Below are 55,401 nucleotides of genomic sequence, written 5' to 3'. Positions count from 1 at the left end.
TCTAATTCAACGTGTCACCAATTAGAGCTTAAACCGTATGTTAAATGAATCAAATCCCTAATCTGAAAACAGTGGCTAGCTAGTGGTGACAATATTGAATATTCTGTCAAAGATCAAATTCAAGCAGAAAATAAGAGGGAGACGGTCCCACCGTGGTCTTGATTAAATTAATTAAACCAATTAAATTAAATTAATTTAAATTAAACCAATTAAATTAAATTAATTTTGGTCTTGATTATCCATTCGGTGCTTGTTAGATCCGGTTCACTTAAATGACCACTAAATGAAGAACACGTTAGCTCTTCTTCACGAACCACATCTGTTACCTTCAACAAAAATCCCCAACCCCTTCCTTCACTCATCATCTCCCCTCTCCTTCTCCACTCTCATCTGCAATCGATACAGGTTCTTCTTCTTCTTCTTCTTCTTCCTTATTCTTTCGTGCATGAATCTTACTCGTTTGCTATCATCTAACTACTTTTTGATTCGTTCCTTCTTGATTTCATTACAGATGGCAGCTTCATCTACCTGTCTTGTCGGAAACGGATTGTCACTACACACAACCAAACACAAGCTAAGCAAACACTTTCCACGCAGACAGATTGGTCTTTCCTCTTCAGTTACCAGAACATCCAAGGTTAATGTCGTGAAGGCTTCTCTGGACGCGAAGAGACACGAAGGAAGAAGAGACTTTCTCAAAGTCTTGTTCGGAAACGCTGGAATCGGTTTGCTCGGAAGCGGCAAAGCAAACGCCGCAGATGAACAACAAGAGGATGCTTCCTCTTCCTCAAGGATGTCGTACTCTAGGTTCCTCGAGTATCTGGACAAGGACAGGGTGAGCAAAGTGGATCTCTACGAGAACGGGACAATAGCTATCGTGGAAGCTGTTGCTCCTGAGTTAGGTAACCGTGTACAGCGCGTTCGCGTTCAGCTTCCGGGGCTAAGCCAAGAGCTTCTCCAGAAGCTGAGAGCCAAGAACATTGACTTCGCAGCGCATAACGCTCAGGAAGACCAAGGTTCTGTGTTGTTTAACTTGATTGGGAATCTCGCTTTCCCTATGCTTTTGATTGGCGGGTTGTTCCTTCTCTCCAGAGGCTCCCCTGGAGGAATGGGCGGTCCAGGTGGCGGCGGCCCGCTTCAGTTTGGTCAGTCCAAAGCCAAGTTCCAGATGGAGCCAAACACTGGGGTAACGTTCGATGACGTTGCTGGAGTTGATGAAGCCAAGCAAGACTTCATGGAAGTGGTTGAGTTTCTGAAGAAGCCTGAGAGGTTCACTGCTGTTGGTGCTCGGATCCCGAAGGGAGTTCTGCTCATTGGTCCTCCTGGTACTGGGAAGACGCTTCTGGCGAAAGCTATAGCTGGTGAAGCTGGCGTGCCGTTCTTCTCTATCTCCGGGTCCGAGTTTGTTGAGATGTTTGTCGGTGTTGGTGCTTCCAGGGTCCGTGATCTTTTCAAGAAGGCTAAGGAGAACGCTCCTTGCATCGTCTTTGTTGATGAGATTGATGCTGTTGGGAGGCAGAGAGGGACAGGGATCGGTGGAGGTAATGATGAGAGAGAACAGACTTTGAACCAGCTGTTAACTGAGATGGATGGGTTTGAAGGTAACACTGGTATCATCGTTGTTGCTGCGACCAATAGAGCAGACATTCTTGACTCCGCTTTGTTGAGGCCGGGACGGTTTGACCGGCAGGTGAGTGTTGACGTTCCGGACATCAAGGGGAGGACTGATATCCTCAAGGTTCACGCTGGTAATAAGAAGTTTGAAAATGATGTCTCGCTTGAAGTGATAGCGATGAGGACGCCTGGATTCAGCGGAGCGGATCTCGCTAACCTCTTGAATGAGGCTGCAATATTGGCTGGACGACGTGCGAAGACGGCGATATCGTCGAAAGAGATTGATGATTCCATTGATAGAATCGTTGCTGGTATGGAAGGAACTGTGATGACTGATAGCAAGAGCAAAAGCTTGGTTGCTTACCATGAAGTTGGTCATGCCGTGTGTGGGTAAGTGAGAAATCAGATTTTAAAAGCATTTATTTATATATCTTTTACTATAATCAGGAGGTTCTTTGCAGAACATTGACTCCAGGACATGACGCTGTACAAAAGGTAACGTTGGTACCAAGAGGCCAAGCGAGAGGACTTACTTGGTTCATTCCATCAGATGACCCTACTCTCATCTCCAAGCAACAGCTCTTTGCAAGAATTGTTGGTGGACTCGGTGGTAGAGCCGCTGAAGAAATCATCTTTGGTGAGCCTGAGGTTACTACTGGCGCGGTTGGTGACTTGCAACAGATCACCGGTTTGGCTAAGCAGGTAGGTACCTATAACACCTTCAGCTTTTTTTCACATTGTTCTTGTTCGTACCTAATGAGACTGTTTGGTTATTGTACTTTGCAGATGGTAACAACATTTGGGATGTCTGAAATTGGACCATGGTCGTTGATGGATTCATCGGCACAAAGCGATGTGATCATGAGGATGATGGCAAGAAACTCCATGTCTGAGAAGCTTGCTGAAGACATTGATACTGCGGTGAAGAAACTATCAGACAGTGCGTACGAGATAGCTCTAAGCCACATAAGGAACAACCGTGAAGCCATGGATAAGCTCGTTGAAGTGCTTCTGGAGAAAGAAACTATTGGAGGTGATGAGTTCAGGGCAATTCTCTCCGAGTTCACTGAGATCCCGCCGGAAAACAGAGTTCCTGCCGCAACCCCAACATCAACACCAGCTCCTGTCTAGGTAATGAATCTGTATACTTTTGATTTTTCTGTACATTTGTACTGTCGAACTTCATCTCTAGAAATGTGGTTTTATCCCAGTACTGTGTAACGAGTAAATGTTAAAATGGAATTGGTATATTCACCATAGATGTGTTCTAGATAATCCAATCTAAATACATTGTATTGCACATCAAGTTCCAAGCTTAGTTATTCAGATTTACACACCAAAGTGATCTGCAATCATGTTAACTTATATACATTTTCTCAGTAATGAAAACCTAGTCCCTAACAGGAAAAGCATTAGAATTATCTATAAGCCAAGACACTGATCTCTCTGTTCCATGAGCATGAAAGAATATTACCAACCAACCATATACTTTCTTCTTTTGTTCATCCTTTCATAGCTAAAAAGCATCAAAGCCTGAAACCAAAGTAACGTCATTGTTCAGGTTACCAAAACCTTAAGCATTGAAGGTCTTCACGCCACTTCCATTTCCATCACCAGCTCTCTCCTCTTGCCCTTTCTTCACCCACACCATTGTAGCAGTCTCTATAGGGTTAGGGTTAAGCGATTTGGTTTGTGCCTTGAGATGTTTGGTTTCTTGGCCTCTTTTGATAGAAAGATGCTCAAATTGTGTTTCTATGGCCGCCACACTTTTGTTTTCTTTCTTCCTATAAACTCGAATCTGATCTTTCACAGGAGTATTACTCTCCTTCACGGTGTACTCAAGCGGCTTGATTGATCCACACTCTTGGACCTCTTGAGTTGTTATCTTCTTATTTCTACCATATCGTTTCCTACGTCCCCTCCTCTTCTCCGGTAGTCCCTCAGCTCCACCTCTCTCGCTCCTGATCGCCGCCGTTTCCTCCTCCTCCTCACCCCACCTTGCTTCTCCGCCGTCAGTAGATTCGTCTTTCTTACTGTTCATGCCCCAGTGCTTCTGATCGCTTTGATGTTTGTTTAGTTCGACTCTTTTGATAGAAAGATGCTCAAGTTGAGTTTCTATGGCAGTCACAGCTTCCTCTCGAGATCCAGCTCTTTGCTTTCCCGTACCTTTTTCTCCTTTCTTCTTATAAACTCGAATCTGATCTTTAACCGGCGCCGGTTTGATTGATCCACACTCCTCGACCTCTTGATTTGTTCTCTTCTTCTTCCTATTCCTACGTCCCCTCTTCTTCTTCTCCGGTAATCCCTCATCTTCGCCTCTCTCGCTCCCGATCGCCGCCGTTTCCTCCTCCTCCTCAGGCCACCCTGCTTCTCCGTCTTCAGTAGATTCGTCTCTCTTAGTGTTCCTGCCCCAGTGCTTCTGATTGGTTTGATTCAAACGCATCTCATCGAGATCCTCCCGTGGTTTCTTCAGATCGTCCCCTATCGTTTGCTGTTCTTCAGCGTGTTGATTACGTCGTCTCTCTTCATCTTTTGCTTCTTCTTGTTCCTTTCGCTGCTTCCGCTCTTTCTCTTTGATCCATCGCTCCCGGAGCTGAAGGATGCTTACGTAATTAGCCGGAACTGAAGGAGTCATCTTCCGTTTGACGTCGTCAGTGGTCTCCTCCATCGATATATCTTCCTTCGCACCTTCTTCGCTCGTCTAAAGCTTAAATACAGAAGATGTACAGTAACAAACAAAACGGAAGGGAAAAAGCTCCAACTTTGTTGGCCCTTTGGATCCTAGAGGCCCATTGGCCCAGTACTTCCTTCCTTTGACCAAATATAAGGTTTCATTTTTTAACATTCGTTTTCTACTTATAGCTACGAACAGAAGTGAGAATAGAAGTTTTTTTTTTTGGTTGAACAACTTAGAATAGAAGTTTATATAATTTGTAAACTTTAACAACAAATTTTGCTTACTCAAATCCGAAATTCCTTTTATTTTCTTTATATTTGAATTTAGAATCTATTCAAATTCTCCTTAATCATCAATTCAATAAATTCCTATAATGTTTGTTCCAGCATTTTTCCAACACGCAAATTAATATTTAGATGACAAGATTTGTCTTCACAGATTAGTTTAGGCCCTGGACGTTCGGGTACCCGTGGCATTCGGGTCGATTTTCTTCGGATTTCAGTTCTCTTTTATAACACTTCATAGGTTCCATTATAGTAAATTTGCAAGTATGGATCGGATTCGGATATAACACATCGGGTTTGAGTCACTTTTGTATCACATCATAGAAGTCATAAAGTAATCATATATCATTCGAATTCGGATTATATCGGATCGGTTCGGATATACTTGAAATAATATCTAAAATTTAAAAGTAAAACATAAGAAATATATATTTATTTATGTATAATTAAGTATTTAAGGTAGTTATTTAATTTTTAAATACTTATTGTTAGATAACATATCAAAAATAAATATGAAATTGAATATTTGAAGTATATATTCATGTTTCATATAATTATACTGTATATTATTTTGGACATTCGGATCGGTTTCTTTGGTTATCTTTTCAGATTTTTTGGTTTTTTCGGGTTATCCGTTCGGGTTCGGATATGTTTTGTAGCACCTTACAAGATTCATTCGGATATTTTTTACATTTCGGACCGGATACGGATCCGGTTTTTTGGTTCGGGTTCGGTTCGGGTTACAGAAATTATGCCTAGGCCTAGATTAGTTTATAACAATTTGTTTGATGCAATTAAATGTTATGTACGACGTTTCTATTTGTCAAAGTACCGTAAAATTCGGAGTTCAGGTGTTGGAAGACTGAAAAAGTGAAAGATCTGATACAAGAAGACAGATAAATCCTAATTTTTAATGTTTATTTAGTTTTGTTGTTATAAGCATGATTTATTTAATCAAATAGTAATATCTTATCTCACACACACACAGTCCAAGGTCATTATTAAGCAACTAGCGTCTTTCATTCGTCCGCATCTGCCCCAAACTTCGAACGTGTCGTGTCGCAACTTCTCCATTAACGCTCCCCCTTTATAAATCATCCAACCATTCTCACCCTGTGCGATTGAGGTAAAAAGAAAGCGCTATGGCGATGATGGCGAGGACAATCCGTAACTCAGCTTCACGTCGAACGATGATGATGAGTCGTCCTATCTTCGGTTTGAGAAGTATGTCTTCATGGTGGAAGAACGTGGAGCCTGCTCCCAAAGATCCGATCCTCGGAGTCACCGAGGCTTTTCTCGCTGATCCTAGTCCCGACAAAGTTAACGTTGGTGTGGTCAGTCTCTCTCTCTCTAGATCTTACGGACGTTGCTTTTCCTTTTGATCTAAATATTTTCGGGAGAATGTTTTGAGAATCTCATTTCGAGCTGAAAGTCTTAGGACATGGCGTATAATATATTGCATGCTGTCTTTACTTTTGGTAGGGAGCATATCGTGATGATAATGGGAAGCCTGTTGTCTTGGATTGTGTTAGAGAAGCTGAACGAAGAATTGCTGGCACCTCCTTCATGTAAGATTTGAATCCTTTTTTTATTCTTTTTTTTAAACGCTTCTGGTCATTTATTTTATTTATTTTATTTTATCTGAAGTATATATCTTTTGTGTTTATGAATTAAAGGGAGTACCTTCCTATGGGAGGGAGTGTGAAAATGGTGGAGGAAACTTTGAAGCTTGCCTATGGGGACAACTCTGAATTTATCAAAGACAAACGAGTCGCTGCAGTTCAGTCTCTCTCCGGAACTGGAGCATGCCGACTCTTTGCTGACTTCCAGACACGTTTTAATCCCGGTTCACAGATCTACATATTCCTGTTCCAACCTGGTCCAAGTGAGTTTTCAATACATTTTTTTTTTTTTTTTTAACTTTGACCATTTACAATGTTTAACCTGAATATATAGCATAATAGCTTAATGTTGTCTCTTCTGTGACCAAGCCACCACAACATCTGGAGAGATGCGCAAGTCCCTCAAAAGACTTATCATTACTATCACCCAGAAACCAAGGGTTTAGATTTCAAAGGATTGATGGATGATGTGAAGGTTAGCAACTAGCAAGCAAGAAACTCTACTTCTACATCTTATTCTTGTTGATGATAAAATCCTTTTTTTCTTCTCATAGAATGCTCCGGAAGGCTCCTTCTTCCTTCTTCATGCTTGTGCTCATAATCCTACTGGAGTCGACCCTACAGAGGAACAATGGAGAGAGATCTCACAGCTATTCAAGGCCAAAAATCATTTTGCATTCTTCGATATGGCCTATCAAGGTTTTGCCAGTGGTGATCCAGCAAGAGATGCCAAGTCAATCAGGATCTTTCTCGAGGATGGTCATCATATTGGAATCTCTCAGTCCTATGCCAAAAACATGGGACTCTATGGCCAGAGAGTCGGATGTCTCAGGTATAATAATATTCATTTTACATCATTAAGCATACTCATGCATATATATGTTCATTTTGTGAAAAAGGTAAGAAACAGAATATTAACATTATTACTTACTACATTGTCTCGTGCTGCAGCGTGCTTTGTGAAAATGAAAAGCAAGCCGTGACTGTGAAAAGTCAGTTGCAGCAACTAGCTAGGGCAATGTATAGCAATCCACCTTTACATGGAGCTCAAATAGTCTCAACTATTCTCGGAGACCCAGAGTTAAAGAGTCTGTGGCTAAAGGAAGTCAAGGTAACATTTCCATGTTTCATGTGCGCGCACACATTCGATGGAGAATCTTATCTTATAAAACACGTCGAATCCCATGTTGTGTTTGATAATTCAACTAAAGAACTAGAATCTGATAAACAGATCATGGCTGATCGGATAATTGGCATGAGAACTACTTTGAGGGAGAGCCTTGAGAAGTTAGGATCGCCTCTATCATGGGAGCACGTAACCAAGCAGGTAATTAATTACTAAAATGTTTATTTTATGAACATGTCATTTTCTATCACTTACGTGGGGAAACAGATTGGAATGTTCTGCTACAGTGGGCTAACACCAGAACAGGTTGACCGCTTAACAAGCGAATATCACATCTATATGACCCGTAATGGCCGTATCAGGTACTACTACTTCACTTCTCTACTTGTTAATCTTAATTCACTTTCAATTGTGTACCAAATCATTGATGTGTTTGGTTGCAGTATGGCTGGTGTTACAACAGGAAATGTGGGATACCTTGCGAATGCTATACATGAAGTCACCAAGTCATCTTAAATTATTTTATTTACTTATCTCCACCCAAACATGATTTTTTCTTCTTGTTGACACGAGTTAATAAGACACAGGAAGCTATGTTCTTCTTCAATTGTTTTCGTTGGAACTGAAGGTTTATCCACAAACAGTAAACTTCTCAGCGCCTTTTGTTCTTAGCTGCGGAATAAAAACAGAAGAAGCGTTTTGTTCTTCCATGGAAGTCATGGAAGTGTGGTTGCATCGATTTCTTTAAATATTTTCAAACAGTCTCTTTAGGGGAGTAATACGCACGGAGACAAAAATTACATAACTTAAAAATTTCTTAATCCAAAATCTCGTACCGGTTCTTAGTAATTCTATTTGTGTCTAATTACAAAATAACATATATTTCAATATAATTGTAAAACTGAACCAACTTGCATTTAAATACACAAAGTAAAAAAAGTAAAAAGCAGAAGTGAGGTTATTTTCATCCAAAGACAAATACCACATAACATTGGGTGTGATTCGTAATGGATGTAGATATTGTCCACAATTCTTTGTATTTCTACAACACTAAATTCACAACAATTAAATTTTCATAAAAAATTTAAAATCACCGTTCTTGAAAAAACCTACAGTGTACAAGTACATCAATAAAATCTAAAGTCACATCAAAAAAGTCTACATATTATTTTCTACAAAAAAATTTTAAAGTTATAACTATTACCAATTATTTTCCAAAAAAAAACTAATTACAATTTGTATATGAAATTGATATAAATTTAATATATTATCTATTTACTGCTATACAAAATTATTTTAAATACATAAATCTTATAAATGAGTAAAATTAAGTTAAATATATGTAAAATGATAACAAACAAAAGAGAGAGAGATAACAAAAAGCAATAGTCACATCCTATGTGCCTATGCATGAAGTTAATCTGTCATACTTAGAGATATGCTCAAGTAATATAAGCTCCTACCTTATAATCAATAACGCTTAAAGTTTTAGACATTATCATTCATTTCTTCCATCACTATGCGGTTCTGTCTTACGGACATAACCATGAACAATTTTTTTTTTTTATCAGCAAACAAAGCAGACTACTCTGCGAACCACTCAGGTAGCTCTGCATCCATATGAACGACAAACGACGGTTGTTTTCTTGTACTGCGTGCGAGACCATGAACAAATTATACACTAGAAAAAGGTGTCTCTGCCAGTCAAAAGTGAATAATAACATCTCAGTTTCAAAATCCTTTTTTCTAGTGACCAGCTTGTAATGGAAAGCCTCAAATCATCTGCCGCCTAACGTGCTCAGGTATTAGCCTGTTTATAAGCTCTGGTGAAGCTCCTGATAACTGTTTTGGAACATTCAAATAGTAAGATAACATACATTCAGTTACGGTAGGTTTAAGGAAAGTTAGCTACATTACACCCTCTTTTGTTGTGATTAATCATTACCTCTTGTTTGAAGTTGAACAATGGTGGTAGAGGTCGGCCGTTTGGAAGACGTGCATTGGGCTCTCGTAGTTCATTGAAAAATGGATGTGCACATGCTTCCAGCTTTTAGACACAGCAGTTAAAAGAAAAACTTTGCATAATCAAACAGTGCAGGTCCCAATTAGGAGTGTTTGGTTGTTTAGAGATACTGACCGCAGTGCAACGTAGGCTCGGTGAATACTGAAGAAGCCGAGATGCGAGGTCAATGGCTTCTGGAGGCATCCGCTTATGAAAAACCTGAAGAAGGTTGTATTTTTTTATGTTGTCTTTTTATTAATATTAAGCCATTGTACTATCAGGATTGTAATATGCATAATTAAAATACCTTATGCCAAGGATGAGCTTTGATCTGTGGGAATCTGAAGTCTGTGTAGTTTGGATTCATGCATCTGATTTCTTCTCGAGTTGGAGTACCAAGAACCTAAACCAACGCACCACATATATCAAGAACAATCTATATTTTATATACCAAACAGAAAAAAGAAGCCAAAGTAACATCTAATCAAAATGAGACTTCACCTTGATGATCTCCACTAGCTGGTCCACAGAGTTTTCTCCCGGGAACAACGGCTGAGAATACAAAAAGACATCAAAAGGATTGGGGAGGATTCTGGAGAGATGACTTAGTTCTCTGAGATACTTAGTTTGCTTCACCTTTCACCTAATGGTGAATAGTTTGTAAAGGTCAAGAAGATAACAGAAAGGCAAAAGCGGTTGAAAAATAAATGTGATCAAACGTACCAATATTTTTTGCACTTCCAAAATCACACAGCTTACACTGATGAGTGAGAGGATCAACCTACAGACCACAACAGAGAATTTAAATTACAATCTAGTCAAGGTTAGTTAAGATAAACCCACAACAATATATCAAACGTAGGTACCAAAAGATTTTGTGGTTTCAAATCCCTGTGGCAGACACCAGGAGCTGTATGGATATAAGCCAAGCCTCTAAAGATCTGTGAAAAAACATATTCAAAACCCGTTTCAGGATCAACGTAGAGAAAGAATAACTTGTAGGGGGGAAGCAGTAATATAACAATGCAAATTACTTGGTATGTGTAAAGTTTGACATAGAAAATAGGCATTCTCTGGTTTGAACTAGTATAGTGGTTCAAAACCCGGTACAAAGTCTCGGGCACATACTCCATAACGAGGTTGAGGAAGAGCTCATCTCTACTCGTTGTAGAGAAGAAACAATGCTTCAAGGAAACAACGTTTGGGTGGTCCATTAGCCGCATTAACTGAAGCTCACGGTTCTTGTAGCGCCGGTCTTGCAAAACCTTCTTAATGGCTACTGATTCTCCAGTTTCCAAGCACTTTGCCTAGAAATGGTAAGTTAAATGATTTTAATCAGAAAAGGAAAGAAGAAGCTGCTTTCCACCAATTGGTTGCAGTGAGTGAACAAATACAACAAAGGTACCTCGAATACAATTCCAAATGATCCTGTTCCAACAACCCGTTCTGCCATGTAACTAATGGTCTGTAAAGAGACAAGAAGGAAAACATAAGTTAGTAGGGGCTCCTACTTTAAGTTTAGGCAACCTCACACATGATGGTGTGTCCCCAAATCATGAGCAGTATATAGCTCATATAAAGATTGAACAAAGAAAGGGAAACCAAACCTGTTTAGGTTCGCCGTTTTTGCCTCCAATGGTAGTAGAAATGATGTGACCGGTAACAGCATCATTGCCCTCTATAACAGCAGCAAACATATCCTGCAAAATCAGACCATTAATATATTATTTCAGGCAGGCACTAAACTACTCTTGTCAACAAAGAACAAAGGAAACTGGTGACACATAGGTGCTTCCTCTGATTAATGTCGCATGTTCCTACTGACCAGAGGCTAGCTTAGATAGAAACAAAACCCAGAGCAAATATTTGCAGACTAATTGTTAAAGATGAGGATGTGAACCATTCCGTTAAAAAAAAGAAGACACAATCTTTAGACACCATGGAACAAGTATCGGAATGAAGAACACAAGAAGACAAAAAGAGAGTTCAGAATCAATTCAGAGTCCAAAAACAAAGAATGGGACAAGAACCATGTACTTATTATTACAAGAACATTCAAAAACCTGTCAGGAACGCGAACACAAAACCCGAGCTAGATCTAGCCCGAGATCTAAAGCCACCAAATTAACATTTGAAATGCATTTGTTTATCAAACACATACGTAAAGGATCAAACAAAGAAAGAAAGGAAACTGTCTGTATCCATATCAGGACGACGTTTCAAAGCATCTCTGTCGCGCAGCTGCTGCGGAGCTAGACACGGAGGCTGATGACCCAATGGTATGGAGGAGGTCATGTGCTTTCTCTTTCTTTCTAGTAGCCCCACTGAAGAGTGAAGACTATTTTTTCTTCTTGTGTCCAAGTAAACACTTCAGTTATCGTTCAAAGATAAAAGGATGACCCACGCGTTGATATTGCGCGTAACCATCACCTTCCAATTAGAGCACTAGTTTAAAGTAGGGTTTTTAGTAATTAAACCCATCAACTAAAGATAAATCGTAAAAAAAACCCTCAACTAAAAATTCTGTGAAATAAACCCTCAACTTTAATTCTGTTAACATATGTTACCCTCCGTCTAAAAAATCATGACGGAGGGTGACATATGTTAACGGTTTATAAGTTGAGGGTTTATAATGTTGAAAACTTAGTTGAGGGTTTTTTCTACGATTCAAAAATAGTTGAGGGGTTTTATCACTAAAAGTCATTAAAGGGTTTTTAAATTATTTATTATCATTTATACATTGTTTTAGATTGATTTGTAAGCCTTTAAAACTAATTTATATTTTTAATACATTAATGTATTATAAAATTAATTTATACATCTTAAATTAATAATTTTTGACTTCATGGATGAATTATCTCGACACTACTTACGACTTAATGTAAGTAGAAACTATAAATTATTTCATATTTGACAATGACGATATAAACACACAAATTTTTTTTATATCACTATTGCCAAATATCAAATAATTTAATATTTCAAAGTTATAATAAGTTGTAAGTAGTGCTGAAAATTATTAATTTAAGATGTATAAATTAATTTTATAATATATTAATGTATTAAAATTTATAAATTAATTTTAAAGGCTTATAAATCCTAAAACAATGTATAAATGATAATAAATAATTTAATAACATTTAATGACTTTTAGTGATAAAACTCCTCAACTAAAGATGAATTGTAAAAAAACCCTCAACTAAAAATCCAGTAAAATAAACCCTCAACTTATAAACCGTTAACATATGTCACCCTCCGTCACAGTTTTTTAGACGGAGGGTAACATATGTTAACGAAACTAAAGTTGAGGGTTTATTTCACAGAATTTTTAGTTAAGAGTTTTTTTTACGATTCATCTTTAGTTGAGGGGTTTAATTACTAAAAACCCTTTAAAGTACTCTCATCAGTTACATAAGCACTAGTGAAGAGCAAACTGAAAAATCTAATTAATTTCCCTTTATTATTATACTTCCCTTAAATAAATAAACTCGTTTGCTTAGTTCAACTAATCGTGGAAGTTAATATTGTTACAGAATCAGAAAAACATAAATGTTACATTATATTAGGGCCTAATGATAACATCTTTCATTTTTTGAGTAATAATACCATTTGCATACTTTTAGATTTTGATATATATCTTTTTACTGAACTGGAAACAAAAAGAGCATCATCAAACTCATGGCTAACCATAGATTAAAGTTCAGTTCAGTTCTGCAGTTTTCAGGTTTCCTTTCTAGTGCTCTATATTTCAAAAACATAAATTACAAAAGAACAAAAAAAAAGTCAATTAGTAGTAGAGGACATATAAAGAAAAAAGAAGCAGTGTCACATGGAATTGTGGATTGTTATTGCAACAAAATCTCTGTTGACATGAGCTGCACATCACTTCAAAATCTCTGTTCTTTGGTGGGATTGTTGGCAGTGTACGCTTTAACCAGGAATCTGAAGGAGCTTTTGGTAACGGTGGTGGTGGAACAATATGATAAGTTTAACGATGGTGAAGCCTGGTACTTTCAAGATTCCTTGTGTTTCTCTGCAACTTGGCTTCAAGATCAATCTTCTCCTTTGTAACCACCACTAGTACCACATTGGATTCTGGCAGTGCAACAATAGCTTGATCAGTACATTCTTCAGTGAAACCCTCATCTCTTATGACACTTTGGGTGGTTTTAGGCTGCGAGATAGCTTCTTCGCCGGGTCCAATCAAGTTCTGCACTTCTTCTGTAAGTAAAGATTGCTCCATGGACTCTTTTTGTCTACTGAATGCTATCTACATACAGTGTTTTGTCTGCCACAGCAGCCTCGAAAGAAGATTTCCATGTATTATCATCACTAGCCAAGAGCTCACCAAAGTTTTTGCTGACTTTAGTGCGTGAAGTGGAAGAGCTTTCAACCTTTTCCTTTGCTTCTGGACAAGAAAATACTGCTAAAGACCCACATTGTGCAACTGAACCACTTAGTTATCGTAAACCAGGTGGAGTATATCGAATGTTCATGCAGTATCAACCGTAAACTCTTAAATATCAGTTTCAAAAAAAAAAAAGCTCTTACGTCATCACTAATCAAAACCACATTTTTCTTTGGCCTACAATCAAAATGAGACATGTAACAGTTTTTTTCCAAGAAGTTATAATATATCAAAACTAGTTTAAACCCTCGAAGTTTACTGAGCATGTTCTTTAACATACACACACAATATAGACAGAGCCGTGCTTACTAGCTTATGAAAAAAGCGGTTGCCTTAGTCCCCCACCTCTAGCACAAGTTTAGAGCCCCCCAAATTTTGAATTTGTTTTGACCATTTCATTCGATAAGACATATTTATAACATTGATAATTTTCTTCTATGGGCTTCGAGATTTCTAAATATACATCTCATCTAGTTTCATTTTATAACATTTTATATAGCTTAAAAACCATTTTATATAGCTAGTTATGTTTTCTTGTAAAATTTCTAAGTTTACAGGTCCACACTTACCCTTAATATATTTTGATTGCCATAAAATGAAGATATATGACTAATGGAGATAGTTTTCCTTTCTGCTATATAATTCATTTCTTGTTTTTTATATATATGTTTCACCTCTAACCAATTTTAATGCTATATAAATAATACTACAAAATATCTATTATATTTTTTTATTCTTAAGTTTATTGTATTCATAATTTTTATAATAAATTTTACATATTAATAAAATTATTACTTTAAAATTTTTGTCATAAGCCCCAAGAAAGCTAGGCACGACACTGAATATATAATTGATAAAATATATATATAGAGTCGATATTCAGTTTGAGAAGGTTCATTCGAATTTATGAAGATAGATTATTTTGCCTCATGCGAGAAGTAACTTGCATTTAATTTATTTATAGTTATATTTTAAAGCTTAAATTTAGTTTGAGCGATCTATAGTTACGTTTAAAGCTTAAATTTATTCCAAGAAAATAGAAGATACTCTCCTACTAGATAAAGATTCATTCGGCGCACTATCACTTTCAGAGGGAGATAAGACAACCAGTGTGCGGTGTGCCAATCGTATAGCTAATATAACCTCTTTATATGAAGTTTCTTATGCAATTCTTGATTTTAGTACTATTCGTTTGGATCATTGGATGATTCTGATGGGTTGAGAGAAGGAGAATGTGAGAAAATAATAAATTCTTCTAGATTAAGAAAAAACCAATGACAACTCCTCGATGACTGACTGGTTTAGATTCTAAAAGAACTTTTTATTTTGCTACTAGGGTTGGCCCGCCCTACGGGCGGGAAGTTATAATAAAAACTATTTATATGAATTTATATTAATTGTATGAAGCATTTAAAATTATTATACATTGAAAGCGATATTACAGACAAAAAAAATAATAGAAAAAAATTCTAAGAACATATTGTTGTTTTTAATAAATATTTTTTGTTAGAATTAAAATGACAATAACTTATTTTTTTTCATCAACTTAAACAGACTCAGACAGTAGGAACTACACAAATATTCATATTCTCTATTTTTTAGAGAACACAAAATTACAAAAAAAAAAATTCAGAGAATGTAATAATATATACATATATATTATTTATAATTCAATTTGACAAAATATATTTAGCTGGCAGAAAATCAAGTAGGAATTACAAAAACTATTTAATAGTTGTGTATTCGTTGCTCTGATCAACGAAGTTGGAAAACATAAAATAAAAGATATAACATTTAAACACAAACGTAGAGAAACAATCATAGACTTTATCAAAGTGAAATTTATGGGACAGTCTCATCACTTACTGATTGTAAGGTATCACTTATACTCAGAACCATGAGTTGAGAAGAGAGAACTGAGTTATATTCAATCACAATCTCTTTGTTTGAAGCCTCAAACAATCTATAGTATATCAAGAAGTTTGTGGTTACATAAAAATACAATAAATCCACACATGTATTTATGAGACCATCGACTGAGTTGTCAACGGAAGTGAAATATGAACACGCTCAACCAAACGTAACATAGCTCATCTGCCAACCTTCTCACACATATTAAACATATAGTGGCAATTGGTTTTGGTAATTTTTTTTTTGGTGTAGAAAAGCTTACCTGTCCTTCATTTTAAGCTTTGGAATTGGTTTATCCCGGTCTGGGTATGGACAGGGTTGTGGTTTTGGTTTCCTTTTTGTAATTTTTATATATTGTTGAAATTTTCTATGTACTCTTAAATTTATGTATTGGGTTATATTATGTATCTTCAAAAAAATATTATTTGTTGACTAAATTTTCACCAAATATTATTTGTTGGTTATATTATATATATATATATATATATTAAAAAGACTAATCTTTTTATTTACATATACAATGTCGAAGGTTTTGCAAATTTATATGGCTATTTTTTTGTTATCTTTTTTTTTTGTATATCCATTTGATTCAGCTTTGCCATATTTCTTTAATATAACTAACTTTGTAGATTATGGTGGGTTACTATTTTCGTACCTTCTGTGAGCGTGCCTCTGTTTTACTATCAATATCCAGTTATTTAAGGTAGCATCTTATGGTGTTTGAGTATTTGGTTTTATATTCTGGATCAATAATTTAAGCGTGCCTCCAAGTCTCCAACTCTAGAAAGGGATTAGTTTTGATTTATTAATTGATATCCTTTATGATGTGGGACTTGTTATTTTGGGCATCAAATTCCTGTGGAAAATCAGCCAAACTTAATCTATGCAGTACGGGAGGTTCGGTGAGCTATCCACGTGAGTGTTTGTTATTTTTTTGTCAACTGAGTGAGTTTGTTATATATCAAGTTGCGTAACTGGAATGGATCACTGAATCTACTATTTTGGACACTATTGATGGGTATGTGAATAAAATTTTTTGGAAAGCTAATAAACAGCTGCATGTGGTATCTTTGAAATTGACACGAACCGAAGTCTGAGGTTTAATGCATAATGTATGTGGTTGTTAATGAAATTCCATCGCAACAAACACAACACAGAATCTATCGAACTCTAACGGTGATAAGTAAATGATGAAGACGAAGCCCTTGAGGAGATCAGAGAGAAGTAATTGTTATTTTGCTGATCTTGGGGCCAACTGATCTAAGCATATAAAGCCTATCACCCACCTCCTCCTCTTCTCAGCCATCAGATTCTTAGCAGGCATTCTCTTCTTACATTACCTCCTCCATTTTGAACACTCTTAGTAGCCTTACTGCTCTTGTTCAACTCATCAGACTCATAATTCAACCCTGAAACCCCAATCCCAATCTCATCCATCTCTTAATCATTGCTCAACTTTCTCATTCCTGACCTCCCCGAGTATCCTATCTTGCTTGTTTTTTAATTTACAATCTACGCAATCAAAATGAAGTAAGAAAATTGAATTTAAAACAACTCACGAATTAAACAAAAAATGAATAAGAAAATTCGATAGAAACTTGCCAAGTATTTAACTAACAGCGTCATCTTTCTTGGCTTGTTCTCGTGGGAACGCCATTGGAAGAATCTGTGCAAAGAATTTAATTTAAGCAATCAAAATTAGCAGACTTAAGAACAACCTTGGGGAATTGTATAAGAGCTTACCAGTTTATAGTTTTGAAAAACTTGGGACGTAAGATTATTCTCACAAATCGATGTATTTGTGTAAGCGTTGTGAGAACTTCTTGTTCTAGTGTAACCGAGACCTTTGAAACTGGATACTGGTAATCAAAACAGCTTCGTCGGTCGGTCTCATCAACAACACATATCTGCACACGGTATATGGACTCAAGAAGCAATAAACGAAACCAAAATTTTTTTACAGTAACAAACAAAAACAAAATAAATAAACGAAACCAAAAGCGTCTAAAATCAAGCTTTCTAAATTTTTTTCTGTCAACTCGAGCTTTCTAAATTAATAAACGAAACCAAATCATCTTACATCAACAAACAGAGAAAACATAAAACGAAATCAAGATCATCAAAACTCAAGGTTTCTTAATCAATAAACGATACCCAAATCATAAATACATATAAAAAAAAACAAATCAATAAACGAAACAAAAATCATTTAAACTCAAGCTTTCTAAATGTGAGGATGATAATGATGTTCACGGGATGAAAGCTGACCTTCTTATAGCTGGAGATCTACCGCCTTGTAGAAAGGGACAACGCATTGAATGGGGAATCGTGGCTGGAGTGGGTCGAAGAGTTAGACGATCGTTAATGGCGATGTCAACCCTTGGCGTACATGAGGAGTGTGTCGACCCTCGCCGCCTCGCTTAACCTGAGATACTTTCAGAGAATTGAAAGAGATGATGAGTCCCAGATGAGGATTGCTCACATATTTATGCTGAACACACACCGCCTTTCAGACCTAATCAACGCATCGAAGACACATCATGGGAGAATAAATCAACATGATTAAAGAGGAATCCATAAAGAAGTCTGTTACAGTAAGCGCAAACGTCACCGCGGCCGCATGAAGATGAGAGACGATCTTCGTGGGTTATTTTAAGCCGTATTAGGGTTAGGGGGAGAGTATTTCTGTTTTCACTTTCCAGGCCGGATGTTTGCACGATTCCAAGACCAGTAACATACAATAAACGGAAAGCCCATGACGCCATACATTAATGAAACGCTGCGTTGAGAGGGAAGGCGACACGTGTCAGCACGACAGAGCACGAATTTGTGACCTGGATGCTGAGGTGGCTTCACCAGGAGAGATCAAACTCTCTTTTATATATAAAGACTAGGGATTAACCCGGGCTACGCCCGGGATTTTTATTTTTTTCTAATTTAAGTTGTTAAATTATTTATATTTAGGCTATGATATATATTTATATAAATGTTAAATGCATGTCATAATTAAAATTTATTTTTAAATTTTAACACGTTAAATTAACATATTTTTTACTATTTAAATATTTTTTTATAATTTTATTGGCTATCTAGTTATCATATTTAGCAAAACTATCTTTTGAGTGTTGGAATAAATGTTTTAGAGATTTTATTAAACTGCAGTGTATTTTCGGATCAACCACATGCTCAACATTCGATCGATCCGTAAAAAGATGGTCGATCTCCTTGGCCAGGTAAGTACAATTTTAGCAAAAATATCTTTTATTTTCAAATATTAAGTATATAACTATTCTTTTTAATTTTTTTAATTGTATTTTTTGATTAAATTATTGTATTATAATGGTTATGTAAATATTTTTTGTGATGTTTGAATTTGTGTTGTTCGTATACTTAACGTAGATGATATTGATGTTTAACAATTTATTGTGTTCTGGAAATAGAAAATAATGATATATCAAAACGTATCTAATACTTGTTAAATGATAGTATAATGTAAATTACATCCATTATTTGAAAATAACAATTTATTGTTTTTATTTTTATTTTAAATCAGAAATTATTTTTATTTAAAACAATTATTCATATATAATATAATAGTTTAAGTTTGGAAGATTAATCTATATATATAAATTATGTATATTTTTTAAAAAATAATTTAAAATATTATATATTGAGTATCTGAATAAAAGCTGAATTTCTTATCTTGAAAATCAGATATTTATATTTTTGTCTTCATGTTATACTCACCAATCCATCATTGATATTTATAACTCAATATGTTTTTTAAAAAACTTAGGTTTAAGTAATAAACGAATTTAATAAATTAAATTCATCACCTATAATGTTCTGTAAACTATATTTGAAAGCTCTCTAAAATTATATTTTAAGCATGATATTATTATTATTTAATTTAAGTTATTTTAAACATAATATATGCTAAACCAACTTAAATTATATTTACAATAGGACCATCCTAAACCGGTTAGTAAACCAAAAACAATACTAAACCAACATGAACCAATACCTGATTCGGCGAGGAAAGAAGTGTTTCGGGATAAACGCTTGAATGGTTATTAACTGAAATGGTTTGATCATGAAAGAGTTAGTATGAATATTAACAATAAAATTATGGATTAGATTAATTTAAATTTGTAAGAATACCTTTGAGTCTATGAAAAGCAATTCAATTCCCATGAATAAGTTTGGCTTTTGGAAGTTGCGGGTTTCTCAATAATGAATCCACCTAACAAAAAGTTTGTTGTTATAAAAAAATCTCATTCAAGGTCATTAAAGGTTTCTGGGACGGCAAGAGTTGATGGTGAAACCATTTTTTGCTCGAGTGCTTTGAAATTTTCCTTAATAGTGTGAGGTTGATGTGGATAGAATAATGAGATTTATAGGGACTTTCTTGATGAAAAACTATACATTTTTTTTTGTTTAATGTGGTATTTCCATTTTTATATGATTTACTACCATTTTAAGATAGAAGTACATTTTAAGATATATGCTTAAATCTTAATGTACTTTTTTCATTTTTAAAATGTTTATTTCCATTTCATATATTTTTATTTACGTAATATCTATATTTTATATTTTAAAATAGATATTTAAATATTAATGTACTTTTCCATTTTTTAAATTGTGTATTTACTTATATTATATATTTTACATTTTAAAATAGATGTTTAATGCTTGATGATCTTTTTCCATTTTTAAAAAAATTGTGTATTTACTTATTATTACATATATAATTCATATATTATATATTTACATTATTTGCTTATTATTTATTTTCGTGTATATGTATTTCCATTTCTTGTACTTTTCATTTACTTAATATCTATATTTTACATTTTAAGATAGATGTTTAAATCTTAATGTACGTTTTCCATTTTTTTTAAATTGTATATTTCCATTTGTTATACTTTCTATTTACATAATATCTATATTTTAAATTTTTAAATATATTTTTAAATCTTAATGTAATTTCCCATTTTTAAAATTTGGTATTTACTTATATTATATATTTACTTTTCTTTATATTGTGTATTTCTATTTCTTATACTTTCTATTTACTAATAATTTTATATTTTAAGATTGATTTACATTTTAAGATATATGTTTAAATCTTAATGTAGGTTTTCCCTTTTTTTTAAATTGTATATTTCCATTTGTTATACTTTCTATTTACGTAATATCTATATTTTAAATTTTAAGATATATTTTTAAATCTTAATGTAATTTTCCATTTTTTAAATTGGGTATTTACTTATATTATATATTTACTTTTCTTTATATTGTGTATTTCTATTTCTTATACTTTCTATTTACTAATAATTTTATAATTTAAGATAGATTTACATTTTAAGATAGATGTTTAAATACTAATGTACTTTTTCCATTTTTTAAATTGTGTATTTCCTTTTCTTATACTTTCTATTTGCGTAATATCTATATTTTATATTTGAAGATAGATGTTTAAATCTTAATATACTTTTTCCATTGTTTTTAAGTTGTGTATTTTTTTTCTTATACTTTCTATTTACTTAATATCTATATTTTACATTTTAAGATTGATGTTTAATATTTAATGTACTCTTTCCATTTTTTAAAAATTGTGCATGTACTTATTATTGTATATATAATTCGTATATTTATATATTTATAAAATTTACTTATTATTTATTTTTCTATATAATGAGTATTTTCTTTTTCTTATACTTTATATTTAGTTAATATCTATATTTTATATTTTAAGATAGATGTTTAAATCTTAATGTATTTTTACATTTTTAATGTAAAACGGCAATGTTTAATAGAAGAAGTTGGACAAATAGTCAAATAGTTATATTTATGTTTTTTTTCTTTTTTTATAAAATGGTAATGTTACATTATGGAGATAAGCCGCTTTTTTTTAGTGAAAAATGAAAATCTTACATATGTTTAATGTAGTTTTTCTATTTTTTTATGTTGTATGTTTACATATTATTGTTATTTTTAAATGTAAAATGGTAATATTACATATTTTTAATGTAGTATTTTCATTTTTTTATGTTGTATGTTTATATATTATTTATTCTTTTCGAAATTATATATAATGTTTTTTTTACAAAATATTAATTTTACATTATGGAGATAAACCGTCTCTTTTTAGTTAAAAATGGTAATCTTACATATGTTTAATGTAGTTTTTCTATTTTTTATGTTGTATGCTTACATATTATTATTTTTTAAATTAAAAATGTAAAATGGTAATCTTACATATGTTTAATGTAGTATTTCCATTTTTTATGTTGTATGTTTACATATATTTATTATTTTCAAAATTATATATAATGTTTTTTTTTTTTTATAAAATGGTAATGTTACATTATGGAGATAAGCCGTCTTTTTTTCAAGTGAAAAATGGTAATCTTACATATGTTTAATGTAGTTTTTCTATTTTTTATGATGTATGTTTACATATTATTTATAATTTGCAAAATTAGTAATATTAAAGTGTAAAACTATATTTTATGCCACGTGTCATCTTTTGAGAGAAGTTTTTTTTGCTGATGTGGACGCTCTATGGAGCCTCAAAAGGTTCCTTTTATTAGTAAGGATTATAGAAGAGCATGAATATGACGTTAAAAGGAAATTATAATATGATTAGTGCAATACAAACGATAAAACTATATTGAGGTAGAATAATACTACTGATAATAGGATCCGGTACTACAACAACTAGATATTGCCATTGGTCATAACTTTCAATAATAAAAAGATAATGCACATAGTGTGCTTATTACGTATGCCTAGGTACGTTCGGATTAGTAGCTAAAACCAAGGAAACTAACTAATGAGCAAGAGATATCTTATTTGTGTAAGATTAGCAGCCTCCTCCACCACCACAACCTCCTCCACCACCACAACCGCCTCCATCGCCACAACCGCAGCCACCAATGCAACCGGAATCTTTCTTCTTTTTCTTCTCTTTGGAGCAAGTAAAAACCGCCATGGATACAAGCGTTAAAGATAGAAGAATCACGAAGATCAACAAACCATCTCTTAAAGCAGCAGTTTCTTTCATGTCTACCTAGCTGATGAAGAAACCTCTCTTTTCTTTAATAATCTTTTTCTTACTCTTGAAACATATTAGACCTTCTATGACACTATAAAGGGGATCAACTTTGAATTTCTCACACCAAAACTTTTTTCAATAATTGCGCTAGTAACCATTAAGGTAATGTATTTAATTCAGTTCTGTAGTCTTCAGGTTTACTTTCTCAGCTCTACATTTCAGAAACATAATTACAAAAGAACAAAAAAAAGGTCTATTACTAGTAGTAGATAACATATAAAGAAGGGCAAAAGAAACAGTGTCACGTGGTATTATGGAGTATTATTGCCACAAAAATCTCTGTTAGCTGTACATTACTTTAAACAAGAAGAAACAAACCCACACCTATATTCATAGCTTTTCTCATTTAGGACCCTTTTATTTCATGATATATACTAAAAATCCTAAACTTTATTGGCTCATCCCATCTTTATTGTTGAAATTTACAAGTAAGTTGGTGTGGAAAACATACAGATCTTGCTACGCCTCTGGTATAGGGTTGAGTGTCTCCTGAAAGATCAAAACATGTTCAACAAGTAAGCTAATCAATTTGCTAAAAAAAAAAAACAAAACACATTTGACCAAGCAAGCATTGACTTTGAAAATTAAAGACACAACATAAGCTTTACCTTGGAGAAGCACACAAAGCCTTGCTGTGCATTGGAGGTTTTGACCATAGTTTCCCACTTGGGACTTGCTTGATTATGAATCTTATTATCATCAGCTCCAAGAGACTGTAACCATGTAAATGAGTTGTTCTTTGGTGGGATTGTTGGCAATGTACGCTTTAACCAAGAATCTGAAGGAGCTTTTGGTAATGGTGGTGGTGGCACAATATGGTAAGTTGAACGATGGTGAAGCCTGGAACTATCAAGATTCCTTGTGTTTCTCTTAAACTTGACTTCAAGATCAATCTTCTCCTTTGTAACCTCCACTACCACATTGGACTTTGGCAGTGCAACAATAGCTTGATCAGTACATTCAGTGAAAGCCTCATCTCTTATAACACTTTCCTCACCGGGTCTAATCAAGTTCTTCACTTCTTCTGTAAGTAAAGATTGCTCCATGGACTCTTCTTGTACCTCCTTGTCTACTGAATGCACAGTATCTACATACAGAGTTTTCTCAGCCACAGGAGACTCTGAAGAAGGTTTCCATGCATTATCATCACTAGCCAAGAGCTCACCAAAGTTTCTGCTGACTTTAGCGCGTGAAGTGCAAGAAGAGCTTTCAACTGCTAATGACCCACCTTGTGCAACTGAACCATTTAGTCTCAACTTCCTCTCATCTTCGTTCACAGGCTCATTAGAATTATCTTGATACTTAGAACGCATACGACGAACAGAAACAGCTCTCTGCGCCTGCATCCTCACAGACGGAACAGGATTCAACACTCCAAAAGAGCTTCTCAAGCAAATCTGATTATCCCCAGCTTTGTTCTGTTTCATCTTAACCGGTTCCTTTGCCTTAGCAGCAGGCAAGAACCTCCCCATCATTAGATCCTGTTCATCACAACTCTTTGCATCCTCCACTCTGGTTTCAGGCTTCCACACTGATGATACTTGTCGTTCTCTACCCCTCCCAGGAGGAGGCTTTGGCACATAATGTGGCTCAACGAAGCTTTGTAAACCCGGTTTGGTTTCGTCTTTTGGTTTTCCCGGCTGGTGTTCCCATTGGAAAGGGACGGTTCCTGGGTTCCTTACGGGACCTGACTTGATATCAGACTTGTAAACCGGTGGAGCAGAAGGAGGAGGGGTCTTGTTGGTTACTGGATCGGAAGATCTTGGTTTGCTCTCGGGCTCTGAAGCGTGTGCGGGACGTCTAACTGATAGAAGCGGGCGGTTGAAGTCCAGTTGCTTCTCTTCCATCGTCAAGCTCGCCATTAAACGGAGATCAGTTGTTGTTTCTGCAATAATCGAATTTTATCATGAGGAGACTTTCTTCTCGACTTCTTGAAAGTTTATCAAGATTTGCTTCCTTTATCAAGAAATTATCTTTTTGAGGAAAATAATATTTGAAACGAAACAAAGAGAAGCCCACAAGACTTATACGGTGAGCCCATCAATAATGAATCCAAAATCTTTTTTTTTTCCCAGTCAAAATCTAAAGTTAATAAGAAAATAGAGATGTATCCATACGCAGATACATATTCGTAATTAAACCCTCCACTCTAGAGGAGTTAGGCTCATTACTAATAGAGAGAAAGAGGGAGGAGAGAGATACCTCATACCAGTGAGAAAACGCGGGGTTGAAGAGACAGAGAGAAGGAGAGGTTACTGGAGAAGATGATTGATTCGGGAGAGAAGATGATAATAATAGTGAAGCGACGTGGTGAAAAAGAAAGGAATATATATGAGCTTGTCATATTCTTCTTTCACTTTAGTCCGCGTCATTTTTAAATTCATTATAAGTTTATTATACTGTTAATCCATCTTGATTAATTAATTTATTACTTAAAGTAGGTTTTTTTCTTTCTTTTGTTTCTCTATCATGTGCTTCGTATAATAGGGGGATTTGGGTAGGTATGCATGCTATGTGTTCAATGATTTAATTAACTATACGGGTCGATTAATTACTCTAACTAGGTAATTATCCGCGCCTTGCGCGGAATATGATTATTAATTTCATTATTTTTAATAAAAACATATTAAATCTGTTTAATCTGGATATTAGTTCGGTTTTAAATTATTTTTTGGTTTATTCTGTTAGAATGTTTGATTTTTTAGTTTTTTCGGTAAAAACCAAAAAATATTATTATTTGTTTATTTTTATGTTATAAATTTAGATAATCGTCATGTCGAACCAATGGTTTCATATTATAGTTTGTAAACGGATAATAGTTCAAGAAAAAGAAAAGAAAATTATTAAGACTAATCATTTTACTACAATTTGGTCGGTAGTGAAAGAAGCATTAAGAAAAAAAATATTTCAACTTCCAAAAAAAAAATAGATACTTCAGTAGTGGTAAATAATTATAAAGTGCTCACATCAAGGTGCACATGTATGTCTATGTAAAAATATATAAAAATAAATGACAAATATATAAAGATATTGTTAATTAATTAAATGACATTTTTGTTCTAAATAATACATGAAAGAAAAAAATTAAAATTAATTAAAAATTAAAAAGGCCTGGGATATTAGTGAATTTTTTTCATAAAAAAAATCAATTGTATCTGTAAATAGAGGTGGACACAGATCGAATATCCGAGTATTTGGAGGCATTCATGTCGATTCAATCTTTAGCCACTTGGATAGTCGGTGACTATGATATCCAAAATGATTTAGAATTTTAAAGAATATCTGATTTGATCCGTAAATAAAATTTTAAAAATAATTAAAAAATTAATAATAACGTTTTATTACAAAAATAAAATATTATTTACTTTAATACCTAATAAAATAAATTTAGTTCATTAAAATATTGTAAAACGTATATAAACTATAATATATAACATATATATATATAATTATGTAAATATCCGATTTGATCCGTAAATAAAATTTTAAAAATAATTAAAAAATTAATAATAACGTTTTATTACAAAAATAAAATATTATTTACTTTTTAAATTTTAATACCTAATAAAATAAATTTAGTTCATTAAAATATTGTAAAACATATATAAACTATAATATATAACATATATATATATATATAATTATGTACATATATGTATATATATGCATATAAAAGATCGAATTTGATAATCACTCCTAAAAATATTGGTATTGTGATTTGCTTTTTTTTAATTGTATTATAGTTTTTGATTTATTTCGTAGAGTTACGGATATCCATATTTTTTGGTTTAATTCAAAACGGATAACGAATTGAATCAAAACTTATAAATATTTTGTCCAAATTTATCGGTAAACAATAAAAATAATATATATATATAGTTTAGCTTTTGATTCGTTATTTGTTTTGATTCGAACCGAAAAATCTAAAGTTTTATTGGAACCATGCATATGAGTTTTATATTAAAAAAATACAAAATATATAGTATGAACACATTTATGAATATAGTGTGAACGTGTTAGCATATTTATTATCAAATCATTGTGAGGGTGTCACGTGTCTATTATAGTGTGAATACATTTATTACAATATTTCTCATTTAATATATAAGGGATGATTAATTCGACATTCACAGGATTTCCAGATTTAATTATGAATGGTTGAGGGAAACAATGAATAAAACTGAATAACTAGTTAACTCCTCCATGGTGTTCTTTAGCTTTCTTTTTTTTCTTTTATTTTTTTTGTGAACAACTAGCTTTCTATGATACAAGATGAGACGATAAGTATATACTAATCTCTTAGGGTAAGTTTATTTTTAAAAAATATAAATTTACTAGTGGTATTCCGGCGCTGCGCGCCGGGTTCGAATGTTTTATTTGCGGAAGAGTTCAAATTGTTGTGTTCTTGTGTGTGGTAGTTAATAGTGTCTGTAGTTTAGTGTAGTTGATTGCTTCTTCATAGTAAATATAGTTGTACATTTAAGTGTTGAAATGTCTATGGTCGGGAGCGAGAATAAGTATAATGAATGTGTCTGTTTTGGGTCTACAAATCATGTCATGGTTCGTATATTTAGAATAATAGATGTTGTTGTATTATAGTGTTTCTCATTCTAAGGAATTTTGAATGTAGGAATTTTATTCATAGGAGAGTAGTAATCATTTTAAATTGGTATAGGTAAGAATTTTTTTTTAAAAACCCCACAAAAGAAAAAAAAACAATAACATTGTTTTCTATCTATGAACTATGTATTGGATAAATTTCTCCAATCTCAAAAGGTAGCAGCAATTCTTGCATAGATGATTCATGTTTTGGAAGTCGCAGCTTCGTATGGGTTTGAGTCTCGCCATGTTGTTTAAATAGTTGTCTTCTAAAAGAATACTGTAAACACTGATTTTGTTTTTAAACCTTTTTCAGCAATGACAGATGTAGATAGTGACATAGTGTGTGTTCCCAGTCAAGTGTGTCAAGCAACATTTTTCCCTCTCTGATTTTTCCTGAGTAGAGCAGCAGTAAACAACAAAGATAGGTATATATTATTTTGTTAATTATTGTTTTAAATAATTCATGTATATATATTTTAATACATTGCTTTGAAACTATAAACTTTAATGCATGATACCAATAATCACAGATGATAGCAAACTTGCCCAAAATTAATTACTTCGTTAGACTATCTTTCATTATTATACATGATATTTACTCGATTTTCTTACAACATTGGCTTAAGCTCTCTAGTACTCATCCAGGATAAAAACACAAAAGAAAAATTAAATATTTGTTTTACCTGCACTACGTCTATTGCCCTCTATGAACCGTGAAAGCTAAAGGACGACACACATCTGTTATTTATATTCGGCTCCAAACTGGGCAATTACCTGAGTTAAAACTATTGTTCTACAGAGTTTTTAATATTTGATATAATTTAGGTACTCTTTAGAGTAGTACACCTTTTCCGAACACGCTTTTCTCCTGCCACTTAGATTGCGAACTCTCTCTATCCAGATAAGGTAGCACCGGTGACAGCCTATGAAAAGGGCGGGGAAAATGATTGTAGTAGAAAATGTGAAATTTTGGATATATGTTGTCATGTGATGATGGTGTGCTTCTTATACCTCCTATGTTGATAAGCCGCTCTCTCGATTTGAGTAAGGTATCTAAGCTGCATCTCAATGAGGAATGTGCAAGTATGCTCTCTCGATATTCTAGGTTCTTGTTGTTGAAATATGGACGTGATGATGCAGTGCCTCCAAGTATACTTAAATGGTAACAAAAGAAGACCAGGTAATTCATCATCGATCAAATCTTACTTCTCTCATGTACTGAGGCATAAAAAACGACTATGTGTATTGATCCCATTAACTTCCAAACCACAGAACATAAACTAACACGCCAAAAAATAGTATTTGGAATTTTTTTGACAAAAAGCCTTTGTCAAAAAAACAACATGCCTACGTTTATAGACAGAACAAAAGGATCACATTAAAACAGAGAAACAACATGACTACGTTTATATACAGAACAAAGGCATCAGATCAAAACAGAAAAAGTTGAAAGGATATCCTAAAGAAGTTTGCATGTTGCGTCAGTATATGGCTAACTATTTCTAATCCCACCTCTTTGTTCATACAGTACAGACCTGAGAGAGACAAAGATGAAATTTTAAGACAAAACAATTTGTGCTACTAATTTCATAATATGAATATTAATATTTATACATCAAGGAGGCTCCACCAAATACAATAATACTTAAGACAATAGCGTATGCAAATTGTATGGAATTTATGAATTTTATTTACAATGCTGAAGTAAACTAATTAACCTTTAGCTTTCACGTGTTTTAACTAAAAAAAAAAGTTAGTATCTTGGTCAGATTTTTAAAGAATTCAGATCCATTCCACAAACATATACATGTTACGACAGAAGTGGATATATAATCATACTCCAAGCTAAAGTAAATGATCTCATCAGCTGCACCTTCAGTCACGAGACTCACGACATGTGCTCGCTCCTCTACCATTGCATCTGAGCAGTTTTAATATTTCAGAAAGTATTGGATTGGCTGAAGAAAAGCTATCCCTTGCGCCAATCATACAAACCTTCATCTCATTTTTGGAAAGAGAGAAATCTATGATTATCCTCCTCCATGTCCATTTCTCGCTCTCCTAATTCCATTTATCAAGATATCAAAACCATCATCCAAACAAAACTCATGGATCATGATGGCACACATACTTTTCTATAATCTCTGTTTTGTTCATTTTAAAGCAGCATCAAAAAAATGTTCTGCAATTAAGCTAATATATTTTACAATCCTATTCCTCGTATCCACCCTTATTCTAGTTTTTTTTTTGAAACACTTTTTTTTTTTTTTGAAACACTCACCCTTATTCTAGTATACGTACAAAAAATTCTATGTAATGCTGATTACTTCTGTTTTTTAATAGATTAACCATTTAACAAATTTTTAAGATCATCTTATCAACAAATACAGTCACAGCTTTCATGTTAAATCAAAAATAGATAACATCTTATCAACAAATACAGTCACAGCTTTCATGTTAAATCAAAAATAGATAATAAAAATTAATCATACTTGAAACAGAACCTTGTTCATGGCATTACGTTGGTAAATCTCGATACGGATGCGAAAAGGACACAAGCATACCTCTCCTTGACCTCTGATCAGACCTCTTTCTCATCTTATGTCAATTTTTTTTCTGGGCGGTATAAATTCATGTTACATATCCCAAGATCCGCTGAGAACAAACACATATCATGAGATATTATAAGAGAAGAAGACTTTTTTTTTTGGTCAAATAAGAGAAGAAGACTTGGTTTGCAATTTTCGGCATAAAGAATGAACAATAAATTGGTTATGCAGAGTTAGGTGTTGTGTGATAATAAGCTTTAAACATTCGAAGGGGAGAAGAGAATGACCTCGTACGAATTTGAAATTGATGTTTATAGTGACGATGACCCTAGACTCCACACCCGACCTCTCTGATTTCTGGTGAAGGAGGTGGTGAGTGATCCAATTTCTCGATGCCTATTTATAGGAGCAAATTAGAATATGGCAAAAGAAAAGAGTCGGAGAAATCAATGTTAAGTAGTGGGAGGTGGGTTTGAGATCGTAAATGTAAATCTTAATTAGAAAGGAGGATGATGACCTTTGGCGTTACAATGTCAGTTTCATCCGACGGCTGCTAGGGTAAGCAAGGAGACGACGATTTTTCTTTTAAGTGGGCCCTTTTCATTTGCAGCCCATAAACGAAAAAAAACGTAGACTACTTAAATACTGACATGTGTCAACGAATGCCCATCTCTAAAGAGTGATGTGGACGCGTGAGAGGACAGATAAGCCAATTTTATAGTATAAGATGTTGAGTGAAATATATATTTAGAGGTAAAATAAATGATGATAGCTCCTAGATTATTGGTGAGGTATTTGGCAACAAGAACCTATTCATTTCTTCAGTTTTTGATCATTTAAAACTTGTAATGTTTAATAGAAATCTATTATATATAAAAGGTACAACTGTCTTTTTGTCGTATACTGTAAAGACGTATACACAAAAAAGATTATTGATAAATCCAACTTTTATATATCAAACGTGAGAATGAGTTCAGGGAACAGATCCAACTTAGAAGAGAAAGATAAAAAACAAATAATTAACAAAAATGCAATGATTTATTTAATAGCGAAGGAGAGAATATTTAGTGGTGAACAAAATAAGGAATATGGCAGCTGCTAGGTTGTCAGAAAATTATTTATAAATATACTAGTGACCAAAACAAGAAAGAAAGGAACCTTTTTGTTTGCTAACATTGGGACTTGGGGAGTGTAGATATATCATACTCATATGATATGTAGTTTTTTTCTTTTCTAGAGCATGTCCAAAAAGATATTATATTTTGAAGTTTAGAAATAATTTTCTCCAAAATAAAAATTTTAAATTTAATTTCAAAACTATTTATATTTAATATTATGATGTTTTTATTTATCATAATTAATTTAAATTCATAAAATTTTATAAATAAATAGCACATATATAAAAATATTATAGTAATATTAGTTAATAAGATGTTGCACTAAGATATAAAATTTTACACAGAATTACATAGCTAAATATTAAATTACAAGTAAAATACCATATTATTCTATAAAATTGCTTTCATAATATTTATTAAGTTTATTTTGTAATATTGGTGTTGTCTAAATCTAGTTTTAAAATATTTTAGATCTTATTTTAAAAAATTTCTATTAATTTTATGTGTAAAATTTAAATTTATAGAAGCAAATTCAATATATTTATGAAATATACAATTTTTAAGTATTAAAAGATAAACGACGAAATATTTAAGAATCATGAATATAAATATATTTTTATAAGGACTAAAATGCAAATAAAAATATTATACTTCAAATTTGAAGTTATAGAGTGTCACTACTCAATATTTCAAATTTTTAAAAATTATTTTATAGAACAAAAGATTTTATATTTAAAGTTATAAAGTGTCTTTTATAGATTCTTGCATTACTGATTTCAGAAAAATTGTTTGTATTTGATTTTTTGTTACTGTGAGTACAAAGTTCCAAGTTCTTGACAAACGCAATTTATCCACCTCTGACATTTTTCTTGGTAGCTAGCCAAGATCTAATCTAGACAAACTCTTTGTTTTAGTAAATTTCATTATATAAAACAAATATATTAAGGAAATAAACTTGCAAGGACATGGGGTGGGGCACTTCTTGATATAGTCATCAGATCTCCATTCTTTCGTCATTAAATCATGTGAGGGGTGGTCATCGGTTACTTTTCATTTGTATTTGGTATTTATTGACGTGCGGAATCCGTGACGGAATGTACGACCGACGTAACTGGTCTTGTGGTCAATATATTATAAATAATATGTTTCGTAATCCGAGCCTACATTAACCTCATTAACCCTTTTTTATAACAAAATAACTAAGTATATCTGTGTACAAAATAAAATAAAATTAAATAACGTAATATATCCCTATCTGAATACTTCATCAGTTTCTTAATGTTACATATTCTAATATTTTTACACATTTTAATAAAACACACTAAATTTACATAATCTTTTTGTGTTTATCTTTATTCCATAATTTTAAGCCAATACAAATTTAGTAATTGTAATTAAGTTTTTTGAAATTTGTAATTAGTTAATAAAACATGTTTTGAAAATGTAAAAAAAAAATCTTTTTAAAACATATTTTTTTCTAGAACATGTAATATTAAGGAACAGAGGGAGTATTAAGTTTGGAATACTAGTAAATTTGCTTTCAAATGTATCTGTTTTTCATATGTTTTTATATCTTCTAGATAATTAGTTTCGAATAGTTATATATTTTTGGGATTTTTGCAAAATTGACCTACAACTTAAAGTCAAACACAAAACTAACCTCCCTTTTTTTTGAAAATTAGTTTTGCCCTATTCACCCCACAAGTTCATATAATTTACGAAAATGCCATCAATTTTTTTTTATTTTTTTTTTCGAAAATGACATTTTTACTCTCTCACCCTCATCATCTTCAAGTAATTACAAGATTGCCATTGTCATCAATACCACAACCACCATGAACAACCAATTTGAAGCTCTTAATGCTCCCAAAATCGATTTACCCTTCTTCTTTTTCCATTCTTGTGAACTAAACACAACATATCTCTCACTTTCTCTCCACAATGAGCTAAAAAAACCCAAGATTTTGATTCTAAAATTTTTATGGTTCATAAAGTCATAGAAGCTAACGATTATGGGTGTGTGACTTTCGTTTGTGATTCTGTGTGCTTGGAGAAGCCTTATGTATGCTAAAGAACTTATCTCACCAATTTAAGGTATGACATCGAGTTTTTTTCCAGATCTGTTCGTCAGACGACTTACTTGGGAAGTCGTCTCGCTGTAGACGACTTACCTTTCAGTCGTCTGGCTGTAGACGACTTACCTGGAAGTCGTCTGGTCAACGCAGAGGTTATTTTTGCAATTGACTTTGAAATCTGTAACCTGAGACGACTGAAAGTTAAGTCGTCTACTATTGTTTGGTTTCAAAAAAAATTCCAAAGAACCTAGACGACTTACATTTCAGTCGTCATAGGTTAGTTTTGCATTTGACTGGATAATTTCAGAAGTTTGACTTCCCCAGACGACTTACATTTCAGTCGTCTGGCGAAAATTAAAATAATAATATTTTTTTTAAAGTAAACGACTTACAATTAAGTAGTCATAGGTTAGTTTTGCAATTGAAAAAAAAAACTTCAAGATTTAATTATACACAGACGACTTATAATTCAGTCGTCCAACAGACGACTTAATTGTAAGTCGTCTAGGACTTTTTTCCGAGATTCTGGTCAAACCTCGTAAATCCTGGACGACTTACATTTCAGTCGTCTCGTGGACGACTGAATTATAAGTCGTCTGTATATAATTAAATCTTGAAGTTTTTTTTTTCAATTGCAAAACTAACCTATGACGACTTAACTGTAAGTCGTCTACTTTTAAAAAAATATTATTATTTTAATTTTCACTAGACGACTGAAATGTAAGTCGTCCAAAAAGTCAAACTTCTGAAATAATCTAGTCAAATGCAAAACTAACCTCTGACGACTGAAATGTAAGTAGTCTAACTTTTTTGGAGTTTTTTTTTTAACCAAACAATAGTAGACGACTTAACTTTCAGTCGTCCGAAATAACAGATTTCAAAGTCAATTGCAAAAATAACTTCTGCGTTGACCAGACGACATATAGTTTAGTCGTCTAGACAACTTAGATTGAAGTCGTCCGCGTCTTCTCCACTAGTTTTTAAGTCTTCTACGTTAGTTTTTGAATAACTTGTATTTTTAAGAGTGATAAGTAACTTCAAGATATGTAAAACTCATATTTACAAAATATGTTCTCTCCCTTAGTTTTACTAAATTTGACTAAGTTTTTCAATGCAAACTTATAAAAAATATGATATGTTTTGACTAGTTACTATTATTTGTTTCCATCTCTTACCAACATTCTTGTTTATTAAGATGAGAAAAAGGCCATTGGAGTTTATTATTGCATATGAGAGATCCAAAGATAAGAAAAAGGCTACTGAAGTCTATTATTTCATTGATTTGTAAATGTGTAAACACATTGTTAGCACATTTAATACATCTTGGAAAACATTATTACTGATTTTACAAAAAATTCACAACTGAAAGAGTATACATGCAATTTACAAAACAGACCACAAACAAAACTATTATAGATCATTCATCTACAAAGACAAGCTTGGATTCCACTTGAGTAGACAAGACCAGACAACTTTTAAGAAGTCCAGACGACTTCTAAGAAGTCCAGACGACTTCCAGGAAGTTCAGACGACTTTGCCAGAAGACTTTTAGGAAGTTCAGACGACTTCCAGACGACTTTACAGGAAGTCCAGACGACTTTTAGGAAGTCCAGACGACTTCCAGACGACTTCCAGACGACTTCCAGACGACTTCCAGACGACTAACAAGTAAGTCGTCCCAGAAGTCTTCCAGATCTGAAAAACCTGCATATTAAATCCAGATCTGGAAAACCTGCATATTCAAAAACGTTCAAATGGCTTAAAAACAGAAAAAATGAATGGAAGATTAGATAAATCTACCTTTACAGAACACACAAAATTACATATCTAAAAATAAAAGATCTACCTTTAAATTAATGGAAGATGAGTACCATCTAATTAAAAACCTGCAAAAAAAAAAAATAGATTAGTAACAAAGACATGAGACAAAATTGAAAAATTAATATAAAGTTTGGTGTTTTCAAGTCAAAGAGATTAGAGTGGGTTTGGAGAGTTTTAGTTTGGGAAAAAAGTAAGAACTTTATACAACAAGAAGTTACCAAATGAAGAAAAATCAGACATAAGAACTTACCAAAACGCTCAGAAAAATCCAGACGACTTCCTAGAAGTCCAGACGACTTCCTGGAAGTCCAGACGACTTCCTGGAAGTCCAGACGACTTCCTGGAAGTCCAGACGACTTTGTCAGAAGACTTCCAAGAAGTCCAGACGACTAACAGGTAAGTCGTCCGAGAAGTCTTCCAGATCTGAAAAACCTGCACATCAAATCCAGATCTGAAAAACCTGCATATCCAAAAACGTTCAAATGACTTAAAAATAGAGAAAATGAGTGGAAGATTAGATAAATCTACATTTATAGAACACACAAAAATACATATCTAAAATTAATAGATCTACCTCTAAATTAGTGGAAGATGAGTACCATTTGATTAAAAACCTGCAAAAGAGATAGATTAGTGTTTTCAAGTCAAAGAGATCAGAGAGAGGTTGGAGAGTTTTAGAATGATGAACATTACATTTTTGTTGCAGCCATTTGAGAGGAGGAGAGAGAATGTGTAAATTTTTCTTTTTATAGGGAGACAAAAAATCTAATTAGATTAAATATTTTTGACTCAGACGACTTCCTGGACGACTTACATTTCAGTCGTCTGGTGAAGAAATTAAAACAGACGACTTACATGTAAGTCGTCCAGAAGAGTTTAATATTTTTAGCGGAAAATTAAATATTTTTAGCGGGAAACTAAAATAGAAGACTTCCCAGACGACTTACAAGTAAGTCGTCTGGACGACTGAAATATACGTCGTCCGGGTAGATTATTCAACAGACGACTGAAATATAAGTCGTCCACACCCTAAACATAACCCCTAAACTTAATATATTATCTAATTAAACACTTCATAAAACCAAATCAAACTTGAAAAGTGTTTACTATACACAAAAATAAACACATATAGGTGAAAACTAATTTTTGAAAAAAATATTTTAGTTTTCCAAAATCTAACCCTAACAATACATACAATACTACAACATATGTTTGCCAAACTCCTAAACCAAAGTATTTCATGATTCACTACTTTCACTCATCTATCTTCAAAACAAATCAATTTTATCATATCTTAATTTATATTAGTTAAAACTGTTTATAATTACTTGATTTTTATTTTTTACGCATCAAAATATTTTTTTACAAGATTTATAAATTATTTTTAAAATAAACTGGTACCAGACGACTTACACTTCAGTCGTCCAGACGACTTCCAACATCTCAGACGACTCAGACGATTTACTGGGGCTATATTCGTAAAAATAGCTTCTGTTTTTTTTGTTTGGTCACAAGGGGCTGAGCTGTAATTTCACTAGGATTTTAGGTTAGTTTTGCATTTGATTCAAGTTTGGGTATAGGTTTGGATTAAAATCAAGTTGTGGGTTAGTTTTGGCAAAAACCCCTATATTTTTTTTCTGGAAAGCAACTTCAATAAATCATAAGAGTAAATGTGGTTAAACCACTCATACAAGGCCTAAAGCCTGCTTTGCCAATCCGCCAGCAACATAATAATACCTTCCACTAGGAATCCAAACAAAAGAAAAAGAGTCAAAAGCATTACATTGAATCCTAATATATGAAACGATCCCGTAGATCTGGAGGTTCCACCGTCTAATCACGAGTCTTGATGAGCTGTGATGAGTCCGACTCACACCGAATATGCCAGAACCCCAGCTCTTTACATTTCTTAACAGCATCTCTTATGACCAAACCTTCAGCGTCAAGCGGTGAGTTCACAAAACAGGTTGAAGCTTGAAAGCTTAAGTTCTCCCCTGTTCTTTTTTATAATCCAACACAAACCTGCGACCTAGTTTCGAATAGTTATAAGAAGTTGAAATATCAGGTGAGTATCACAAGTCCCGGCCAAAGTGACACTCCATAAGCATTTTTAAGACAACACAATTACTAAAACAAAATCATTGCATGTAATCTGATTGTCTGTAATTATTGTTCGTAATAAACAGAATAACAATGGTCCAACCATTGAAGCTGTTTTAACTTTTAATCCATTGCTTTAATTAGAAAATTTAATGAACGTCAAATATTCAGATGTGAGATGCTGGTGCGATTGTTTTCTTCTGTAATACTTTCATCTCTTAGCTAGGACAAGTAAACTGTTATAGTGTCGCTTTTCCTTCATGGTTCTATAAGGTTGCAGATAATTCGGCGAGATCTTCTTCTGGTTGTTCTTCAGCATGGTTTCCGTTTTGTTTTTAAATTTTAACAGTGTCTTTAGCGATTTCATTCATCGGACTTCACGTGTTCGGCGACGACGTTCTTTGTTAGAGTGGGAGGGTAGGATTTCTAAGATTGGTTTTGCGTCATTTTGTCAGTTTTTAGTAGGGGTGGGCACTTCGGTTATTTTATCGGTTCGGTTCGAGTTTGGTTCGGTTTGGTTAGTTCAGTTCTAGATTTTTTTCAGCTGAAGTAAACCATAGTTAGTTTGGTTTGGATCGATTTCGGTTCGGTTATGTTCGGTTCGGTTTATATTCGGTTTGGTTCATATTCAATTCGGTTTGTATTTCGGTTCGGTTCAGTTTAATCGGATTTTTCTTAGTTTATTTATTGTACAAGAAATTATGTTGTAATACATAAATATATGGTTGTCATGAAATAATCATGTTGGTCATAATAAAAAATTAAGTATGTAAATTAAATTCAATATAAAACCAAAATAAAAACCTTTTAAAATGTTACAAATATAGTTTATAACTTTATAAGAATTCAATCAAACAAAAATTAACTAAATAAAAAGAAAAAAACAATATTTTTGTCTCTTAAGAATTAAAAAAAGCATGTAATAAGTCATCTTCCATGTGATATCATCAAAAAAAGCTGCAACGAATCAATAATTAGTATATGTTATATATATACTATACGAGTATTTATCTATATTTTTACTATAACTCTACACCCATGATTCCATATTGTTCTTTTCACTAACAAAAATTGAAAACAGAACACGTCTTTGAGAGAAATACAATAATGGTTACACAAAAGCATGAAACCGTATAACAAATTATATTAGTTTCATGGAAATCAAATTATATTAGGATTTTCTTAGTGTAAAAGGAAATTACGTGGGCTTAATCTTAGGATTTTAATTTACTAATATTTTTAATTTAAATAACTATAAAACACTTCGGTTTATCGGTTCGGTTCGGTTTAAACTGAACTGAACTGAACCGTTCGGGTTGGGAAAATCTTCAACCGAATGATTTGAAATAAACTTTGATTTGGTTCGAATCAGTTTCGGTTCGGTCGGTTCAGTTTGATCGGTTCGGTTCGGTTTTTTTGCCCACCCCTAGTTTTTAGCATAGAGAGAATTCTTTTTTTTTTGCCAAAAGAGATAATTTCAATTTTGCTACAAGTTTTGATATCACTTTTCAATTTTATCTTTAAAAAATAATTATTTTTATAAATATTTTAGATTTTTGATAAAAAAAAAAGATTCCTAAATTATTATAAATGTTGGAGAATAATTATAAAACATTTATAGAAGTTTATAAACCCAATCCACTCGTCCGCTAAATATCTTTTATATATTAATTGAGAAACATTACAACATTGTTTTATAGCCACGTCTCACCATGAGAATAAAATTCAGAATTCTTAAAAAAAAAGAGATTGGTCCATTTTAATTTAGACTTATTCTTGGGTTCACCCCGTAGGTGAACCTGTAGGTTCACCAACCAATAAGATTGTGTCATTTTAGATTCAATATCTTTTAAAAAAGGAAACAAAATATTATTGAATTATATTATATTTTTAAAATAAAAATTGTATTAGTCACAAAAAGAAAATTTTTTAATCGCAAAAAAAAAAGAATTTGTTTTTCAAAAGTATTTTTAACGCTGCCAACAAATATTAAACCCTAAACCCTAAACTTTTAGGTAACCCCTAAACTCTTGAATAAATCATAAATCTTAAAGTTTAAGATTTGATCCAAGAGTTTCGGATTTATCCAAGGGTTTAGGGTTTACCCAAGGGTTTAGGGTTTATCCAAGGGTTTAGGGTTTAGGATTAGGATTTAGGGTTTAGTGTTTTGTTGATTGTGTTAAAAATAATTTTTTTTTAAAATTCAAGAATTTAAAATTTATCAAAGGGTTTAGAATTTACCAAAGAGTTGAAGGTTTAGATTTAGAGTTTAGTGTTTTGTTTATGGTATTAATTTTTTTTTAAAACTTTTTTTTGCAACTACTATTATTTTTATTTATTTATATTTTTTTAATTTTAAAAACGAAATATAATTTGACAATATTTTGTTTCCTTTTTTAAAAGATATCAGATTTGAAATAACTAAAAGTTCGTGTGTGAAAAAGCCGGCAACAATTAGTTCATAGAGGAATAGGCCATTTTCCTGCATGAATGTTGGTAACCTTATAAATATCACCAATTAAATTATAAATTTTATTCAGTAGCCCCAATATTGACTAATATACATGAATTAACAATAAAAAATTAAAAAATCTTTATAGTTTTAGAGAAAATGAAAGTTTATTAAACATTGATGCAGACTACTTCCACGGAGGTTGTCTGGTATACTTCTAGGAAGTCGTTTGGTAGACTTCTAGGAAGTTGTTCATTTAGGTTAGTTTTGCAATTGATTTTTAACCTAGATGACTTACATGGAAGTCGTCCATCTTTGTTTGTTAAAAAAAAATCGAGACGACTTCCATGTAAGTTTAGGGAAAATGGGTTAGTTTTGCATTTGACCGGATTGTGTCAGAAATGTGACTTTTCATGGATGACTTCCTTGTAAGTCGTCCAGTAAAAAAATAAAAAAATCGATATTTTGTTATACCTAGACGACTTCCATGTAAGTCGTCTCAGGTTAGTTTTGCAATTGAAAAATAAGACAAAAAAAATTAGTTTTTTCTAGCCGACTTACACGGAAGTCGTCCTTACAAAGGAAGTCGTCCAAGATAAACAAGGTTTGACCAGTATCTCGGAATAAAATCATGGACGACTTTCGTCTAAATCGTCTGATGGAGAATTTCCGTGTAAGTCATCTAGAAAAAAATAATTTTTTTTGTTTTATTTTTCAATTGCAAAACTAACCATGGAAGTCGTCTAGGTACAACAAAATATTGATTTTTTAATTTTTGACTAAGTCGTCCAGGAAAAGTCAAATTACTGATACAATCCGGTCAAATGCAAAACAAACCCGTTTACTTTATACGATTTACATGGAAGTCGTCTCGAATTTTTTTTTTAACAAACAAAGATGGAAGTCTAGAAAAACACATTAATTGTCAATTGCAAAATTAACCTCTGCATTGACCAGAAGACTTCCATGTAAGTCGTCTGTAGACGACTTACTCGGAAGTCGTCTGGACGAACAGATTTGAAAAAAAAACTAGTTTTATAATTTCAACCAGTGAGATAAATTGTTTATCACACAAAAGTCTTCTCTAAGCACCCAGAATTTCAAACAAAAATTATCCACCAAAAATTGTAAGTTTCGATGGCTTCATGAACCATAAAATTTTTAGAATCAAAATCTTGGGTTTTTTTGGATAAATATGGAGAGAAAGTAAAGAGATGTTGTTTTTGGTTCATAAGAATTGAGAAAGAAAGAGTGTAAATCGATTTTTAGGTGCATTAAGAGCTTCAAATTGGTTGTTCATGGTGGTTGGTGTATTGATGGCAATGGCAATATTGTGAATACTTGAGGAAGATGAGGGTGATAAAGTAAAATATGCATTTTCAAAAAAAAAAAAAGTGATGGTATTTTCGTGAATAATCTGAACTTTGGGATTGAAAGAGACAAGTCAAAGTTTCAAAAAAAATATTGGTTAGTTTTGTGTTTGACTTCAAGTTTTGAGTCATATTTGCAAAATGTCATTTTATTAAACTAACTATTAAATTGATAAATAGTGTACAAAAGAATAATCTTGCACTTTACTTAAATAAAAGCTACGGAATTGCCTAATATGATTAACGTATATATGACAATTAATGTTTATGAATAATAAATATTTTATAATATTTTTTGTATCTTAGCTCTTTTTGTTTAATTTTATATTATTAAAATATATTAAACAACCACATTAACTATATAATAAAAAAATTAATTGGTTGTATATGTTATATTTTGATTTTTTATAATGACTATAAATTACTAAACACGTTAAATGTCTCACAATAAAATTTATAATCAATGGTTTAGTTGTTTTTTTTTTGTAATAACAAGATACAAATGATCATATATCGTATGAATATGAAGTCTCATTTACTAGACATACATATTATATATTAATATAGTTTAAAATTAAACTATATAACATAAAAACATACTTAAATATTATAATTTCTAAATTTGTATTGAAAAAAATATTTAAACCTTAATATTTTAATTTTGAAATTTTCATTCAAAAATTGCACATTAGAAATTTTGTTTTTATCATATGAGTATGAATTTTCAATAATAAATAAATATATATATATATATATATATATATATATATAAATATACTATATATTTATGTCCATGTCATTGAAATTTAGTTATATACCATATAAAATAAATAAAATAATTTTTTTATTTATTTACCAAAAAAGTATCGTAAATAAATAAGATGTATTGTTTTGATTTATGTGCTTACTCTAATTTTATTATACAAAATAAATAAATAATAATAGATAAAAATAATTATATATATAATTCATCCCGCGCAATTGCGCGTGTCTTAAGCTAGTTAAACTCTAAACAATAATCACTAGACTCTAATCGTAAATGTTAGAATATTTTTGACAGAGTGTATTATAAAAAGTATTAACTAAAGTATTTTTAGCAATTTATTAAGTAAATTTTGTTGTACGGGTTTTGATGTTCTTTGCATACAGGAAAAAGACAAACCTAAGAGTAAACATATAAAATCTATGTTTGGTTCCGAAAATTAATAACATGTCATATACAAATTCAATTGTTTTTAAAATAAATTATACAATTTAAGAGTTATTTTAAGAGATTTAACGCAAATAACATGAATTGGAATTTTTTAATTTCATGGTAAAATAGATTGAAAAGGAAATCAAAGTTTCAAGCGTGAGTAAGAGTAAAAGAGAAAATTAAATACATAAAATATAGGAACTATCATAGTCGAATTTTCTGGTCATTACTTTAATTTATTTAGGCTTTGTGGTTATTGATCCGTAATTGCACTTTCATATAGGTTTATCTGTTTTAGATTTTAATTAAGAACTAGATTTTGACCCGCGCTTTGTTCGAAACATTCCAAATTTATTTGATATAAATTTGTATTTTAATTGTATCTATACTTAAATATTACAAATAGAACATTATATTCAATGTTTTGAAACCCGACCCGACCCGCAGTAAAATTGGCAAATTCGGTGGCTCATATGTAATCCATTTTAGTTTTCAAAAAGAAAAAACTGTTATTTAAAAATTCTATAAAACCTGTAACAACTGCTAAAACCCGAGATCTGGTTTTCGGTTGAGCTGGTAAATGATCCAATATGTAATTTGGTTTGATTTATTATTATATTTAGAGTATTGTAATATATATTCATGAATGTTCAGATGAATAGTGAATATATTATGAAAGTGATATTTCAATTTAAATACAATTTTAGTCCAACTAAAATTCCATCTTGTTAATGGATAAATATTTGAGAGGATGCATACTAAAAATGAAATATATTTGAGCATCAATAATAGGTATACGTCTATTACAAATTAATGATTTACGTTTTGCAAAAAAAAATTGTTTATTTATTTAGTTAGTGTACTTTTGTTATTCACATGTTATTAGATACTTTTTGATGTTTGTCTATGGCTTATTTTAAATTTAAAAGTTAATTTCATTATTGGCATTAGAAATGTAAATATTTATTATTTTATTTTGATATATATTTTTATTATATTTAATTCTTAATTTTTATAATTTATATATATATAATTATACTTTTAAATAATTATAATATTAACCCTTACTCTCTGGCATCTATTCATGTTAATGTAATGTTTTATGATATATTTGTGTTAATATATTTGTTCAATTAGTTTATATTTGATATATATGTTACATGTCTCTTTGAGTAACTCGTAAAAAATATATTCATAAACCTATCAACAGTAACATGTTTCATCGTATAATTACTATTAATATTTATTTTATCATATATAAATATATATATATATATTTAATACTCTAACTATAAAAATTATATTTTTATGTATTTGGTGAAGGTTTTGAACAATTTGTTTTTTTTTTTGCATTTGGATTAATATATAGTTGTATATATACAAATGAATATATATATATATATATATATATATATATATATATAAGTATTTATTACATTAATAACTAAAATATAATTGATTAGTTATTTAAATTTAGAATTAATATAAATTATTTTCATTAGTTTAAAAAATAACAGATTAGTTAGTTAGTTCCTTAATTTTAGGTATGATGTATATTTAATAATCAAATTAGATATGAATAGAAATAATAGGAAACTAGGTGATAATCCGCGCTCTGCGCGGAATGAGTAGATTTAAAGATATTATTAATTTGAATTAATATATATTATTAAGGTACATTGCATAGAAAAATGTAAAAATTCTAAAATAACAGTTTAGACTAAAATACAGATTTCACTAACTAATTAAACCTGATTTTTTTTTAACTTGTCTATGTTATATTTTATTTGTCCTCTAAGTAGCGAAAAAGAGTCAATAAAAGCCATAAAAGAAAGTAAAAACTAATATAAATCAACTATGAATTAAAGATAAAACAAAACATAAGCAATAGAATAATAAATCCTTCTGGAACACAATATAATAAAAAACAAATTAAAATTGAGAAAAACATCTCCGGTGAATAATGTCTTCAAAACTCCTCATTTGCAATCCTATTATGAGCATTACAAAAGTTAAAACCTTAAAGCATATTAATCACATGACTTAAGTGAATTGTAAGAAATGCATTACCTCATTCTAACAATATCCACCATCACTCTCCACATAGTTTTAAAGGGCTTCAAGTCGGCAACCGAGTTAAACAATTCCATGATTTTTAGATAGATTGAATGTAGTGGTATAATAGTTTTGAAAATGAGACAATTGTGAGTACATGTAGCTATGATGAACTCCTATTTATATATGCAAACATAATTAATCTACAATTAATGTTAAATTTCAATCAGTTTAAAATCGAATTTATGGTGATGGAATTAAAATCCTAAATTGCTCTTATAATTCCAATCAGTTTAAAATCGTGAATAAATCATGTAGTCAATTATTATAAAATTTATGATGATTGGAACTATGATTCAAAACCATAAGCAATTATTAAAAAAAATATGATGATTGGAAATCATGTAGTAAATTCAGCCAATGTAGTAAAATCGAATTATTGCGAAATTTAATTGCATTTATAGCTAGTTTCTCAATTATTATAAAATTTATGATGATTGGAATTATTATTCAAAATCGTAAGTAATTATTATAAAATTTATGATGATTGAAAATCATGTAGTAAATTTAGTCAATGTAGTAAAATCGAATTTGAAAAGAAATTTAATTGCATTTATATCTATTATTGTATTTTATGCTAATATTACCATGCAACATAAAATCGAAGAAGAAGATACCTAATTTGACAGCAACTTCATGTAAAACATATTTAAAAGGGTGTGATTTACAAAACCGTAAGCAATTATTGTAGATCTATTTTCGGTCAATTATATGCATCATATCTATGTGACTTAATGTAAACATTGTTCTTTTCATTTTCATGCAATAAACTACTATATGGTCCGAGCTTATGCATTATATTAAACTAAACATATAAAATATTTTTATTTATTTTTGATTAACATTGAGGTATTTCAAACGTATGCAAAGTTTATCTCCGAATCACAAAGTATGCATATAACTTCATATATATATATTAGTGTTCCAAGTATATATAATTGACCGAAAACGATAGAATGCAACAATAATATCGAACATGAAATATGAAATGCATTGGTAGAAAGACATTTTTATAAAATATGATATCATGATGTACATAAAGAGTTAACGATGAGTCTTAAAATAATATACTATAATGTAATGACCAATGGCATTTTTTTGTAATTAATCTAGTTGAGAAAGGGCTTTTAAAATAATGAGGTGAGAGAGCTTGTGGTGATGACACCTAAGAAATGGTACACGTGTAATAAACACACTAATCAAATGTTAGTTTTTACCAATGCTCCTCAAATAATAAAAAAGGGATATAATTAAATATAATGGTCCAACCTAATCTATTTGTAAGTAGATAAAAATTGATTTTGTTTTAATAGTATTGATATCTAAAGTTATAGTTGCAAAAATAAAAAGATAATCTATAAAATCTGTTTATTTACACCAGTTTTAAGGGAATTAATATTAGAGAAAAGGACCAAAATAGCACTAAATCAAGTTTTTGTTTCCAAACTAACACTCAAGGACAAAAGTCGCAGAAATAGCACTCAAGGGGTGGAGTTTAGGGTTTAGAGTTTAGGTTTTAGGGTTTAGAGTTAAGAAGTGAGGTTTTGGGGATAAGATTTCAAATTTTGAAAAGTAAAAAAATTTAAATTTTTCAAAAGATAAAATGCTATTTTGGTCATTTTAGTTTTTGAGTGCTATTTTTATGATATAAACTTAGAAAGGTGCTATTTTGGAGATTTGCCCTTAATATTATTAGATCATAAAGGAAAAGGAAAGAACTGCAGGATGCAAATCACTAAATCAGTTACGTAGAACCATTATAAAAAAAAAAGGAAATCAATAATATGCAAAACAAAACTAGAAAAAGAAAATCCAAAGTAGATAAGGTCCATCCTATGGTTGTATCTCTCTCATATATGAAAAGCGGAATAACGGACCTAAGCAAAACAATATTAGGAATTAATCAAATTATATAGTATATCTTATTGGTTAGATAAATATAAAAATCTTCAAATTCTCAAAGGGAAAAGGTTATATGCTCAAACGATACCTCGAGCCCTATATAAACATCTCAGCGCCTCTCAACTTCTAACCAAACAAACTTACAACTTCATATATCTCTTCCAAACTTGCTTAGCCTGCATAATTCTCATTCCAAATAAAGAAGAACAAAACATCGATCATGGCTTTGATCAAGAACGGATCCTTATTCACTTCTTTGATGATTTTTGTGGCACTCTTTGGAGTTGCAGTTGGAGGCACCGTTCACAATGTCGGAGACTCAAAAGGATGGACCATGATGGGCGTTGATTACGAGGCATGGGCTTCTTCAAGAACTTTTCAAGTCGGAGACTCTTTGGTCTTCGTATACAGCAAAGACTACCACGACGTCAACGAAGTCACTCCCAACAATTTCGAGCAGTGTGAACCATCTAATCCATTAGAAAGATACGAAACCGGGTCCGACACGGTCACTCTAACAAACCCAGGAGTCCACAACTTTATATGCGGAGTTCCTGGTCACTGCGACATCGGACAAAAGCTTCAAATAGTAGTGTTACCAGCCTCGTTGGGTCCTGTTGCAGCTCCTGTTAGACCACTCCGATCACCCAGCTCATTCTCGTCTTTTTCACCATCTCCGTTGGCTGATTCACCGGTTAATAATGGTCCAAGGTACCAGATGGGGCCAGCACCAGCTCCACATAGTGCAGCTTCGGATTCTAGTGCGTGGATGGGATTCTACTCACTAATTTCTTTCTTTTCTCTTTTCATCTTAGTTTGATACACAAGCAAATTGTTGCCTTTTGGTTCTACTTCTTAATGTTTAGTTTTTGCCTTTGAGAAGTTTGAGTTGCCCTTATCTTGTTTCTTCTTCCCTTTCATTGTTTTGTATTACTTAAAATAATAAATTTAATCAATTTCGTTTTGATCTCCTTGTGAACTTAAATTATGTACTTCTTGCACTGTTTTTTTTTAAATTTATAAATTTGTAAAATAATACTTCCTCTCTTCTTAAATATAAGATGTTTAGAAGAATATTTATGTTCCAATATGTAAGACGTTCTTGTATTTCTAAGTAACTTTAACTTTATCAAAATCGGTGTAACTAATCAAATTAAATAATTTTATTTTATAATGGTTAAATAGTTTTAAATTTATAACTTTAATAATACATCTTATTATATAAAACTTAGTTCTTCAAAGTTGCTAATTAACAGGATCGCGACACATAGCAATTATATATTAAAGATTGTGACATGTGAAGTTATCTCATAATTAAAAATATACACTAAGATATTAACAAAAACAAATTTTATTAAAAATCTTATTATATATATTATTTAATAGTAATTTTCCTTTTCAAAATACTAATCAAAAGATAATGGCAAAAGATTATTTGATAATATTTTTTCTTCTAATATTGTAAAATGTATTTAAATATATAATGATTAAAAATATATATATATATATATATATAATAAGATAATAAAATTATTTTTGAATAACTACTTTTAAAAATTATTTAATAGTAAAAACTATTTTAAAACATATTTAGTAGTAATTGTTTTAAAAATTTTCCTTTTTCAAAATCCTAAAAAAAATAGATTTGAAAACAATTTATTTAATATAATTTTTCTTTTCTAAACTTTTAATGAAAATATAAATATAAAAGATTATATTGAGTTTAGTTCTTCAAAATTACTAATTAACATGATTGGTAGTTATATATTTATAAATGTGATATTTGTTAAACTATATCATAAAATATATATATACTAAAATAATAAAAACATTTTTTCTTAAGAATTACTTATAAATATTATTTAATAGTCTTTTTATTATTAATTTTCTATTATTATTATTATATTTTATTATAATTGTTTGTTTTAAAAGATACTAAAGATAGAGAATTATAAAAGATAAACATTAAATTTTAAGAAAAAAATGTTAAACAAAAACTAATTGTAATATGATTGTGATATGTTCCAATTAAAAAAAATTGATTTTGTATGTGTCAATAAAAACTTCCATTATGTGAAAATAACTTTTTCTTTTCTTAAAATATTAAATAAAAGAAATTTCTAAAAGAATTTTTTTTTTTCTAATCTTAACCAATTAAGATTTGTTTTTTTTTTCTTTTAAATCGTGACTAGAGAGAATTGTAAAATTTTGTTTAACAGTAATTTTTATTTCAAAAATTTAATGATAAACATGATAGTAACAATTATTCAATTAAGAAGAAAAATTGTAAAAACTAATTTTGAAAATTGCAACTTTTAAAAATAGTTAATATTAACTGGAAATAGTTATTTGATAGAATTTTTTTTAATCCTAGACAAAATATTAATTTCGTTTTCTAAAATCCTACAAACTGTAAAAGAATATTTGATAGTTGTTTTTCCTTTTTTTTATAAAAAAATATACTAAACAAAAGAAATTTGTATAATATTTTTAAGTCCTAACCAAAAGAGAATTGTAAAAATGTATTTGATATAATTTTTAAGAGAGTGTTTGATGATGAACATGATACTAAAATTATATAATTAACAAAGAAGTATAAAATTAGTATTCATACGATTTGTAAAAATACCAATTTTGAAAATATTTATTTATAACTAAAAATAATTATTTGATAGCAATATTTTTTTCTCAAATTCTAAAGAGAAGAAAATTTTAATAGGCTATATGACAATAATTTACCTTTTCTAAAATCTTATTCAAATTTGTAAAAGAGTTTTAATATTATTTTTTTTATTTTTTAATTGTAAATAAAATGAAGATTTATAAAATATAATGTTTTCCCCTTTTTTTTTAAATCCTAGCAAAATAAAAATTTAAAGACTTATTTAATAAAATATTAAATTAGTACATAAGAACATGAATAATGTTGTCATTGATTTGATTGGTGTATTTAACTTTCATTTCTTTTTACTTTTTATTTCTTATTTCAGATTGTGTTCAATTTAAATGTTTATGTATAGTACTTTCTCTAATCTTAGTATAAAGTTTATAACAACTCATCTATGCACCATAACTATAAAAAACAAATATTAACTTGAACTTATGTGTAAAAATGAGTTTTAGTTATAAAATAAATCTCAAAAAACATATGTAAAAAACAATCATAATACTATAATAAAATAATTTTTTATTTTATAGTTTTTATTAAATTAAAACATCAAACAAAATCTGTTGCGTTGCAACGGGCTCATATCTTGTTTAAGATAAAAATTAGTTTTCTTAATAAGTTTGTTTTATCTAAAACATCTTATATAAGAATAGAGAGAGAGAGAGTAAATAACAGTTTCCCTGTATATCAAATTAACATACAATCTATATGTATGTCATATTTTCATAATACCTAATAAAAATCAGTATTAGGGGAGTCAAACAGAAATTGCGTTCAAAGAAAAAAAAAATCTTCTCCCGAATAATTCAATTTATGTTTACAGGTGTGCCACATTTAGTTTCTTTGCTACAAACATTGCATACACGGTAGATATGTTTATATACGGAGCTTGCGTTATATTATAATGTATCCCCTTACATAAGCGGCCAGCAGTCCAGGAGAGAAGCAAGCTACCTTTCTTTGATCCACCTTCCCGGGCAAGAAAGACAACGAAAAGAGAGTAGTCATGTCATCATCATAATGAGTTTTAGAATTTTTAGAAAAATATGTTGGTTCATCTAATTATATAATAATTTTTTTATTAAACTAACCATAAATTCGTTATTAATGTTTTTCATTCTTTTTAAAATAAAAATTACGGAATTACCTAATGTGACTAAAATATATATGAAAATTAATAATTTTGAATGATAAATATTTGATAAAAATTAGTGTATTCTCTATCATATTTGTCTACTTTAAATTAATAAAATAAATTAAACAAATACATTAACCATATAATAAAAATATAAAATTTTCTGTATATGTTATATTTTGATTTTTTTAAAAGGACTATAAATTACTAAAACTATTAAAAAGTCTCACATTCAAATTTTTGCGATCCATGGTTTAAAGATTTTTGTTATAATAAAATATAAATGATTACAAAATCATATAACTAAGAAGTCTCATTTAATAAATATTAAGTGTAAAAGATATATATATATATATATATACATATTAAACTATATACCATCTAAAATATATAAGTATTTTAATTTCAAAATTTGCTTTGAACAAATATTTTGGTAAAAGTTATTGAACAAATATTGACAACTTAATATTTAAATTTTAAACTTAGCTTTGAATTTTTTAAAAATTACTAAAACTATTAATCACACAATGAAAATTTGTTATCAGTTATCTAAAGTTTTTGTTATAAAAAAATACAAATGATAAAATAACCATATGAGTAGAAAGCATCTTTTAATGTATATAAACACTAAAAATACATACTATATATATGTTAACGTCATTTAAATTTAATTATATACAATAGAAAATAGAAAAAATAATTATTTGGATTAATGAAATTTATGTATGTGTTCACATCAATTTAATTATATATGTAATAATTACTGAATTTTTAATTATTAAATATATATTTATTATTTTATAAATATGTAAAAGAAAATATAATACATAAAAATAGTATATATAATGTTCTTCCGCGAAAGGCATGAGTCCTAACCTAGTTAACTATTAAACTAGTGCCATCAACGTAAGAAACCTAGTTTAACGTCGGAGAAAATAATATATTAACAAAGAAATTTAACATGGTGAGTTGGTAGGAAAGCTGAAAACGTTAACATAAATCTTCCAAAAATATGTGTTAGATTTGGTTTGTAACGTCCCGGTTTCTGATACGTGGTAATGCATTTAGAAATTTTAAAATAACTGATTTGATTATTAGTATTTGGTGATTTAAAAAAATCTATAGAAATCTTAATTATGTAACTATTTGAATATGCTGATCCATCATGGATGCACTGGAAAGTTTGATCTGACACTTAGACCCCAATGTTGAGGATGAATGGCGAGAGGAGATTAACGAGAATTGTTTAACAAGATAAATAATGTTATTCTCATCAACGAATGCATGATGGACATTGTCAGCAAATTCGATGACTTAACAAGAATTTCAAGGGGCCACCCTAGTCTCTTGTATCAGAAAACGAATGTAGAAAATTCGCAAGATCAAGCATATCCAAGCCAACAACACCCCAATGATAAAGTTTCCAACCAAGACCATTCATACGTTTGACAAAGACAAAAAAAAATTAAGAAGGTTTCTAAAAGAGACCTCACTTTGTGTGAAACTTCCAACAGGGATATCAACTACAAAACAACTTTTAAAACCAAGTTACTCAAGTCATGAAACGAATGCCTCCAACAATTGCTAGAGCCTAGAGGGATGATATATATGCTGGAGTTTAATTAACCTCACTACGTACACTCAATTGCAACCATACAATATGACAATATGTCATCATTAGAGATGGTCGATCGATCTTCAAGGACCAAAACTAACTCACTGAGAACGTAAGTAGTAGTTCACTCTAAGTAAATCAAATTTAAACAAGGTTTTCCTACATAACTAATAAAGCATACATGAATAAATCAAACAAAAGGAATAAATTAACAAAGAGCTAACAAGAATCTAAACAAGTAAATGAAGAAGCACATGAGAATTAAGAATGCTGACTCAAATAAATGACAAAAATAGTTCATATTTTTCAGTTTATCACGTTCATAGACTCAAAGAAGTGAAATTAATATAGTGAATATATAAGAAGTATTATAGCTAAGCTAGTATCCTTAATTCCGTTTCAATACAGGCTTTATCTATTTTATATTTTAATTAAGAATATATATAGTTATGGTTTTCAAAAAAAAAATCTCTAAAGTTTATTTGTTTGCATAAAATTTAGGGTTTTTTAATCCTAGTTGATAAAAAAAAAGAAATAATTGCATGAGGTAAATCAGATACGTAGAGGCAGAGCCATTTAAAAAGAAAGAAAGAAAGAAATCAATTACGAAATAAAAAGTGAATGTAGAAGCCCTCTTAGTCAAATGTTTTGGCTAAAAGTTCATTAATGTTTCTACAGCCACATGTCTGGGGTTTAAATAAAAAAAATTGCAAATTATTCGGATTATGGAAAAAAAGATTGCAAGAGCCTTTCAACATAGTACATATCGTACCATCGAACATGAATCTTATAAGACGGATCGAAGTGATCCAGTCAGACATATATTCTCATAAGGTGGTAGAATTGTCGGCCGTAAAGTCGTCTATATAATATTTTTCATCACTGTAATAACATATTAACCAGACGTTAAAAAAAAGATGAAAATTGAATATGCAATTTAAAAAAAAAAAGTTGGAAAAGGAAATTCAAATTAGATAAGGTCCGTTCTAAGATTATACTAGATGGACCGCCCGCACGCATGTGCGGGCATTAACATTAATATTAAATTGATAATTACGTATTTACAATTATATAATACTTATGTTACATGTATGTGATTAATATGAAAGATTCGATGTTACATATTGATATTTATACTATGTTCATATGAACAAAGAATACATTAGAACGTTTAGATTAAAAATTTCAGTGTTTCGTATAAACAATATGAGTTATGAAAAATACAAAGTACTTTAAGTCCATAAAGTAGAGAAACCAGACCTTAAGACCAAAGCTTCGAGTTCTGTCTAGATTAAGGTAAAACCCACACATCATATAAGATCATATTTCCCATGTCTTGAGCGCCAGATCATCATGAAGAGTGCTCTCGATTTTCTTAGCACCAACATCTTTCCAGTCTATTGAAAGCACTGTCTCAATAGATTCCACCTGTTGATTGTGCAAAACTGCAAAAGAATCAATCAAAATGCCAAAAACATTGTAATCTCCATGAGAGAAGAAAGACTAAATAGGAATATAGATAGATAGATAGATAGATACTCACAAATAATTTGCTCTAACACTCTTCATATCCTCATCAGAATTCAAATATATCTCATGGAAGAACTTGTTCAAAGCAGCGTCTCCTTCAAGCTTATCATCTTTCTATTCTTCTTCACTTCAACTTCAAGCTTGTCATAGTCCTTTACTTTCTTGAAAGAAGGAAAAACCGGTCTCATTGAAACCTCTACACCATTACACAAACAATAAATTTTAAAATATCAAGAGTCTGTGATTCAAACTTCTCATCGGGTGAAACTAAATAATAAGAAAATAGAAAGTAGAAAACATGTTTAAGAAATTCGGGTCTAGCAAAACTGCTGGTTGTTTGCCATGTTCAAGAGAGACCCATGTGATTATCTCTGCTTTTAAAAGACTTTTCTTAATTTTGGTTGATATTATTTCATATCTGCAAGAAAAAAAAAGGTCAATACAATGTGTACAACTCAGAACATGGCATTGTTTGAGTTTAAAAGGATTGTTTGGTACTATCTAATAAAACGTATCATTTATATCTGATAAAGCATATCCTTTAGATACATAACTCTTTCAACTGCTTATAGGTTAAGCATGATTATTCTGTTAGTTCAAAAAATTAGAGTTCAAAAGATTTAAAATGACTGCTTGGTACTATCTAATAAAATATATCCTTTACATGTCAATTATCCAATTACATCTATAAACCAATTACCTTTCCCAACAATATCGGTTTGAGATGATACGCTTTCTCTCTTGGAACATCAGTCACAATACTCAGATGCAAAATCACTAACATAATTGACACAATTTGCATAGAAGTGTTTATCATGGAGGAATGTTCTGAGAATGCATTATGCTTCAAACGATCACATTTAACACTAATCTTAAAATATCATAAAAATATAATTGAGAAAAAACAAATATTTCACGCATAAACCCAATAAAAAATCAGTCATGAAATATAAAATGGAGATTTGAATTACCTGAGATTTATTATCATTGGTTTCATTGTAACAGCAGAGATGATTTACGGTTTCTTTCTCTAAGCCTTGAGTCAGAAAAGAGGTAATTCTAACAAAAATATTTAAAGATGTAAACAATCCCCAAAAGATAACAAATTATATAATTGATAGGACAACGTCAATGAGTTTCAAAGTTTTTAAAAAGCTTTGAGATTACATGTGGCTCTCAGACGTACCTGAAGAGGATCACGCACAATAAATAAATTACACTTGATTAGCATACACATCTTATATTATATTCTTGCTAAGTAATTTAACTTTATAAAAAAAAAGAATTACCATTTTCGAAAGAGATGATCAGTTCCTGGATAAACAAAGTAGTTTCTTTTTGTTAGTTGAATCACTACTGATGCAAAAATATAGGTAGAGATACAACATGTAGAGGAAGAGAACAAAAATAACCGGAGAAGAAGAATCCCCCATAAAATTACCAGTAATGGTGTTCCCGTCTATGAGTTACTTATTGATTATCATATACACATCTTATATTATATTCTTGCTAAGTAATTTAACTTTATAAAAAAAAAGAATTACCTTTTTCGAAAGAGATGATCAGTTCCTGGATAAACAAAGTAGTTTCTTTTTGTTAGTTGAATCACTACTGATGCAAAAATATAGGTAGAGATACAACATGTAGAGGAAGAGAACAAAAATAACCGGAGAAGAAGAATCCCCTATAACATTACCAGTAATGGTGTTTCCGTCTATGAGTTACTTATTGATTATCATACACACACGCAATATCACAAAAGTAGAATTTAAATTAGAACGATCAAAAACTTATGAAAACTTAAAAGATAGATGCGTGAAACTAATGGGGGTGGCGTAATATTTATATAGCAAATTAGTTTAATTTTATAAATGACCTAGCTTTCAAGAGAAGCTATGAGATAGAATATCCTCTAATAAATTTTAGTTCTGCTATGATATAGAATATCTTCTAATAAATTTTTAAAGATATTCTGGTTATAATATATACATAATTTTGGTAACTAAATCTTGCTATATATATATATATATATATTTAAATATTAAATGCATGATATTAGGAAAGAAGATATCTCGTCAGTTGATTGCAACTGGTTTTTCATAAAACAATTCCCACTATAAATATTTAAATAATAGATAATAAGGAAAGAATAAGGAATTTTAACGTTAAAACTCCTCAACTAAGTTTGTTTTGGGTAAAAACCCTCAAACAAAGTATTTAACGAAAACCCCCTAAACTAATTTTATTTAATGAATTAAACTCTAACAGGTCATAATTACCATTACTACCAGTAAATCTTCAGTTTAGGAGTTTTTACACTAAGTAAACATAGTTGAGGAATTTTACCATTAAAATGAAAAAAATTCAAAATATTATAATAGGAGGATAAA

The 55,401-nt window shown here is 31.0% G+C and overlaps 5 protein-coding genes, 3 long non-coding RNA genes and 1 pseudogene across 14 annotated transcripts; 4 read left to right on the top strand and 5 right to left on the bottom strand.

Moving 5' to 3' along the window:
- The first annotated feature begins 233 nt into the window (after positions 1-233).
- On the top strand, positions 234-2,916 carry LOC103867923 (ATP-dependent zinc metalloprotease FTSH 2, chloroplastic). Of its 2 annotated transcripts, none has more exons than XM_009146017.3 (4): positions 234-405; positions 512-2,004; positions 2,076-2,316; positions 2,401-2,916. In XM_009146017.3, exons 2-4 carry the CDS (start codon positions 512-514, stop codon positions 2,743-2,745), a joined length of 2,079 nt encoding a protein of 692 aa, XP_009144265.1. In that variant the 5' UTR covers positions 234-405; the 3' UTR covers positions 2,746-2,916. The 2 variants fall into 2 exon arrangements, with proteins under 2 accessions (XP_009144265.1, XP_033146799.1); XM_033290908.1 differs by having other exon boundaries at positions 310-405; positions 494-2,004.
- A 78-nt stretch (positions 2,917-2,994) lies between these two features.
- LOC103867924 (DEAD-box ATP-dependent RNA helicase 42) lies at positions 2,995-4,874 on the bottom strand. Its single transcript, XM_009146019.3, has 2 exons — positions 4,012-4,874; positions 2,995-3,963 (listed from the first exon to the last, which is right to left on the bottom strand). Exons 1-2 carry the CDS (start codon positions 4,280-4,282, stop codon positions 3,188-3,190), a joined length of 1,047 nt encoding a protein of 348 aa, XP_009144267.1. The 5' UTR covers positions 4,283-4,874; the 3' UTR covers positions 2,995-3,187.
- A 341-nt stretch (positions 4,875-5,215) lies between these two features.
- Positions 5,216-8,074, top strand: LOC103867922 (annotated as a pseudogene).
- Positions 8,075-8,641: 567 nt separating this feature from the next.
- LOC103868242 (shaggy-related protein kinase zeta) lies at positions 8,642-11,755 on the bottom strand. Its single transcript, XM_033290909.1, has 11 exons — positions 11,518-11,755; positions 10,933-11,027; positions 10,731-10,790; positions 10,360-10,632; positions 10,192-10,266; positions 10,045-10,106; positions 9,827-9,929; positions 9,633-9,728; positions 9,461-9,544; positions 9,269-9,370; positions 8,642-9,165 (listed from the first exon to the last, which is right to left on the bottom strand). Exons 1-11 carry the CDS (start codon positions 11,618-11,620, stop codon positions 9,097-9,099), a joined length of 1,122 nt encoding a protein of 373 aa, XP_033146800.1. The 5' UTR covers positions 11,621-11,755; the 3' UTR covers positions 8,642-9,096.
- Positions 11,756-16,180: 4,425 nt separating this feature from the next.
- Positions 16,181-18,372, bottom strand: LOC117134314. 3 transcript variants are annotated; one of them, XR_004458570.1, is made up of 4 exons: positions 18,238-18,372; positions 17,913-18,159; positions 17,388-17,551; positions 16,181-17,310 (listed from the first exon to the last, which is right to left on the bottom strand). It is a non-coding gene; the product is annotated as an uncharacterized LOC117134314 (long non-coding RNA). The 3 variants fall into 3 exon arrangements; XR_004458571.1 differs by having other exon boundaries at positions 17,913-18,069; positions 18,160-18,371; XR_004458569.1 differs by having other exon boundaries at positions 17,913-18,363.
- Positions 18,373-22,934: 4,562 nt separating this feature from the next.
- On the bottom strand, positions 22,935-25,450 carry LOC103867920. Of its 3 annotated transcripts, none has more exons than XM_009146015.3 (3): positions 24,974-25,450; positions 23,373-24,649; positions 22,935-23,253 (listed from the first exon to the last, which is right to left on the bottom strand). In XM_009146015.3, the coding sequence occupies exons 2-3, from the start codon at positions 24,624-24,626 to the stop codon at positions 23,224-23,226; spliced, it is 1,284 nt and encodes a 427-aa protein (XP_009144263.1). In that variant the 5' UTR covers positions 24,627-24,649; positions 24,974-25,450; the 3' UTR covers positions 22,935-23,223. The 3 variants fall into 3 exon arrangements, with proteins under 3 accessions (XP_009144263.1, XP_009144262.1, XP_033148186.1); XM_009146014.3 differs by having other exon boundaries at positions 24,967-25,448; XM_033292295.1 differs by lacking the exon at positions 24,974-25,450 and adding an exon at positions 24,882-24,906.
- A 1,208-nt stretch (positions 25,451-26,658) lies between these two features.
- On the top strand, positions 26,659-29,869 carry LOC117134256. The gene is made up of 2 exons (XR_004458483.1): positions 26,659-28,471; positions 28,517-29,869. It is a non-coding gene; the product is annotated as an uncharacterized LOC117134256 (long non-coding RNA).
- LOC103867919 lies at positions 29,026-30,443 on the bottom strand. Of its 2 annotated transcripts, XR_004458482.1 has the most exons (3): positions 30,203-30,443; positions 29,931-30,021; positions 29,026-29,427 (listed from the first exon to the last, which is right to left on the bottom strand). It is a non-coding gene; the product is annotated as an uncharacterized LOC103867919 (long non-coding RNA). The 2 variants fall into 2 exon arrangements; XR_001958611.2 differs by having other exon boundaries at positions 29,037-30,021.
- An 11,194-nt stretch (positions 30,444-41,637) lies between these two features.
- LOC103867918 (mavicyanin) lies at positions 41,638-47,134 on the top strand. The gene has a single exon (XM_033292389.1). It carries the CDS (start codon positions 46,284-46,286, stop codon positions 46,881-46,883), a length of 600 nt encoding a protein of 199 aa, XP_033148280.1. The 5' UTR covers positions 41,638-46,283; the 3' UTR covers positions 46,884-47,134.
- The last annotated feature ends 8,267 nt before the right edge of the window (positions 47,135-55,401 follow it).

This window comes from Brassica rapa, chromosome A05, assembly GCF_000309985.2.
Source record: "Brassica rapa cultivar Chiifu-401-42 chromosome A05, CAAS_Brap_v3.01, whole genome shotgun sequence".
NCBI lineage: Eukaryota > Viridiplantae > Streptophyta > Magnoliopsida > Brassicales > Brassicaceae > Brassica > Brassica rapa.
Note: the sequence above shows the minus strand (reverse complement) of the source record. Positions and strands in the feature narration are given on the sequence as shown.

Bases quoted from the DNA above. Each gene is read 5' to 3' on its own strand.
- LOC103867923 (XM_009146017.3), top strand. From the start codon at position 512: ATGGCAGCTTCATCTACCTGTCTTGTCGGAAACGGATTGTCACTACAC. The intron at 2,005-2,075 runs GTAAGTGAGAAA...GGTTCTTTGCAG, and splicing joins GTTGGTCATGCCGTGTGTGG to AACATTGACTCCAGGACATG. The intron at 2,317-2,400 runs GTAGGTACCTAT...TGTACTTTGCAG, and splicing joins TCACCGGTTTGGCTAAGCAG to ATGGTAACAACATTTGGGAT.
- LOC103867924 (XM_009146019.3), bottom strand. From the start codon at position 4,282: ATGGAGGAGACCACTGACGACGTCAAACGGAAGATGACTCCTTCAGTT. The intron at 3,964-4,011 runs AGAGAGACGAAT...GGCCTGAGGAGG, and splicing joins GCACTGGGGCAGGAACACTA to AGGAGGAAACGGCGGCGATC.
- LOC103868242 (XM_033290909.1), bottom strand. From the start codon at position 11,620: ATGACCTCCTCCATACCATTGGGTCATCAGCCTCCGTGTCTAGCTCCG. The intron at 11,028-11,517 runs GTTTCCTTTCTT...GTCTGATTTTGC, and splicing joins TCCTGATATGGATACAGACA to AGGATATGTTTGCTGCTGTT. The intron at 9,166-9,268 runs GTAATGATTAAT...GTTCCAAAACAG, and splicing joins TGTTCAACTTCAAACAAGAG to TTATCAGGAGCTTCACCAGA.
- LOC103867920 (XM_033292295.1), bottom strand. The intron at 23,254-23,372 runs GTAAAGCTTATG...TTGATCTTTCAG, and splicing joins GCTTTGTGTGCTTCTCCAAG to GAGACACTCAACCCTATACC.
- LOC103867918 (XM_033292389.1), top strand. From the start codon at position 46,284: ATGGCTTTGATCAAGAACGGATCCTTATTCACTTCTTTGATGATTTTT.